Here is a 72,089-nt window from a genome sequence, read left to right as displayed (position 1 = left end):
TTCTTTTCATATTAAGAGTTCTGTAATTTTAAACAATAAGTAACTTGCGAGTTTCTGCACATTTTAAAATTGTAAAATACAACTTGACGCCACTCCCCACAAATAAATGCAGTAGAATTTAGTGAACAAACTTTTACCCTTACGAGTAATCCATCTTGTTCGGTGAGACGAATAAACATTTGGTTTCCCCGTCATAACAGCCCTCTGAGATAAACCCTGAGGACTGCAACAAAACTGAGTTTTGACACCCCTGAGCTAGTCTAACAGCACAACAACCTCCCAAAATCCCCACTTAACTGGCATTGCTGCTTGAAATATGTCATATGTGTGCACGTAAGGACCCAATATTATTTGTTGAACAGTTGTGATTCTTTCATAAACAATGAATTATACAAGTTTCCTCCTGTAAACGCCATGTAACATATTATTTATACGCCTTTAAGGTAAGTTGGAAAATGTCTGAAGTCCTACAAGATGGTAGGAGCAAGATGGCCGCCCTGTCGCTTCAACGGCTTGCATGGGCGTGTAAGGGCTATCTGCTATCCAGTCATATATACAGGTCGGTGTGCTCGTGCTACTCTGTAGTGGTGCCCCCTGCAGTCTACCCTGTGTACCTCAATGGGCCAAATTTGGCATTGACTCGCGATCAGTTGCGTTATTTTTTTGACACACTAATTTGAGCATAATTAATTAACCTAAAATAATGTGTTCAACAACAGCCTTTTAATATGTAAATAAGGCAAACTACATATGAACGGACATTTACATGTCAACATGACAGATTATAGCCGTCAGTTATAATCCGCAGCCACTTGTCAGGTTGATGTTACGTTTTCAAAACAAATTCATTTTCAAAATAGGCTAAGACACATACAACACACAATACAAGTACACAGATCAATCATTCATTTAGCGGTAGAAATTTCTGCACCATTTTAAACGTCAATTCCTAAATGAGATCATATCAAGCTTCATTCATCAACTGCTTTTCTCACCAGCACACTTGTGACTCTCAGCGTTGCCCTTTGTTGGGAATCTTTGACCACAAACTGAGCAAGCAAAAGGCTTCTCTCCAGTGTGGGTTCTTGTGTGTATTTTTAAGTATCCCTTGGAAGAAAAATTTTGACCACAAACTGAGCAAGTAAAAGGCTTCTCTCCAGTGTGGGTTCTTGTGTGGATTTTTAAGTATCCCTTGGAAGAAAAATTTTGACCACAAACTGAGCAAGCAAAAGGCTTCTCTCCAGTGTGGGTCTTTGTGTGTCTTTTTAACGTTACATTAAGAGTAAATTTTTTACCACAAACTGAGCAACCAAAAGGCTTCTCTCCAGTGTGGGTTCGTGTGTGGATTTTTAAAGTTCCCTTCTGAGAGAAAATTTGACCACAAACTGAGCAAGCAAAAGGCTTCTCTCCAGTGTGGGTTCTTGTGTGTCTTTTTAAGTTTCCCCTGTGAGCAAAATTTTGACCACAAACTGAGCAAGCAAAAGGCTTCTCTCCAGTGTGGGTTCTTGTATGTATTTTTAAGTATCCCTTGGAAGAAAAATTTTGACCACAAACTGAGCAAGCAAAGGGCTTCTCTCCAGTGTGGGTTCTTGTGTGTATTTTAAAGTTTCCCTTGTGAGCAAAATTTTGACCACAAACTGAGCAAGCAAAGGGCTTCTCTCCAGTGTGGGTTCTTGTGTGTGTTTTTAAGTATCCCTTGGAAGAAAAATTTTGACCACAAACTGAGCATTTAAAGGGCTTCTCTCCAGTGTGGGTTCTTGTGTGTGATTTTAAGTATCCCTTGGAAGAAAAATTTTGACCACAAACTGAGCAAGCAAAGGGCTTCTCTCCAGTGTGGGTTCTTGTGTGTGTTTTTAAGTATCCCTTGGAAGAAAAATTTTGACCACAAACTGAGCATTTAAAGGGCTTCTCTCCAGTGTGGGTTCTTGTGTGTGATTTTAAGTATCCCTTGGAAGAAAAATTTTGACCACAAACTGAGCATGCAAAGGGCTTCTCTCCAGTGTGGGTTCTTGTGTGTGATTTTAAGTATCCCTTGGAAGAAAAATTTTGACCACAAACTGAGCATGCAAAGGGCTTCTCTCCAGTGTGGGTTCTTGTGTGTGATTTTAAGTGTCCCCTCTGAGCAAAATTTTGACCACAAACTGAGCAAGCAAAAGGCTTCTCTCCAGTGTGGATTCGCGTGTGCGTTGTTAAACTTCCCTTCTCAGAGAAACTTTGACCACAAACCAAGCAAGCAAAGGGCTTCTCTCCAGTGTGGATTCGCATGTGCGTTGTTAAACTTCCCTTCTGAGAGAAACTTTGACCACAAACCGAGCAAGCAAAAGGCTTCTCGCCAGTGTGGGTTCTTGTGTGACTTTTTAAGTGTCCCTTGCAAGCAAATTTTCGACCACAAACCGAGCAAGCAAAAGGCTTCTCGCCAGTGTGGGTTCTTGTGTGTGTTTTTAAGTGTCCCTTGCGAGCAAATTTTCGACCACAAACCGAGCAAGCAAAAGGCTTCTCGCCAGTGTGGGTTCGCGTGTGCCTTCTTAAAGTTCCCTTCTCAGAGAAACGTCGACCACAAACTGTGCAAGCAAAGGGTTTATCACCAGTGTGGCCCATCGCGTGTCTTCTCAATTGAGACTTGGAACCAAAGGTTTTTCCACACTGAGAACATTTCCACCGTTTGCCATCAGTGTGACATGTCGCATCATCGTCACACTGTTCATCGTCAGCAGTGTGAGGAGCGTGTGACGCGTCTTCACCATCTGACATGAGAGCTAACCGGCTGTCATCATTTGTCATTTGTTGTCTTGACCTGCTGCTTGGAGACTCCGCCCCTTTGTTCTCTTCATATTGACGTTCATCTTCAGTCTTCAAATGGACACCAGTCACGGGCAACTCTGTGAAGTCCTCCTCCTCTTTAATGTATGGTGGCAGCTGCTCCTCTTTTTTGATGTTGGGAAGCTGTTGCTGCTGCTCTTCTTTAACTTGCAGAGGCTCCAAGTCCTCCTCCTGTTTCACGCCAGGGAACTCTGGCTCCTGCCGCTCAGGAAAAACATATTTTTCACTGACATCTGCGAGACACAAGATACACACGGTTTGGTAAAGTTAAAGGGACACTTTACTTATTCATCCATTTTTAGCAGCAAAAAGTTGCTACTTTTTCAATAATTAATTTGGTAACGTGATTATTTTTTTATGTACATTTAATAACTTTTAAACTCATGTTAAAATGAATCTAACGCCGGCATGTTTGTTACACGTGACTAAATAACCCGGATGTTTACATCACTAGTGTGTAAACGCTACACGATCGAAGCACTATGAAACGCAGCCGTGCATCTAGCGTCAAACCCGGAAGGATTAAACCTTATCGCTTCGAGCCAACACGACAAAATAACCCTACCGAAGGAAAGTCTGCCTTGGATGTGAAAGTTGTGGCGCCAGATGGTCTTTTCGGGCACAAAATAAACTTTAACGAACGAGTGAATCAGGCGGTGGGCGAGTGTTGCTCGTGCGGGAGCTGCACAGGAATGGACAATCGCTAATGAATGTGTGCTGTCTGGAAATGAAAGAACTCGAGGATGGGTTCCTTGCGGACAATCTCAACTGCATCCGGGAACATCAGACATTCAACATGGCAATACTAAATAGACATTCTCAGGATAGCTTTGGTTGCAATGAAAGATGTGAAGAAGAAAAGTCTGGAGGAGCCAATATCCAACAGGTAAAGTGACACACAGCACGAGCAATGCAAAACGTGTGGAACTGACGAACTATTTCAGGAAAAAGAAAAAAATAGTAAAATTATATGTATCGTCGTTACAGCGCCCAACCTCCCCGAGCTGTTTTTTTTTCTTTTCTTTTTTTGCGTAGCGTCCCGATGATGTAAACGAAAGCTTGCAAGAAGGTTGTGTATTAACCGTGTTTATTTATAGACAGAATGAAGTAAGGAAATGCGAGACGCCGTTACCAAGGCTGGTTATCAATGGTTGGGATCCGAACGAAATTAATAGAAATGCAAATGAAACTGGAATGCACCACAGGAAGAACAGCGGGACAGAACACAAATGTAGTACGTCGCACATGCCGATGATAATGACACTAATCCACATTCTATAAATTTTTTGTTAAAATAAGATTATGAACATGGTCAATTTGTGAAGTATAAACAACTTACGAGCTAATAAAACATAACGTCCGCTCCTGCTTGTCCTTGCCGGGAGGTCGACAGCACTTAGCAAGCCATGGTCTACGCAAATAGCCTTTTTTTGGGGGGATAACATACCAGTGTGCACCTCGCAAAATTTTGCAATACAGTAAGGCATAAGTGACGTTTGTGTCTTCCTCGTCGTTCTGTCTGCGTGAACTACTGTTAGCCAAGCGAGTATACACACTTGTTACGTCACCACTTGGGGGCTTTCCAACACGGAAGTACTTCTATGTTGAAAAAAGTTAAATAAATCAATATTGGGGTGTGTTCATCAGCTCTTATGCATGTTTCGTAGCTAAACTAACTATTTACTGCCAATCAAGCCATACATGTCAAATTAAAGGTGCCTTCCTTTAATTTATTGTGATGTTATGTATTTTATATTGAAGTTTAAACTCAACAAGTGAGTCACATCCTTTCAGGGCAATTCCCAAATGATTCCACAAATTAACACCTTTAACAGATACACACCTTTGCTTAATATTTGTTCTTGTTTTTTTTTTTTTTTTTGTTTTTTTTTATAGACATGTGCACCCCTTATATCATAAGGACTGTGTCTAATTTGGTGCTAATTTAAACTCAACCAAGTCATAAAATTTCATTGTATTTAATTTAATAAATAATGGATGTGTTGATTCTGTATATTTTGATTAATTAATAATTCTTATAGCTCTCTTTTGCAATTTGAACACAGAGTTGGTGTTTGTTTTATTTGCATTTGCCCAGATTTCCACACAATAGGTCAGATATTGTAATAATAATGAACTATAATGTATATGAACTATAATGTATATAACGATGTTCCAAAATAATTTATCATCAATAACTACTACAAGGAATTTGTTTTCATACACCCTTTCTATTTCAATTGAATTAACTAGGGCTGGGTTCAAAATATTGATACATCGATATCGTATAGATACGCCTTTTCATATCCCAATATCGATACATAAAGCCATGTATAGATATATCGACCCCACCCCCAACACACACACACACACACACACACACACACACACACACACACTCAACACACTCAACACACACAAACACTGCTTCCGAGCCCGTGTCACTTACACGGAGGAAGCCAGTATCGATCATCTCCCCATCAGCTGGCTCCTCTCAACGCAGAGGAGCAGCGGCTTGACTCCGAGTCCCTCCCGGATGACCGAGCTTCTCACCCTATCTCTAAGGGAGAGCCCGGACACCCTGCGGAGGAAACTCATTTCGGCCGCTTGTATCCGGGATCTCGTTCTTTTGGTCACGACCAGTGGCGCTCCTGCCATTAGGCAGATTAGGCAGATGCTAGGGCCGCTCATCAGCAAAAGGACGACAGGGAAAGGAGAATTTATTTTATTTTTCTACTTTTATCAGTCACGTAAACGTGCGCCTTCTGTTCAAGTAAAGCATGGCTTGCCAGCCAACCACATACATCCTTTCAAATTTGGCTTTGATTGACATCTACGGCTAGCCAATGGTAATCGGGATTGGGGGGGGTGACGCGCGCTCCGGAGACGCGCATTAGCCAAATCTACTTCCGCGTTAGATAGTAGTGCACGTTCGCCGGCCGGAACTGACCCAATGACTGAGCAGTGAGCAAACGCCAAACCTGGATCCAGGATGACACAGTTGACATGGTTGGGAATCCTGCGTTCACTGGTCCACTAAACAACGTTCACAAGTGAGTGGCAAACTTTTGTTTTGATTAGTCAAGCCACACAGCACGGACAAATTGTAGCAATACACAGTATGCGGTTAACAGACCCACGCAGTCACACATACACAACAAATACTTTGGAGTAGGGGTGTTAAAAAAAAATCGATTCGGCGATATATCGCGATACTACATCGCGCGATTCTCGAATCGATTCAATAATCGGCAGAATCGATTTTTTTTTTTTTTTTTTTTTTAGGATTCACACCTTGAGCATGGAAGAATGTTATATGAACGGCACATTAAGCCTTAATATTTTTATTTTAATGCTGTTCAAATGTGAAACAGATTGCAAACTGTTTGTGTACAGTGGCTCACGGTTATAAGCCTCAAGTTTTAGATAAATATATTCATACAAATCTTACAGTGTACATGTACAAATTTACTGATAGTATTTTCTAAATTTGAATGGAAAAAAATCGCAACAATCGACTTATAAATTCGTATCGGGATTAATCGGTATCGAATCGTGACCATTCGTATCGGGATTAATCGGTATCGAATCGAATCGTGACCTGTGAATCGTGATACGAATCGAATCGTCAGGTACTAGGCAATTCACACCCCTACTTTGGAGCATAAAATTATTTATCACTAAAGCATAGTTGCAGTACAATGTAAGTTGAATTCTCTTTTCTTTTTTTTTTATTGCCAAGTTTGTCACGGTTGATGACTGTCACTAAGTTATAATAATAATAATAATAATAATAATAATAATAAAAATAAAAAACAGCACTTTACACATCCTGATGGATTGATATTTTTCACTGAACCCATATGTCGTTTCTGTATATTATCGACATATCTCAACTCAATCTTTTTTTATAAAGCACTTTAAAACATCCATTGCTGTATACAAAGTGCATGGAATAGAAATCAGTCTCGCAGTGGACACAAGTGAAAGAAAATAACACAAAAAATTAATTCTAGTAAATATAAGTAGCTAAGTATAAAAGCAAAAAATATATATTAAAAAAATATATCTAAGATGTAGGGAAGTGAATAAGTAAATATAACTAGAAATAAAATAACACAAAATACAGAAGGCACCATAAAACACTGAAATGATGCGAAGTTTCATGCTGAGTCAAAGACCAAAGAATAAAGATGTCTGGCAAAAATGAAATGAAATTTTATCTATATCGTACAGCCCTAAATCCAAAAAGCAAATGAAGGCAACTGCTAGCTAATCTCAGATAGAAGGGGCTGGGTCACAGTCATTCCGCCGCTTTTAAGTGATAGAAAATATTTTTGAGCACTTTTGCAGTTGTCACAATGCCACTGTTCAACCTGAACAACATTAGATTTAGGTTGATGAAGTGTGCTCCCCCGAAAAAGCTAATGTCCCCCCCCTGCACTTTCTTTCTGGTGACAGGTCTTAGTTAAAGCCGCAGTGTGTAGCTCACGACCGCCATCTATCGGTCAAACAAGATAATGCAATGATTTTAAGCACACGAACTACGGCGTCCCAGAGAGACCATACTTCGCCAGCCTACCAACAATTTCACCAGAACAGAACGCAAACAACTTCTGGTATTCCCTCGAGTGATGACGTAAGTGAATTGCATTTGTTAGACATACTGTAAAGATCCCTAAATTTGTGATTTAGTCATTTAATTTCAGAATTAATATGTTTGCCGGCATTGTTAGGAAATACTGTACGTCAGCTAATGCTAATGGCTATCTATGTCCATATTTGTTAGTGCAAATAAACCATGCAACAGAGAACACACAGTTATGTTATATGTTTTATAGACATTTGGACCATCTCAAAAAGGGCGAGGGAGACGACGAGGAAGAGAATGCGGTAGAGAACGTGGTGTCTCGTAACGTACAATTATGTCAGCATGGAAAAATAATTCCATTCGAGCATGCATGTGAATGGCTCAAAACATACCTTTGCTTGGAATATGTGGTATTTAGATTACATCGTTTGCTGATGTTTAGTATATCGTACAATATATGGTGTTAAATGAACTACACATCTGCGACTCGTAAATCTCCCCCCGTCTTGTAACTGCTAACCACTCAAAAAAGTGCTGCTTCCAGAAACATTTGAAACCCTTTACTCAGATATTTCGAATATCAACATTATCTTAATACATATAAATAAAATGACAATAATCAAGAAAAATAGAAAGTCAAAGAAACAGTGACATACAATAGAAAAGAAACAATCGTGTATTCGAAAAGTAGTGAGAAGTAAAACTTATTTACTCCCACCCCTTCTCCTTAAGTAAACTAACTGACATAACTTCCGTCCTTCTCCATACACATAGTACATATAAACACACACCCATAACCTTATTTACCACATAATCAGTTCCACCTTTAAATCTACTGCTTCAACATATTTACATAATAAAGCAGCCATAAAGAAAACCATAAAACTAACAAAAACAAAGAAAGAAACAGTCAACAAACAAGCAAACCAACAAATAAAACACCTAATAAGTGAGCCCTCCTCCCTCATCCTCATATTTCTTAAAAATCCTATGTTTATATAGTATTTTAAATTGTCTCATATTTGTACAATGCTTCAACTCCCCACTAAATCCCTTCAGTAACCTAACCCCGCATACTGATAGACAAAAACTCTTTCTTGTTGTACGAAACCTAGGTTCTTTAAAGTCACAATACCGCCGTAAATTATAACCGTCATTGGAGTTCTTATTAAACAAATGTTGAATATTCTGCGGTAGTAAATTATATTTTGCTTGAAACATTATTTGCGCTGTTTGATACTGTACCATATCATGAAACACAAGTAATTGAGACCTTAAAAATTGTATGATCCTGATAGCCAGCTTTGTGAATAATTCTTAATGCTCTTTTCTGTAGGATATTTATTGAATGTAGTGAGGTTTTGTAATTATTGCCCCAAACTTCAGCACAGTACTGCAAATAAGGAGAGACTAACGAACAATACAGTATGTGGAGGGATTTACTGTCTAACACCCTCTTCGCCTTATTTATTATTGCAATGTTTCTCGAAATTTTACTCTGTATATATTTAATATGTGGTTTCCAGCTAACTTTGTCATCAATAATTACCCCCAAAAACTTGATTTCACGAACCCTCTCAATTTCTACCCCATCTACTATAATCTTCACCTGTGTATTTGTCGTACAATTTCCAAATAACATTATTTTTGTTTTCCCTAAATTTAATGATAATTTGTTGCTATGAAACCATATTTTTAATTTGTTCATTTCTTCCTGTAATTGTAGCATATTATCCCCTGAGTAAAAAATATTGGTATCATCAGCAAATAACACCGAATGTTGTATCTTAGAAACTACATGCATATCATTTATATACAAAATAAAAAGTTTAGGGCCTAATACTGACCCCTGGGGGACACCACAAACAATATCCAAACATGATGAGGAATAATCACCCAACTTAACAAACTGCTGTCTCCTACTTAAATAACTTTTTATCCACTCAAGCACGATTCCCCTAATACCATATCGTTCTAATTTCTTTATTAATATATGATGGTTAATTGTATCAAATGCCTTCTTGATGTCTATAAATAACCCTGCAGAATATTTCTTGTGATCTATAGCATTTGTAATTAGTTCTATTGCTTCTATTATTGCCAGTGTTGTTGATCTATTAGACCTAAATCCGTACTGGTTTTCAGCAAGGATGTTATATTTTTCCAAAAATTAGTCTAATCTATGATTGAAGAGTTTTTCCAATATTTTTGAAAATTGGGGTAGTAGAGAAATTGGTCTATAGTTGGTAAAGTAATGCTTGTTCCCAGTTTTATATATTGGTTTGACCTTAGCTATCTTCATTTTATCGATATCGATTTTCACCATGTTGAACAATTTGACCTAATAAATATCACTAAGCAACTTAATTAGTTTTGATTGAAGATACAACAGCTTCCTTGTACTTCGATGTGCAGGAATTTACATGGCTTTCACAAATAGACTTGCTCGTGTAATAATGTACTTCATTGGCTCAGTGACTTTCAGTTCATCGTTTGGTACCTCATCTGACATACAATTGTTACCTTCTTGCAGAGACTCGTACAGGAAATGACCATGGAGGAACATGAAGATATCCAAGTCCAGCTGATAGACTGACACCAAGAAATACTTTTTGACACATTGCTGGCACATCAGCACCACCATGATTTCCTGTACCTGGATCCCAGACTGCAGCACCTTGGTGGACTTGTGGCAAATAAGTGACACTTCTCCAGATCCTCAAGGACAATACAAAGGTTTTTTTTACCTGGCATATAATTACTCCATGTCTGACACTTGCTGTAGTTTGTATAACTTGTATATTGTTGTTGTGTGTTAATTTGTACATTTTGAATAACTAAAAAATACTATTTCCTTTGACGTCAACATGCAGTGTTCATTCGACACCTAACCTAACACTGTTTTACATGCCCAGAAATGTAAAACATCAAAAGCCTGGAGAATTATTATAAATGCTTGCAATGACAAGCAATTCTTCATTGGCCAATGAATGTAAGGTACACTACATGAAAATGAATAAATAAAATAAAGTAAAATAAAAGTCTACATGAAATGAACATATTAACTAAAAAAAAAAATGCTGTTAGAATATAATGAGCTACATGAATTGCAGTTATTCCAGAAATTTACCAATACGCTGTGCATTTCAATATATGGAAAATAGACATACAGGTTTGGGCCAAAAGTAGTGTTACAGAGCAGGTATGTGTTGTACACAGCTAAAATATCTGATTATCTCAATACCATGATGGGTTTATTTTGTTTTTTTTGTGTGTGTGCTGACATTGTCCCCCATTAACATTGCAACATTCCTCAAACTCTCCCGAACACATAGTATGTAACACTACTTTTCGCCTACTCTATGATGTTATTGGGGCAAAATTAAGGAAGGCTTGTCCATTGATTGTGTGAACAGACTGCAGTAATAATGAAGTCACTTCAATGTTTGCTGGTTTTATTAAGTTTGACATGCTCCTTGACTGCACAAGTACATGTTATGGAGTGAGGGCATGTTCCCACCAACGATGATATCATATTCTTCAAAGGCTTGCTGAGGAAAGTGAGGGAGGAGTCACTCCATGGCTTCAGACACCTGGTCAGCAGGTCCTGTGTAAAACAAGTGGTGCTTGTACATGTGACCATTCCGTATTGCTTCACACAAAAAGTTCATGTAGTGTGCAATGGCGTCCATATGTAAATGACATACCAAGACGTCGGCTGACTTCAGTTTGTTGCAGCTCAGATATGGTAGGTGGAGATACTGGTGGTACAACACCGAAGCCTTCTGGGGTCCTCCATTCAAGTGTCCTCATTCGGGGCATTCCAATATGGCTGCTGACTCTCCCTTTTCTTGCAGGTCGGTGATGTATTTAAACGGTGCATGAATGCTTGTATACATCAGAATATGGTTCTGGAAGCCCTCAAGTTTGGCTGTTGATCTAGCGTGACACAAACAAAAACAAAATAAAAATAAAAAATAAAATAATTGATGATACTACTATATGTCACCAACTTTCCAACAAAGCCCCCAAAATAGAGGTAAGATCTTTAGTTTTGGGGCCCAAAACATTGTATTAGCTAGATAAAAGTAACTTGACTGCATACTGCATAGAATATGCAAAGGCTGCTTGCTTGTCGAATTTCCGCGGAAAACGTAGCAGCCTGTAAATTCTTGTGCACCCAATTACACAATGGACCAGTACACACTTGAGTGAGAGAGTTCAGACTCTAACAGTGCTTACGGTACAGCCAGCATTTAAGTCCAGAAAGTTATTCCCTGCCGAAAATTAATTTCGAGAACACTATTTTCACCAACCACAACGAAAATAATAATTTTCAACTCCTCCACTGATGCAGTATGCTTTAGATTCTCCATTGAAGTTATGGGCAAATATACCTCCGAAATCACAGTTACATTACATTACACAATAACTTGCGCATTTACTCTAAATATAACGTGCCAGCGGGAATCTTTTTTTTTTCTCCAAAGCAATAAAGTAGCTACATAACGAAATCGTTTGAGTGGTGCGGAGTTGCTAATCAACAGCTATAGTGATCGTAAAACAATGGTACGAACATCGTATTAATTAGTACGGTGCATACTTTTTCTCTCGCTCTCAAAACGTAAACACAAATGTACTCTTACTTACCGGTCAAGTAGAAAGCAGTCGAAGGCACCGGCACGTCCCAAACCAAGTCTGTTCCTCATTTCTCTCCATCTGGCAAATGCGCCTACAATATAAACTCTTGTTTTGTCGCGCTGAAATAAAATAAATTCCCAAAGCAATTGTGATGCTTGATAATGCTCTCTTCGGGGACCGGAAACTCTTCTTCTTCGTTCACATGCGGTCGCCATACACACCGGAAGTGCGTCTGCAAAGGCGTTCCAAAAACGCGTTAAGAAATGGAGCGCTGAAATTTGTCTTTGACGGCACCTGTAGCAGAAAGATGGCGGCGAAACATGGCGGACACTAGCAGGCGCGGCGCGGTCATGTAAAATAATTAGTGATTTATGACTTACCGTTATATTTAAAAAAAGTAAGTTTATGCGATACAACATATCTTTTTACTTACTACTAACTTTTTATTTCACCACGAGATGCCACTGTATAATACTGAGTGTACCTTTAAAGCTACATGCCAATTGTTCTGTTTAAGCACACAATATCATTGTTTGTTGAAGTACAGAATTTATTGCTTATTTTCTATTTTTACCGTGTTACCGAAATGGCATCGAGAACCGTGGAATTTCAGTGGTATCGGTCTCGACTACTAAATTTCTGGTATCGTGACATTCCTACATTCCACACAGTTAAGTAGTTAACCGTATAATTTCATGCAGGGATATAGCAGCAATACTGTCACGTTACATGAAGTTATGGTGAATATTTATGAATGAAGAAAGCTATCACGTTTTATACTCGAGTAAATTGTGTTTTGCCATTCAGTGACGTCACATTATAGTCCAAGCTGTTTCATGCTGTGACGTGAAAATTGAACATGTTGCTCTGCTCAATCCAATTCTCATCTGAGAAATGCACCAAACCTACTGAAGAAAAAAACTAACTGTGTATCGTAACAAAGTGACCCGGTGAAGAGTCATTACAGAAATAAAAAGGTACATATGGTTGAAAAGTGTCGACGAAACAAGTGACAAACCTGCTCTGTTCAACACAACTCGAGGCTGCTTGTAAACGGCGTCCAGCAGTTGACGTTGTCGCTCGTTGTCCTCCTGTGCTCCACAAAGCTCCTCTTCGTCCTTGACTTTCGCCATTGTGAACATCTTCACACGATATTCACGACACTTTACGCTCACGATTGACGTCTGCTGAGCCAATTTGTCGATAGCAAACGCGTCTCGTTTTTTGGCGCCTCGCAAACTAAGCTAAGCTAAACTAAGCTAAGCTAAGCTAAGCTAAGCTAAGCTAAAATAAGCTAAGCTAAGGCAAAATAAAGACGGCCGAGAGATACGATTGAAACAGACACGAAACGTAGCAATTATGTTTGACTTCAATAACGTAGTGACGGGGCAAAGTGTCGATGTGTCAGTTCGTTCCGTACGAATTCGTGTTGAATTATTTTTATAGTGAAGCCGAGCGTAAACGCGTCGTGCCTGGAATGGAGTCGCTCTTCTGCTACCACGTGAAATCTACGGCAATCACAGTTGGACAAATCTCATGTCACGGAAATGTTAATATTTAATTTTACTTTATTTTTTTTTTTTAAAAAGCTCATAAAATGATACGTTTAATTCTAGATTCATTTGGACAATAAAAATAAATAGACCTTTAAACTGCACTCGGACGAATAAGAAGAAACATGTTTACTTCCTGTACATACGAGTAGCCCAGGTTAGATTTTATTTTTTTTAATCTCTATTCACTCAATCAGTATACAAACTATTGGGGGGGAATAATAAAATCATTGAATACACTATAAACAATTAGAACATAGAACACGCCAGGGAAGTTAATCATACAAAAGCTAAACCAAATAAAATCAATAGTATAACTGAAAGAAAAGAAAATAGTTTGATACAAAATCATATAAATAAATGATAAGTTTGCAATAGTTATACGTTTTTACAGCTTTTGGACACAGACAACCAGACAGTGACAAAAAAATAATTTCTCATGGATACAAAAATAAAAACTAAAAAATAAAGGATGGTTTCTTATGTGTAAATTTAGACTTATAAATGTAAAACTTCGCTAGAATAATCATAAGATTTATCAAATGAAACTGTGTATAGACATTATTATCAAATTCAAACATACCAAAATAATACATGCTTCCAAAGTAAGGAGAAATCTGGATAAATGTGGATTATAATGAATTGTGATTAATGTACCCCAGAATTATGATTAGCACAGTTTTTTTTTTTTTTTTTTTTTTTTAAACATCCTTGCTGTTTTACCTCAGACTGTAAATCTGCAAATCCACCCAAGAGTCTCTGGTCTTTTTTTTCTTTCTTTTTTTTTTTTTTAAGCTTTGAGCCAGGAAAAGTTCTAGTCGAGTGCCGGCAAATTCTATGCACTATTGACTACACTTTTTCTTTTCTTGCTCGGCCGAATATCGCTGCCAAAAGTCAGGTGAGTTGTATCCTTAATTGACCTTTCGCAAACTCCGCCCCCCCAAACGAGCATTGACCAATCACACATTTAGCAACCGTTGCTATGTAAGCATAGTCCGTCAAGCTTTACTCAGCTCTCGATGACGTCCATAGTCTGATTGATTTTATTTGATGGCTTACGAGACTGCTAACCACCATAAAACTTTACGGAAGAAGAGTGACAACCATTAACAAGCTCCGGACCTCCAAAATGATGAAGCGGTGTGCCTACGGAGTATGTAAATCGGACTGTGCTAAGGTAAGACTATGCTAACTCTATCGGGCTAACTAGCTAGCTGTAGTGTAGTTTGCTTTCGGGGCAATAACTATCACAAAACGATATCAAAGTTATTGTCGTTACTATTAATGAATAAAATATATTACTAGAATATCATTGCCATCTAAGTAAAGCTTGTTCAGTCAGTGGTTAATGTTAGTTTAATGTCTTCTGTTAGCTTTTGCATTCGTCTAAATGTTGCGAGCTAACGTTAACACAAAGCTTCGTCAAGTTTGGCAAACTTAGCGTCCTAATAAGTGCCCCGAGCTTATCTTGTTTTCATTTTTCATGCAGCATTTTGTGAACGGACACCCGTCTCCGGAGTATCCCAACCAGCCATATAACCTTAAAGGAGTTGGTTACAATCAAAAAATATTGATTTCCCCCTGACAGAAGCATCGATTTTGTTTGGTGTATTTCAGGAAGACAAGAATCTCGAATTTGTTTTCAATGTTTTGTTGCTTTTAGGGAAATTCTTTATTCACAAATGAAGATATTAAAAAAAACAACAACAAAACAACGTCTACTTCACTGGAAAAATGACTTTATATTGTTTTTTACATCTTTGAAATTGGTCATGGACAGTAAAGCCCCTCATTGAGTTTCTTTATTGGAATGATTTGATTTATTATAGTCCTCTTTTTTTTTTTTTTTTTTTTTTTTTTTAGAGCTCAGAATTGTTCATTCGGTAGTCTTACCGATTCAACGTCTTGTCATCATTGCTCTTTTTTTTTTTTTTTTTTTTTTTTTGTGTGTGTATGTGTGCGTGCGTTTGCGTGCGTGCGTGCGTTTGCGTGTGTGCGTTTGCGTGCGTTTGCGTGCGTTTGCGTGCGTGCGCGTGCGTGCGTGCGTGCAAATACGTATAAATTTATACTCATTCATTCACCTAAAGCCTTATAAATATCCCATTACCCTTCGCCTTAACCAGGTACTTCAGAATCTTGCCAGAGTCGTGAGGTTTAAATGGTCAGGAGACCAGAGAAAAGGTCAGAAAAAAAGAAATAAAGAGAAAAGAAAGGAAAATCAAAGTGAAATCCAGCACCGACCAAACACTTCCTGCCTTCCCCATGATTACAAAATCAAAGTCTTACGCCAACCCCGGAAGCCTCTAAATTCCAGCAAATTTGGCGAGATCTCAAGAAACCAGAGGAAAAACTAAAGAGAGGAAGGAGGGAAGGATCGATAAGGCAGAGAGAGATCCATAGAAGCCAGTACATCCAATCCATCAAAGTGAAGTCCAGCACCAACAAGACCCCTCCTACGTGGTTACAAAACCAGAGTCTTATGCCAACCCCAGAAACCTCATACTTCTAATAAATTAAGATCTCAAGTGACCAGAGGAAAAACTAAAGAGAGGAAGGAGGGAAGGATAGATAGAGCAAAGTGAGAACCACAGACACCAGCACCAACTGATTCAAAGGGCTGTGGGAGGGAGAGGCTACTTCTGTTGAGTTTCAGTAGATGCTGGTGCGACGGATCTGGCATGCATAAGGACCACCACCAAAGAAAGAAAGCCGTCAACCGCAGTCCAGCAAAGCGAGCACTCCCCCCCCCCCGAAATCCCCAGGCCGCGGCAGCACCAAGGCCACCCCCAAGCCACCCGAGCGGACACCGGTCGGCGAGCCGACCCAGACGCCCGGAACACCCCCGCCCCAGCCCCGGCCCACACCCCCGAGCCCAAGGCCGCAGAACGAGGCCCAGCGGGCCCCCACAGCGCCCCACCGGTCCCCAGCCCCCACCCCCCCACGACCCCCCCGCACCCCACCCAAACCCGCCACCCACCACGACCCAGGCCCCACCACCCCCGGCCCCCAAACCCCCGAACACACCCCGACCCCCAACACCCAACCCCCCACCCACCCAAACCCCCCCCCAACAAGCCGCCCCCCCCCCGATGGCCGCCAACCCCGCCAATTATAGTCCTCTTGCAAGTACAATTTCTGTTGAATTTTCTTTTTCTTTTCTCTTCCTTTCTTTTATTTTAAATGTTCAATAATGTTTATGCTCCGTCTGTGTCAAGTAATTTGTCAGTTGATGATACAAATGTGCCTTGTTTGTGTATAAGTGCTCACTTAAAAAAAAAAAAAAAAAAAAAAAAAAAAAAAGTGTCAAGTCACCGACAGATGTCGCCATTTTTCCCCCTGGAAATTGAACCACGCGACGGTGCATTTTATTTCAGACGCGATTTGATATATTAAAACCCCATCATCTCAAGAAACATATCTTGGATTTGCTGTTTTTTTAAATAATTATTTCAACACTTCAAAATGAAGCCGTGGCCGACCGGCTCCCTGTTGGCACTTTTTTTTTTTTTTTTTTTGCTGTTGCTGCTACTTTTATGTTATTTTATTTCTATACTTTTTTTTTTCTTTTAGTATTTTATTTGCGTGTATACTTATCTACAGGGTGACCCAAAAAGATGCGTAGCCATATTTTATTGGATAAAAAATGCATTTTTTACCGAATGTCTTTTGTGTTGCAGGACGTGAAAGGTGAACCTATGGATGATCATTTGCAGCTCTAGTTGCCCTGAAAATGTCTTGGACAAATCAGCAGAAGATATTCTCCCTGGAGACCGATTTTGCGACAAAATCATACCAGAGTGTACAGATTGAGTTTGGAAAGCGTTTCCATTGTCGCAACTTTCCATCCAAATCAACGATTGTTAGTTGGATGAAGAAGTTCAGAGTTCAGTTCTGAGAAGCAAACGTTCTCAAGAAAGTTTTCATCATTTTCAAGCACATTACAGAAGCATTCACACATTGTTACTGGCTTTTCCAGTGAATTTTTGCTTGATTTGGATCTTGTATGGGTGTAGGTGCAGATCAGACGTAAGAACACGCCGCAGTGATTCCGAGTTCTTGGCTGCGTCCTACTGAGTCCCTCACTGCAGCAATGTTTTCTCCTGTCCTTGCACTCTTCTTCCTGCATTCCTGAATAAGTTCCCCCTGTGGCTTTAGAACATAGGCCCACTACAGTCCCATGCTCTCTGAACTTCTTCATCCAACTAACAATCGTTGATTTGGATGGAAAGTTGCGACAATGGAAACTCAATCTGTACACTCTGGTATGATTTTGTCGCAAAATCGGTCTCCAGGGAGAATATCTTTTGCTGATTTGTCCAAGACATTTTCAGGGCAACTATAGCTGCAAATGATCATCCATAGGTTCACCTTTCACGTCCTGCAACAGAAAAGACATTCGGTAAAAAATGCATTTTTTATCCAAGAAAATATGGCTACGCATCTTTTTGGGTCACCCTGTACTTATATTTACTCTAATTAATTTTATTTTGTGTTATTTTGTTTCACTTGTGTCTACTAAAAGACTAATTTCTATTCCATGCACAGCACTTTGTATGCAGCAATGGATGTTTTAAAGTGATTTAGAAATAAGGTTGAGTGATGTCGATGATATACAGAAACAACATATGGGTTCAGTGAAAAACTAAGCAGAATATCAATCCAAAAGGATGTGTAAAGTGCTGTTTTTTTTTATTAGAACTTAGTGACAGTCATCAACATGAACAAACTTGGCAATAAAAAAAGAGAATTCAACTCACATTGTACTGCAACTTCTTTAGTGATAAATAATTTTATGCTCCTTAAGTATTTGTTGTGTATGTGTGACTGCTTGGGTCTGTTAACAGCATACTGTGTATTGCTCCAATTCATCCGTGCTGTGTGGCTTGACTAATTAAAATAAAAGTTTGACACTCACTTGTAAACGTAACCAGTGGACTCAGGATTCCCATCGATGTCAACTGTGTCATCCTGGATCGAGGTTTGGCATTTGGTGGCTTCCATTAAATGCTTTATTTAAAACAGAAGGCGCAAGTTTACGTGACTGATAGGACGAATAGTTGGTGAGTCATCTTGCTTGGGCGGGCACGGCTGACTGACAGGGCGGGCACGGACCCCCAAGGCCCGCCCATGGCGACGGGTCCGAATATACCAACACAGTGTGGAGCAGCTTAAACCTTGGTTGACATGCAGAGACCTCAAAGTGGGCAAAAAGAAAGCCGTTTTCGTAGGAAGGTAAGATTTATTGCTTGTAATCCGGTGCTGGCTTGTGTAGTCCACATGTCATATTTCTTACTCTGTTAGCGGTCATTGAACGCAACATTCTCGAGCCACTACACTCTCATAGATACCGACTGGCTGTATTGCTGAACGTTTATTAGTGTGTAGATGCAAACGGTGAGTTAAATCACCCATAATGTCCGTCCAAAGTTTGTTGTGCAGTATAGCATACATGTATGCCCGTGCGTGATGTCACATCAGCCAGTGTTTGTTAGTGGTTTGGGCTAGCATGCTTCACATGAATGTGGATTGTTTAATTTGTGTTTGGTTTAATTTCTGAATGCGGCATGAATTGCTGGAATATATTGAAGTTGGAATGATGTGAATCGGATGAATAAAGTGGTAGTAAATGGAAAATGTAGAATATGGGAAATAATCGGGTACGAAATCGGGAATTGTGGGTAAGGTGTGAATTTTGAACCTGAAAAGCTGGAATAGCTCATGGCACCAATTGCTGGAATATATTGAAGCTGGAATGATGTGAATCGGGTGAAAAATGTGGAAGTAAATGTGAAATGTAGAATCTCCCATTAAGAATAATGGGGAAAAATCGGGTATGAAATCGGGAATTGTGGGTAAGGCGTGAATCGTAGGAATAATAAAAATACAAGCATGCGTCGCGTGAATTTTTGGAATAGTTTGAAACTGGAATGGAGTGAATCGGGTGTAAAATGTGGAAGTAGATGCGGGACAAAAAAGTGGGAGGAATAAGTTTAAGTAAAAATAATAATAAAAGGTTGAATGACATATGTGTGAAGGCCTCCAGCCTTCACACAACAAGAGGCAATAATTTCCTGTTGAGGAGTTTCAAAACTTGAAACTTTCGTATGAAGGGACGTTCGTAAGTAGAGGTACCACTGTATCGTCAAAAATATCGTCACCGCAAATTTCTTTGAAATATCGTGATATAAATTTAAAGCCATATCGCCCACCCCTACTGGACATGCAGCTGAAACAGGGAGCCTTCAAGACAATGTTTGATTTTAAGGTTACATAGCATATCCTACTAATGAAGAGCTGCTGCTTTTCCACCAACAAGTCCAGTTTCTTTGAGTTCAGGGTAAAGGGACTTCTTGGTTTAAAAGTTCAGCAGGGAATTTAGAATTGTGTTTCCGCAGCGTCTGTCACGCGCGGAGGCTGATTTGCCATGGACGGCGCAGCGGGCCAGCAAAACAAAAAGGGAGAGCAACTTCAGTCCACAAAGTCAACATTTATTCTAAACAAACAACATAAAGAGAGAGCGGGCTCGACACCACCGCGCATAAAAAACAACAACTATTGCTCGCCAAAAGGGGAAAAAAAAAAATAGTTCTACACAAAAACAAAGAAGCGCCACATGGCGCGGTGCCACACTGCCTGGTGAGAAAAAGGCTGGCCACAGCCGTAAACAGCTTAAGAAGCAACTGACCATACCAAATAGCATCGATACATAGAACACAATTATGGATGGTACGCACAAAAGGCAAGCACCGTATACAACAAAAATCGACATATAATCAATTGTAAAAATGAAAATTTTTAATTTTTTTTTAAGCCAGGTCGGGGTCAGACCCGGGCGGGAGACCCCGGGGAACAGTGTCCGCCTCACAATCCGAGTCAATGTCCGTTGAACCAAAGGGAAATGGCTCAAGTTCAGCATCAGCATCTCCTAATGGGGCCTGAGGGGCGGAAAAGTCCGTGTCCGAGATCCCAGAGGTCCCCCTCTCAGCAGGAGAGGAAACCAATTGTCTCTTGGCAGTGAGAGAATCCCAAGTATGGAACGGCTGCATATTCACAATATGATAAACACCAGCATCAGCACCAGAGTCCACCCAAGCGAGTCTGTAGTTCACATCACTGAGTCGTTCGGACACACACAGTGGTCCCTCAAATAGGGGAGCAAGTTGAGCTGTAAAATTAGAGTGAGCATCTGACCTGGGCTGTTTTTTCACTCGAACAAGGTCACCGACACGGAAGGAGTCATGTCGACGTCTCAAGTCATAATAGCGGTTATCTTTGATAAATGTTCAACTTGGCAAACTGCGCAATAAAAGGGAGAATTTGAGAGGAGGGCAAATACTTTTTCACAACACTGTACACGGCAAGAGATATCCGACATGATTTGAGGTTATTGTCCCAGCCGCTGACACTTGGAACTGGAGCAAAATTGATTAATCTGAATGCCGTGTTTCGACGAGTGGAGGCACATACAACATATTAAGAACATTTTGGGGTTGACTTCCCCTTTAAATTTTGTTCCTGTTAAATTTTGGGTTCTGGGGGGCTCCATGCAAAATATCACCTCGTTGGGTCTCAATGTGCATGAGAAAGTTTCGAGATCAGCGAAGGACTACAACGGGAGGAGTTGATTCATGATGTCCCTCAACAAAATGCAAATTCATTTAGATTTTGTATTTCATGTTTCTTTGCATTTTTTTTTCTAATATTCCTCTTTATCATTTTCAAAATCAGCGCCGATCACCTTTTTCTTCCCTATTTTATTCCAAATCATTGACACTTTTACATCATAGCACAGCCTCACTCCCTTTATTTTTATTTTTAAGCTTTAAAGATCGCTGCTATTGCCACCAGCACACTCGTGTCTCTCAGCAAGCTTTTTACAAGAGAATCTTTGAGCACAAATACTGCAACTGAACGGTTCCTTCCCAGCGTGTCTTCTTGTGTGTCTTGTTAACTCTGACTGTCGAGAAAAGCTTTTGCCACAGTCTGGGCAGGCAAAAGGTTTTTCTCCAGTATGTGTTTTTTTAAATTTCCCTTGTCGGAGAAGCTTTTGCCACAGTCTGGGCAAGAAAAAGGGTTTTCTCCACTGTGTGTTCTTGTGTGGCTTGTTAAATGTGACTGCTGAGAGAAACTTTGGCCACAGTCTGGGCAGGCAAAAGGTTTTTCTCCAGTGTGCGTTCTTGTGTGGCTTGTTAAATGTGACTTGTGAGAGAAACTTTTACCACAGTCTGGGCAGGCAAAAGGTTTTTCTCCAGTATGTGTTCTTGTGTGTTTTTTTAAATTTCCCTTGTCGGAGAAGCTTTTGCCACAGTCTGGGCAAGAAAAAGGTTTTTCTCCAGTGTGTGTTCTTGTGTGGCTTGTTAATTGTGACTTCTGAGAGAAACTTTTGCCACAGTCTGAGCAGGAAAAAGGTTTTTCTCCACTGTGTGTTCTTGTGTGGCTTGTTAAATTTGACTGCTGAGAAAAACTTTTGCCACAGTCTGAGCAGGAAAAGGGTTTTTCTTCAGTATGTGTTCTTTTGTGTATTTTTAAACTTCCCTTATCAGAGAAGCTTTTGCCACAGTCTGGGCAGGCAAAAGGTTTCTCTCCAGTGTGTGTTCTTGCGTGGATTGTTAAAACTGACTGCCGAGAGAAACTTTTGCCACAGTCTGGGCAGGCAAAAGGTTTTTCTCCAGTATGTTTTCTCAAGTGAACTTTCAAATTCCCTTTTGAACTGAATGTTTTCCCACACTGAGAACATTTGCAGCGGTTGTTGTCAGCCTGATTACGTTTAGCGTATTCATCATCGTCGTCGTCAGTGTCAGCAGACTGTGACCTTGTGTCATCACTTTGTGCTTGTGGTGGTCCCCACTGGTCTGCATCACCTTCTGTCTTCATGTGTTGAGTTGAGCTGCTGCTTGGTGGCTCCGCCCCTCTGTCCTCCTCATGCTCACCGTTATCGTCACTCTTTAAAGCAACAAAGGTCAGTGGTGACTTGGTGACATCATCCTCAACCTCCTCTTCTTTGACACAAAGGGGCTCTTCCTCCTCTTTAATGTAAGCATGCTCTTCCTCCTCCTTTTTAACATGACGAGACTTCAGTTCCTGCTTCTCAGGACCAAGATATTTTTCACCAACATCTGCAAGACACAAGAAGACAAATACACATTTGGTTCAGTTAAGTCAAATCTAAAGCGCGACTTGACGTGTATTGTTTCTACAGTGGCACCTTGACTTGGGCACAGCTGCTGAGGAATGTGTAGCAATTGTGCAGTCTGTTTGTTAGCAGCTCGCAAGCTAAGATAGCTTGAGCAAGACGAGTATATGCCGATACAAACGATTTACTGAATGACAATTTACACCACGAAAGTAGCGATCGACGTACTGTTTCAGCCAAAAAACAAAATTCCTTAAGTTTCCACTTTGCCCTCCATTTTTTTGTAGCTGGCGGCTCCAAATAAGGGGGTAATATTGTTGTGGGGTAATATTGAGCAATAACATTGATATGTACAATATTAAGTTAATTTAAAACCAAGGAAAGGTTGAAATAGAGGAAAAAAGGTGTGTCATCGAGCAGACATGCCACTTTGAGCCAATACTCATTTGGGGTCAATAGATCACATGACCTGGAAGCTATTGAGCTCAACTGCTAATATTTAAAGAAAAAAATTGAAAAATAAGTGGAGGTCTAAACTGAAAAAATAAGAGGTGTGTATCATCTATCAGACATGCCACAATGATGCAACATTGATTTGGGGTCAATAGGTCACATGACGTAATCTATTGAGCTCAAAAGCTAATATTTACAAAAATAATTAATTAAAGATAAGTGCAGGTCTAAAATGAAAAAATAAAAGGTGTGCATCTTCTGTCAGACATGCCACTATGATGCAGCATTGATTTGGGGTCAATATGTCACATGACCTGGAAGCTCTTGAGCTAAATTACTAACATTTACAGAAAAAAAATATTTAAAAAAATAAATAAGTGGAGGTCTAAAATAAAAAGTAAAAGGTGAGCATCATTATCAGACATGCCACTATGATGCAGCATGCATTTGTGGTCAACAGGTCACGTGACCTGGAAGCTATTGAGCTAAATTGATATTTACAGAAAAAATAATAATTAAAAATAAGTGGAGGTCTCAACTGAAAAAAAATAAAAGGTGTGCATCATCTATCAGACATGCCGCGATGATCCAGCACTGATTTGGGGTCAATAGGTCACATGACCTGGAAGCTATTGAGCTCAAGCGCTAAAATTTACAGAAAAAAAAAATCATTCAAAATGAGTGAAGATTTTAACTGAAAAATTAAGAAGTGTGCATCATCTATATTTAGTGTGCATAGTACTTCTTTTCCAATAGTAACAGAAAAGTTATTTATTATAATAAATAATTATATAACATTTTAATGGCACAGATTATGTTATCTACAACGGGCGATGATTCCCTGTTCTTTACTACTGACATAACTGCACACAAGATGGAAATTTTTTTTGCCTTGGTCTCTTTCTTTTTACAGATGCAATGTGGCACATGTGACAGGTTTGGATGTAGACGAAAACCAATTAAAAAGAGCAAGGGCAGCAAAACTGTGGCAGTGTGCCCTTTGCAAATAATTATTGGATCATTGTGCACCAATATGCCCTGTGATTGGCTGGCAACCAGTTCGGGGTGGACCCCGCCTACTGCCCGAAGCCAGCTAGGATAGGCTCCAGCACTCCCGCGACCCTTGTGAGGAGCAAGCAGTTAAAAAAAATGGATGGATGTGCACCAATAAACCTGTGCTATGTAGTTTTTCTTTTCTTTTTTTAATACAGGAGCGGTCAAAAGGAGCTCAGCTATCTGGGAGGGCCTCAGAGTCGAGCCACTGCTCCTCCGTATTGGGAGGAGACAGCTGAGGGGGCTCGGGCATCTGGCTCGGACGCCTCCCTGGAGAGGTGTTCCGCGCATGTCCCAACAGCGGGAGGCCATGGAGACGAACCAGGACACACTGAAGACACGATTATGTCTCTCGGCTGGCCTGGGAACACCCAGGAATCCCACCGGAGGAGCTAGAAGTGGCTGGGGAGGGGGAAGTCTGGGCTTCACTGCTAAAGCTTCTGCCCTGGAGACCCAAGTCCGGATACGTGGTAGAAGATGGATGGATGGATGGATGGATGGATGGATGGATGGATGGATGGATGGATGGATGGATGGATGGATGGATGGATGGACGGACATTATTAGTTATGGTGATGTCCTCATTGGTTGCAATATTTAAAATGGAGGAAAAGCGAATGGATAGGACGACAGAGAGGCGCAGGCTCTTCTACAGATTTGAGAGACTTTGAATCAGCGTCACCCAAGCCATGGGTGTCAATCGCATCATCCCTCATCCTAAGGTATTTATTGCTAAAAGAATCCACTCAAGTGAGATCCCATTCCTAATCCATCATTATAACAGCTTCAGATTAGGTTCGGAATCAAGCCTTGTTGCATGAACTGATCAAGCCCACTCAGATGATAGGAAAATGTCTTGTAAGACAAACAGCAGTCCAGCTGCGATTGATTCCGTTCCCTGTGAATGAAATGACCTGGATGAATGGGAAGATCCGCAAGCAACCCTCAACAGTAAAACGTCTTCCATGTCTTCCAGTTCAACCCAAAGACGTTTCACAACGATATCGCCCTGGTGGAGTTGACATCTCCGGTGGTTCTGTCTGACCGTGTCACCCCCGTGTGTCTGCCCTCTGGGATAGAGCCCCCTACTGGAAACTTGGGTGGGGTTAGATGGAACAGTCCTTAAATGGTTCAGGTCCTATTTGGAGGAAAGGAGTTACTTTGTGACTATTGGAAATTTTCAATCTGATCGAAAGGCCATGACATGTGGGGTCCCTCAAGGGTCAGTCCTTGGACCCCTGTTGTTCAGTCTGTATATGTTACCTTTGGGTCAAATGCTTCAGAACACCGATGTTGACTATCATAGTTATGCAGATGACACACAACTGTATTTATCGATGTCCCCAAATGACAGCAGTTCTATTAACGCATTGTGTCATTCTCTAGAGCAAGTTAACAACTGGATGAACCAAAATTGCCTTCAGCTGAACGAAAACAAAACGGAGCTCATTGTTTTCGGCAATAAAGAAAAGAGGATTGCTGTTAAAAAACAGCTTGAGTCACTGTCTTTAGAAACTAAAGACCAAGTTCGAAATCTTGGGGTACTAATAGACTCAGATCTGACCTTCAGCAATCCTATTAAATTCATCACTAAAACAGCCTTTTACCAGCTGAAAAACATATCCAGACTGAAGGACTGCATGCTTCAAGCAGACCAAGAGAAGCTTATCCGTGCTTTTATCTCCAGCAGACTAGATTACTGTAACGGTCTTCTGACTGGACTCTCTCAAAAGAACATGAGACACTTGCAGCTCATTCAGAACGCTGCAGCTCGAGTTCTGACCAAAACAAAAAGATCAGAACATATTACTCCAGTACTTAAGGATTTACACTGGCTCCCTGTCAGCTGTAGAATCGATTTTAAAGTTCTGCTACTCGTCTATAAATCACTAAATGGTTTGGGTCCTGAATATATCCAAGAAATGCTGATTGAGTACAAACCCAGCAGGGCTCTGAGATCTACAGACTCGGGCCAACTAGTGGAACCCAGAGTTCGAAGCAAACATGGTGAAGCTGCATTTAGCTATTATGCTGCACACAGATGGAATAGGCTACCAACAGAAGTGAAGTCAGCCCCGAGTGTAAATGCTTTCAAATCCAGGTTAAAAACTTTGCTTTTTTCTTATACCTTTGATTAGGGACTTTTAAACAGCTTTAATTAAGTGGTATTTTTTTTTTTTTTTTTAGTAAATTTTGTAACCTATTTTTATTTATTTATTTTTCTTCCTCTGAATGTTAACTACTGTTTCTTGATGCTTATGTGTTGTCTTTCCTCGTGTAAAGCACATTGAGTTGCCTTGTGTATGAAATGTGCTATACAAATAAACTTGCCTTGCCTTGCCTTGATTTCCTTAATTAATTAATTTATTTATTTAACATTTTATTTTATTTACAATCACTTTGTTGCCATTTTATTTATTTATTTAGTATTTATTTATTTATTTATTTTACATTTGATTTTATTTACATTTGAATTAATTAATTTGACATTTGATTTGATTTAAAATCAATTTGTTGGCACGTGCAATTCACGGTGCATCAACTCGTTGACATTTTTGAACGCACCCGAGTGTCCTCCCGCCGCCACGTCGTGGCCAACGTCCAACGAGTACACGGCGGCTATGTTGAGGGCCCCGGCCGGGCCGCACTTCCTGTCCGCGACCCGGTCTTGCCCCTTCCTCCTCCTGCGCCGTGAGGGTGGCGGCGGCGGCGGCGGCGTGACGGCCGCGTCCTCCGTCACGTCCTCCACGGTGACCGCCAACATGGCGTCCTCTACGCCGAAAGACATCAGGCGGATTTAGCTCCGCCTCTTTCCCCACGACATCATCACTCACCTGTCTCACAATCCGAGCCTTCGTCTTTGATCAGAACCACGTCGGGAGGCTGAAAAACAAATCCAAACATTGACTTGAACTGAAGTTAATTAGCTTAATGCTAACACGTAATGTGAAACGCCATAGATGGGCTCACGGGAGTTAGCATCAATGTTGGCAGTAATTCTCAATATATAGCAAAAATATTCAAGTGACGGGATCGGAGGGCTGTGGAATTCATCAAAATTCAATTACAATTTCAATTATTACACTCCGCAATTACAAAATTAGCATAACAGTAAAAAAAAAAAAAATGAGTTGCTTAAAAGTTTTACATTTGAACATTTTTTTAAATTTTTTTTTTTTTTAAAGAACTAATTTAATACATTTTATCTCATTCAAAAAGAACTTGGATATTTAGTTTTTTCAAGTTTTTTTTTTTTTGCCAACATATCAACAATCTTTCTTCCTTTAAATCTTTATTTTACTTCAACTTATCTTAAACACTTCTAATCTGTTTATGTTTATTAAGTCCAAACCAGTAAACCAAACAATAAATATATATTAATATATATAATTATAAATTCTGCTTGGTCCAAAAGGAAATTACATAATTATAGTGTTTCTATTTTTTAACTTGTCTTTACACACCATTTTCTTATAAATAAATAAATAAATAAATAATAATCCTTTGACAGCCTTTCAAATAAATTCATTTGTCTTAATATTTGTTTTTACATTTAAACATTTTCTTTTGAGCATCCTAATCGTGTTCTCAATTATTATCAAAATATTAATAATTTCTTCATAATCGAGCAGCCCTACTCTTATATTCATTGGAAAAATAATCAACCAAATCAATTATTAAAACAATTGTAGCTGCAGCCGTACTTAGTAGAAAGAAAGAAAGAAAGAAAGAAAGAAAGAAAGAAAGAAAGAAAGAAAGAAAGAAAGAAAAGAGAAAAAAAGACAGCCGAGAGTTGCAATTTAAAAACTGAAACTACTTTTATACACTAAGTCTGATTTTATATTTCTGTACATTGAAATGGTCATATTACATATGTCGAAGAAGGTTCCAGGAGGGGGGCGGGTGTACTCACCTGCTCCCCGGAAACAGCAGCCCCTTCGTCGGCTTGTCCGCCCTGATGGTCCCGCTGTCCCGCGGGTTGCTCGCGGGCGTCCTCCGGCGAGGCAGGGCCGAGACTGCCGCGGACCACGACGGACTCGATGAGGTTGAGTCTGCTTCGGAGCTCGCGGTTCTCCCGCTGGCTGCGGCTGACTTCGTCTCGGAGGCCGACCAAAGCTCGCTCGAGCAGCTCGCAGATGTCCAGCACGGCCGCCTTGCTCAGCGCCGCCATGATGACGCTCAGCTGCTCGTGGAGGACTTGAGACGTTAGCAGCTCCGACATTTTGTCCCAACCCGACCGAGACGCGCTTAACAGTGCACTAGCGGAACCGCAACCAGAACCGAAACCGGTATCAGACCGTTTCTGTTTCTTCTTCTGTTCCTGATTCTTCTTCTTCTTCTTCTTCGTGCGTAGTTTCATTGGCGGCTGTCGGAACCGGCCGTCAAGAACATTACCTCCACCTACCGGATGGAATGTGGAATTGATTGAATGTGAATTTTGAACATCCGGGCATGTCGTTGTTCATTTTTGCTGAATGAAATGTAGACTCATGTAAAGGTAAAGGATGTTTGTTTATTCTGGTCATTTCTGTTCAAAACGTTGTAGTTCGGTCATCACATACATTACATTACATTTTAGCTTCTTCTTAAGTCCACTTCAGAAGATTACATTCATTTTCACGACAAATAGTGACTTTGCAAATATGGCACTGGCAGTTTCTCTTCGTCTCTGCCTCCAGCTGTTCAAAAATGATGTCAGAAAGAAACCGCTTTTAACCGCAATGTTTTGTTTATCTTTTTTTTTTCTTCTTGAAAGAAATAACCACGAAAACAATGAAGGAAATAAATAATTATGGCTATGTCATGGAGTATTTATTTTCATCACGGTATTTACTTGGGAGTTGGTGGCTAAAAAAAAAAAAGAGTTTCTGCGTCTACAGACGAACATTGCACACACATTTTGAGATTATTATTATTATTATTTTAATTATGAATAGGCACGTAATTGTGGGGACAGGTGACGTGAATATTCATTGAGGGTTGCATTACAAGGACCTGCCTACAGGGGGCGTCATCATAGACACGACATTCACGTAATCAGTAGCCGGGTCACATCGATCGACATCGATCACGTGATTTATCAAGATGGCGTTCATGCGTCATTTAGTACAGTAGTTGTTGTGATTGTGTTAACACTTTTATTGAAGCGACATCTCGATGAGACAGTTTCAAGTACTTGAAAACAACTTTATCTAGCAGCAGGCGAAACGATGACGTCATGACGCATTTGACGTCACGACAGAGCATGCGCGTTGCCGCACGCAGCAGCCTCGCCAGTCGCCAATATTACGAATGAAACGTGTACATGACGGTGACGCTCGCTTATGGGGACATTGGCTAAAACTTTGGCTTTTACATGCAGGGCTGTGTCCTCATAATTCAAAATGTTGTAGTGATTAGAACATAATTCACCCACGGAACGTTGGGACGAAGGAGGAGTTGGATGGGATGAAAGGATAAAAGGATGAAAGGATAAAAGAACAAAATGTTGGTAGGTCTGTGAGCCTCGCGCAGAGTGAGTTGTTGTTGCTGTTAAACGCTGAGAAGCTGATATCAATAAACCGCCGGTCTTTGGCTCCGGACTTCAACACTCTGCCTCCGACTCCCGTCACTGCTCGCTACATTGGTGACCCCGACATTCGCCTCGTTGACGTTTCCGAGGCTGAGAATTGGATCGAATTGAGCGACATGGCGAACTCCGCTGACGTCAAGTTACCGGAGTTTTGGGAGTCGGCCGCGGCGACGTGGTTTGTACAAGCTGAAGCTGAGTTTGCCATCCGGGGAATTACGGACGATTCCACGCGCTACTACCACGTCGTGGCCGCGCTCGGGAGCTCCACGGCGGCCAGAGCTACGGCGCTAGCGAACACTACCATCTCCGAGCCACGTGCTCTGGCGGAAGAAGCCGACCGCTTTTTCCTGGCCACCCAGCGTCACAACCACGAGGTCTTGGCCTCTGCACGCGCCTTCCCAGTCCCGGCGGCCGCAAGGGCACCTCATAAGGCGAAGAGGTGCCGCGCCCCTTGCTCCTTTGTTGCGTCGGGAAACGGCGGCGCCTCCACTCAGTTGCAGCTGTGAGTGGGGGCGCAGAGTGCCGGCTGCTGTTTATCATGGACACCCTCTCCAGACTCAAGTTCCTCTGTGACTCCGGCGCCCGCAGAAGCGTGTTGCCTGCCTCGGCTGAAGATGCTGCCGGGGGCGCTCACGGCCCGCACCTGTCAGCGGCCAACGATGCACCGATCCGGACCTACGGCACTACGACAGAATGTGTCTTTGGTGTGCCCTCCATCCAATACCTCGGCCACCTCATCAACGAGGACGGCGCCACCCCGCTCCCGGCAAAAGTGGAAGCTGTTGCCGCTTTTCCTCGACCCCGGACGGCCCAGGGTTTTCGGGAGTTCCTCGGGATGGTGACTTTTTGCCACAGGTTCATCCGCCTCTTCCACTTCATCCTGGAGGGCCGTGAGTTCACGGTCTTCGTCGATCACATGCCGCTCGCCTTCTCCATGTCGAAGTTGTCCGAGCCGTGGTCCGCGCGGCAACAGCGACAGTTGCCGTTCATATCTGGATACACCACGGACATCCGACATATCGCTGGCAAGGACGACGTGGTCGCGGATTGTCTGTCCAGGGCAGCCGTCAACACGATACAGCTGGGCCTCGACTTTTCCCGGATGTCGGCCGACCAGGCTTCCGACCGTGACACCCAGTCGCTTCGGGGCTCCGACACCGGGTTGCAAGTTAAACCGGCTCATGTTGACCTGGCCGGACCCTTGGACGTGCCCCGCGCCCCCCGCCGCGGCAGCCCCCCTGGGCTGCGCCTTGTGGACCGTGTGGGGTCCCTTCCAGTTGTTCCTGCATCCCCGCCAGTTGGTGCGCGGGACTGTTCTGGTGTTTCTGCTGTGTCCCTCCCGCCCTCGCTCCCTGGGTCCTGTACCCGCAGGGGTCGGGCAGTTTTGCCGCCCCGTCATCCGGAGTTTGATTGTGGGTGAATTCTGGGGGGGGCTTGTGTGGTGATTAGAACATAATTCACCCACGGAACGTTGGGACAAAGGGGGAGTTTGTTGGGATGAAAGGATGAAAGGATGAAAGGATAAAAGAACAAAATGTTGGTAGGTCTGTGAGCCTCGCACAGAGTGAGTTGTTGTTGCTGTTAAACGATGAGAAGCTGATATCAATAAACCGCCAGTCTTTGGCTCCGGACTTCAACACTCTGCCTCCAACTCCCGTCACTGCTCGCTACATACACATACTTACCACAGTCACAGTTTTTGTTTTCATCCCACTTTTGGTTTTTATTTTCATTCATTCCTTCGCGTTGACAAAAAAGCCTGGCGGCTCGATGAGGGCCAATGTCAGCAGTCTTCTTGTGGCCCTCTTCAGCTTTGGGTCCTCCCTGCATGAGAAGACAAACGCGCACACAGCAACTGACTTCTGAGGGGGGGAAGTTCTCGTTTCCGTTACCCAAAACAAAAACAAAACAAAACAAAAATAACCAATGCATGGGAAGGCAAACTAATTTGATTACAACATTACATAATTCAGCACCAATACCATTAAAACAAACTTTAAATTCCTTGTAAATTCCTTCAAAAACAGAACCATATACGTAAAATGTTATGGGGCTCAATAATATACATATACATATATATAAACATATACATATATATATATATATATATATATATATATATATATATATATATATATATATATATATACACATACATACACATATATATATATATATATATACACTAATATATATATATATACACATATATACATATATATATATAGATATACACATACATACATATATATATATATATATATATATACACACATACATACATATATATATATATACACATACATACATATATATATATATATATATATACACACATACATACATACATATATATATATACATACATACATATATATACATACATACATACATACATACATTATATATATATATATATATATATATATATATATATATATATATATATACACATACATACATACATACATACATACATACATACATATATATATACTGTATTTATGTATAGAGAGAGGGAGAGAGTCGATTAAAATTTTTAATCATAATTAATCGCATTACTTCAATAATTAACTGACGATTAATTGCACATTATTCACAAATTTTATATCTCAATTTATATCTAAATTTACAACTCTTTGACTGCCAGGCGTTATAAAAACAAAACAAAAAAATCCACAGTGCCAGCCGCTTTTGAGCATTTTAACTCATCTTTCAAGGCAAAAAGAATATTGTTTGCCTTTACTTCATATACAATGTGGCTACTCAATGAAAGATCGCATTCCATTCATTGGAATTTTACTAATCATCATGAAACGTCTTCGGCAGTCAGAGTTTTAAAAGTAAATTTTTTCCCCCTAATTTAAATATGGTTTTATTTTTTAGGCATTGATAAACTAATTAAATAATTCAATCAAAAAGTTTTTAAAAAATCATTGATAAAGTAATTTCATAACAATTCAAGATTTTTTTTTTTAATTCATTGATAGAGTAATTTCATAATAATGCAATAAAAAAAAAAGTTTAAAAAAAATAAAATATGTACTTTACTGTAAAATCAAACCAAAGTGTGACTGATTTGTTTTGGTCATTTTTCTGTCACTACAACATGGCATAATTGCATTTGTAAGACAATGGTGACAGCTCAGTGCATTTTTCTTTTCATAATAGGAGCTGCCTAATTTTTAATAATAAGTAACTTGTGAAATTATGCACATTTCTCCACAAATATATGCATTCGCTGATGCTTTTATTTTGTTAAGTGAAATAGGATGTGCATTGTAAAATGACGAATTTTTACTGCATTGGAACCAGAAATGATCGATGTGTTCTTTTCATTGAAGTATCTTTATTGACAGACTCAAGTCCATTAAGAACAAATAATACAACAACATACAAAAAACACACTTATATAAAAACACACATGAAAAATAGTCCTTTGTTCAAACAACATACAGTTCATGTATCCAGTATTTCCAGAACAATGAAGTGTATCTAGAATCACTTAAAAAAGGATCATTTATCGATTTTATAATTCCGTTACCGGATCTATTAATTCGACACATAAATTTATATATAAAATTCCTTAACAGTGCATGAAATGTTGGAACATTTGAGGCAACAAACAATAAACTTGCACTCTCCCACCTAGGGTATTTTAACAGAATTCTTAAAGCATCATTATATGCAACCTTGATCTTATTCATTATTCCTTTTCTATAGTTGCGCCATAGATGTGGGGAATATAATGGAGTACAGTAGGCTTTAAAGAGTTCAATTTTAACATCATCAGAACAGTAACTAAATTTGCGCGCAAGCATATTTGCTTGGGCATATAACTTTCTACACTGTCTCAGTACATCATCATCATCACTTAAATCATCCCTCAACACATGGCCCAAATATTTTACCTTTGTTACAACTTTAAGTTCTTGTTTGGACAAATAGAAAGATGGAAATATCAACTTTTGATCCGCCTTAGATTTAATCATCATTACCACAGTTTTAATAGGGTTATATTGGATGTCATATTGCACCCCATACTTTAAGTAGTTGCTGTAAACCAGCACTATAAGGTGTCATTACTACCAAGTCATCAGCATACATTAAATGATTAATGAGCCTATCCCCAACCATACATCCAGTCTTGCATTCATGTAATTTCTTTGACAGTTCATCCATATACAAATTAAACAGAATTGGTGACAATATCCCCCCCTGTCTTACCCCATTTGTAACTGGAAAACATGTTGAGACAGTTGTCCCCCATCTGACTTGCATAGTTTGTTTTGTATACCAGTAATACATAATACGTAGTAAGTATGAAGGAACCCCTCGCTCTTGCAGTTTAATAAAAAGTTTGCCATGGTTGATGCGATCAAAAGCCTTAGATGCATCTAAAAAGCACAAAAATACAGTGGAGTTATGTCTATTATATCTTTTAATGTGTAAACACACAAGTCTGGGCTATGTCCATTTTTAAAACCAAATTGATTGTCACAACTCATTATGTATCCCTGAAGTCTGTCTAATAAAATTCGCTCTAAGACTTTAGATAATACACTTGCAAGAGCTATTGGTCTATAATTATCTGAACTTGATACTTTACATGTTTTATCTTTAATTACTGGCACCAGGATTACGGACAGCATAGAGTCAGGCAATATTCCATGTGATAGGAAGCCAGAAAAACACATAGAGAGCAACACCGATATTCTTTTACTAGCATACTTCAGGTGCTCGGCTGTTATTTGATCAGAACCACATGATTTATTCAATGCCAGTTTTCCAATAGCATTGCACACTTCACCTGGCTTAATCACCATGCCATTATTGTCACCAGCCATACATATATTAAAATCAGCACTCTGAACACAGTTAAAAAGCTTACTAGAATACTTTCGCCATAACTCCACAATATTTTTATCTCCAGTAATCCCATCAATATTAGCCGACTGCGGTATTTTACTGTTGTTAATTCTTTTAACTTCTTTCCAGAAAGCGATACTGTCTTTCTGCCCAAGGTTTCCTGCCACAGAGTTTGCTCTCAACATCTGTTCATTCTTCTTAATAAAGCGCAACGCATACTTAAACTCAGCATTTGCTTCTTTCTTCTTCTCAAATTCTGGTCCGTATCTTATTTTACCAGCCAATACCCATTTTTGAGTGGCATCTTTAGCCTCTGAATATAGATCAGACACATGCACACTCCAACCAGGCATGATTCTATGCTTCTTCGTCTCAATAATAAGGGGATTACTATCATTAAGGAGGCCTGTCACTATTGTTTCATACATGTTGAGCACAGCAATGTTTCTTACAATTTATATCATCACATAGGATAGCTTCACATGGGATGTCAACATCACAGAGTTATATCAGTTCGACAATTATACTGCCAGAGATCAAAATCTGATTGTTTTCCCCAGTCTAGCTTTCTTCGTGTACCATTATTGCAAACAGGCAATGCAGGTAAACATTCTAGATCAAGTGTCATAGAAACTGGAATATGATCTGCAATAGATCAACTATATAAGATCTCAGCTGCCACCAAGCAGTTGTGTGCATCAGCTGTGCATATACAGCTATCAGCTGGTAAGATTTTCTCACTTGAGAGCATAATCTTATCATTTCCACAAAACTCCTTCAAATGTCGCCCAAACAAGGAGTGAACATCTGATATATCAGCATTCATATCACCCATTACAAAGATACTCGTATATTCACTAGCTTTTATAAAAGAACTAATAAAAGCGAGCCTATTAAGATATTCACTTTCATTCTGGTAAGATTCATAAGGTGTATAAACATTTAAGACAATAAAAGTATTCCTATCATGTGTAACTTTAACTGCAATGGCCCAGTCAACCTCAAGCCGAATTACAGAAATTAATGGGTCTAGTTTCTTATGCCAAAAAATGGCTATCCCACCAGGTATTCTGCCACGCACAATACCCAAACCCAAATCAGTTGTGGACTCCCCTGCCCCATAGAAGTCACTGTGCACAGTGTTGAGTTTGTCCAGATCTTGTACAGATAGCATAGTCTCTTGTATACATAGAATATCAAAACTCTCAAAGAGTGCGTCAATAACAATACGCCGTGCTTTGTCAGCAGCCCCTTGTCCAGTAGGCAGTCCACGCGAATTGTATGACACAACTTTCATCATTCATTCAACATCCACTTGCACACTTACCCCTCCTTGCATAGGGGGCGCAGTGGCCATAATCGGCCCGAGGGCGGTAGCTCTACGTGGTTCATAATACCTCCGAACCAGAGCCCCTTCGGGCCATAATTCAGGATTATACATTTCATTGATGTCCTGACATTCTGCAGTAACTTTGAAACAGCCATATCGGCTACGTGCACAATCGATTTTTAGGCAGGTCACATCCCTGTTAAGTTTTGACTTAAGATACTCTGACAGCGTCTCTGCATCCAAATCTGGACAGAATTTCGTGGCAAAAACACTCACTATTTTAGTCTTTACGACTTTTATAGTACTTTCAGCGCCAGTGCCGATTATCGAAATAGATCCAGCTTTTTTTCGGCCAGCGGCAGCAACAGGCATTCCCAGCGCTGTATTCGCCAGTTTCTGCCGAGGCCGTCCTTTCTTGACAACTTTACTCCACCCAGGAGAGCCGGTGGTGGGTACAAACCCAGCTGAGTCATTTTTCGTTGACGTTCCGCTAACACCGAGGCCGGTAGATTTCGCCCCGGTACGATTCACAGGCGTCAGATCAGAAGAGCTTGCGGACAATCGCCGCTCCGTGGCGCATAATTCCACCTCAGAGTCCAGTGCACCAGCTGCCACTTGTTTTACACCTTCGGACTCGACGCACTCGTCATTCCGCCACGCCGGTGCCACTGCAACTGCGCCGCCACTGCCATCGCCGTCCGGAACACCAGCACCCGTTAACCGCACCGCTCGTCCGGGCCTCCAGCGCAGACACTCGGCAGCTCACTTCCGCAACACCCGTCCGAACCTGCTCACAGACATCAGCTTGCAGCGAGGTGACGTGTTTCAGCGCACCCAGCTCAGCACTCAGGTGCTCCATTCTCCGTAGCAAACAGGAAACATCCAGGCTGGCAAATGATATCGGCGGTAGATCGTCGAGATAGTGACAAACAAATCTAGGGATATCCTCCCCACATTCGTTCAACACACTAAGACAAAGTTTTATATTGTTGGCGTCTTTATTTTGCCCTTTATGTCCAACGCATCGTTGCGTAGTCCTAGGGCAAAGTTCAAACAACACTTTCTTAGAGGCTTCAATCGCCTTGGTGTCGAACGTGTTGATCTCCAACAGGACGATCTCTTCCTGATTTAAAGTCCTCATTTTTGTAACAAGAAAAGTGAGAAGTTCATCCTCCACAACTGTCTTGCCATCAGTTGTCCTGTATATCACAGGTTTTAATCTCGAGCGTTTCAATGCAGGAGTTGTAGCGCTCCCTCCTGCAGCGTCCGCCATGATTTTTTGCCTCCTGTGAATGAGTTTTGTGAATGAGATTGATTAAAGGTTGTTGTTGCTTAAGTGTTATAATTGACTTTTTCCATTCAGAGGTCCGCAAAAAATGCACAGGGTCTTTGGTTTGGCATTGACAACTAGCCTACAGTGAGAAAACAGCTGAAGATTACAAGACTACAAGCAACCATGAACTGGCCCTGGCACTCTCATATTAAGAGTTCTTTACTTTTAAACAATAAGTAACTTGAGAGTTTCTGCACATTTTAAAATTGTAAAATACAACTTGACGCCACTCCCCACAAATAGATGCAGTAGAATTTAGTGAACAAACTTTTACCCTTACTTCTCATTTCAAAACGAGTAATCCATCTTGTTCGGTGAGACGAATAAACATTTGGTTTCCCCGTCATAACAGCCCTCTGAGATAAACCCTGAGGACTGCAACAAAACTGAGTTTTGACACCCCTGAGCTAGTCTAACAGCACAACAACCTCCCAAAATCCCCACTTAACTGGCATTGCTGCTTGAAAGCGCCATCTTTTCTGTCATATGTGTGCACGTAAGGACCCAATATTATTTGTTGAACAGTTGTGATTCTTTCAGAAACAATGAATTATACAAGTTTCCTCCTGTAAACGTCATGTAACATATCATTTATACGCCTTTAAGGCAAGTTGGAAAATGTCCGAAGTCCTCTTGTTTTTAACAAATTTAAATCACCATAAATCACGCTGTCCATGGAACTGAGTGATTAAAAAAAAGGGGTCCTCAAAGTGGACATACCGTCCACCCACTGACGAGATGGTAGGAGCAAGATGGCCGCCCTGTGGCTTCAACGGCTTGCACGGGCGTGTAAGGGCTATCTGCTATCCAGTCATATATACAGGTCGGTGTGCTGTATATATATAAGGCAAACTACATATGAACGGACATTTACATGTCAACATGTCAGATTATAGACGTCAGTTATAATCTGCAGCCACTTGTCAGGTTGATGTTACGTTTTCAAAACAAATTCATTTTCAAAATAGGCTAAGACACATACAACACACAATACAAGTACACAGATCAATCATTCTTTTAGCAGTAGAAATTTCTGCACCATTTTAAACGTCAATTCCTAAATGAGATCATATCAAGCTTCATTCATCAACCGCTTTTCTCACCAGCACACTTGTGCCTCTCAGCGTTGCCCTTTGTTGGGAATCTTTGACCACAAACTGAGCAAGCAAAAGGCTTCTCTCCAGTGTGGGTTCTTGTGTGGATTTTTAAGTATCCCTTGTAAGAAAAATTTTGACCACAAACTGAGCAAGCAAAGGGCTTCTCTCCAGTGTGGGTTCTTGTGTGTGTTTTTAATTTTTCCTTTTCAGGAAATTTCTTACCACAAACTGAGCAGGCAAAGGGCTTCTCTCCAGTGTGGGTTCTTGTGTGTTTTTTTAATTTTTCCTTAGAAGGAAATTTCTTACCACAAACTGAGCAAGCAAAGGGCTTCTCTCCAGTGTGGGTTCTTGTGTGTTTTTTTAATTTTTCCTTTTCAGGAAATTTCTTACCACAAACTGAGCAGGCAAAGGGCTTCTCTCCAGTGTGGGTTCTTGTGTGGATTTTTAAGTGTACCCTCCGAGCAAAATTTTGACCACAAACCAAGCAAGTAAAGGGCTTCTCTCCAGTGTGGGTTCTTGTGTGTATTTTTAAGCTTCCCTTGAAAGCAAAATTTTGACCACAAACCAAGCAAGCAAAGGGCTTCTCTCCAGTGTGGGTTCGCATGTGCGTTGTTAAACTTCCCTTCTGAGAGAAACTTTGACCACAAACTGAGCAAGCAAAAGGCTTCTCTCCAGTGTGGATTTGCGTGTGCCTTGTTAAACTTCCCTTCTCAGAAAAATTTTGACCACAAACTGAGCAAGCAAAAGGCTTCTCTCCAGTGTGGGTTCTTGTGTGTGTTTTTAATTTTTCCTTAGAAGGAAATTTCTTACCACAAACTGAGCAAGCAAAGGGCTTCTCTCCAGTGTGGGTTCTTGTGTGTATTTTTAAGTATCCCTTGAAAGAAAATTTTTGACCACAAACTGAGCAAGCAAAAGGCTTCTCTCCAGTGTGGTTTCTTGTGTGTATTTTTAAGTATCCCTTGGAAGAAAAATTTTGACCACAAACTGAGCAAGCAAAAGGCTTCTCTCCAGTGTGGTTTCTTGTGTGTATTTTTAAGTATCCCTTGGAAGAAAAATTTTGACCACAAACTGAGCAAGCAAAAGGCTTCTCTCCAGTGTGGGTTCTTGTGTGCCTTGTTAAACTTCCCTTCTCAGAGAAATTTTGACCACAAACTGAGCAGGCAAAGGGCTTCTCTCCAGTGTGGTTTCTTGTGTGTGTTTTTAAGTGTATCTTGCGAGCAAAATTTTGACCACAAACCGAGCAAGCAAAGGGCTTCTCTCCAGTGTGGTTTCTTGTGTGTATTTTTAAGTATCCCTTGGAAGAAAAATTTTGACCACAAACTGAGCAGGCAAAGGGCTTCTCTCCAGTGTGGGTTCTTGTGTGTGTTTTTAATTGTCTCTTGCGAGCAAACTTTTTACCACAAACTGAGCAAGCAAAGGGCTTCTCTCCAGTGTGGGTTCTTGTGTGTGTTTTTAAGTATCCCTTGGAAGAAAAATTTTGACCACAAACTGAGCAAGCAAAAGGCTTCTCTCCAGTGTGGATTTGCGTGTGCCTTGTTAAACTTCCCTTCTGAGAGAAACTTTGACCACAAATTGAGCAAGCAAAGGGCTTCTCTCCAGTGTGGGTTCTTGTGTGTGTTTTTAAGTGTTCCTTGCGAGCAAATTTTCGACCACAAACTGTGCAAGCAAAGGGTTTATCACCAGTGTGGCCCATCGCGTGTGTTCTCAATTGAGACTTGGAACCAAAGGTTTTTCCACACTGAGAACATTTCCACCGTTTGCCATCAGTGTGACATGTCACATCATCGTCACACTGTTCATCGTCAGCAGTGTGAGGAGCGTGTGACGCGTCTTCACCATCTGACATGAGAGCTAACCGGCTGTCATCTTCTGTCATTTGTTGTCTTGACCTGCTGCTTGGAGACTCCGCCCCTTTGTTCTCTTCATATTGACGTTCATCTTCAGTCTTCAAATGGACACCAGTCACGGGCAACTCTGTGAAGTGCTCCTCCTCTTCAATGTATGGTGGCAGCTGCTCCTCTTTTTTGATGTTGGGAGGCTGTTGCTGCTGCTCTTCTTTAACTTGAAGAGGCTCCAAGTCCTCCTCCTGTTTCACGCCAGGGAACTCTGGCTCCTGCCGCTCAGGAAAAATATATTTTTCACTGACATCTGCGAGACAAAAGATACACATGGTTTGGTAAAGTTAATGCATTGTGTTGTTATGTATAGGGATGTCCCGATACAACTTTTTTTACTTCCGATCCGATACAGATATTTTATCCTCGAGTACTTCCGATACCGATATCAGTCCGATACCATATCATTGGAGGTGTCCCGATGCAACTTTTTCTCCTTCCAATCTACAACCGATATTTTAGCTTAAGGTGACTGTAAATTACCAATATCAGTCCGATACCAATTCAGCAAGAATGATTTGTTTGTATTCGTATGAAATGTTACAAGAAACTTGATCAAGTGATACTATTTAATTATATAAGGAATAACCAGCACTAGTAGGTATGAGAAAATATGACCCATTTTTTCCAAAATTTGGGTTAACCTAAATTCAACTAAAAATATATGTACTGCATTTTAACAAAAATAAATACAAAATGAATAAAAGGACCTTGAGGAATAATCTGAATGAAGTAAACAAAAATAAATTATACTCTTTCAAGTGCAAAATAATTCAAGTTTACAGGCAGTAGATACAGAATCTTATACTGTGTTGCGTTATTTTTTTGACACACTAATTTGTGCATAATTAATTAACCTAAAATAATGTGCTCAACAACAGCCTTTTAAAATGTATATAAGGCAAACTACATATGAACGGACATTTACATGTCAACATGACGGATTATAGCCGTCAGTTATAATCTGCAGCCACTTGTCAGGTTGATGTTACGTTTTCAAAACAAATTCATTTTCAAAATAGGCTAAGACACACACAACACACAATACAAGTACACAGATCAATCATTCATTTAGCGGTAGAAATTTCTGCACCATTTGAAATGTCAATTCCTAAATGAGATCATATCAAGCCTCATTCATCAACCGCTTTTCTCACCAGCACACTTGTGCCTCTCAGCGTTGCCCTTTGTTGGGAATCTTTGACCACAAACTGAGCAAGAAAATGGTTTCTCATCAGTGTGAGTCTTTGTGTGTCTTTTTAATGTTTTATTAACAGTAACTTTTTGACCACAAACTGAGCAAGCAAAAGGCTTCTCTCCAGTGTGGGTTCTTGTGTGGATTTTTAAGTTTCCCTTCTGAGCAAAATTTTGACCACAAACTGAGCAGGCAAAAAGCTTCTCTCCAGTGTGGGTTCTTGTGTGTATTTTTAATTTGTCCTTATAACGAAATTTCTTACCACAAACTGAGCAGGCAAAAGGCTTCTCTCCAGTGTGGGTTCTTGTGTGTCTTTTTAAGTGTCCCTTGCGAGCAAATTTTCGACCACAAACCGAGCAAGCAAAGGGCTTCTCGCCAGTGTGGGTTTGCGTGTGCCTTTTTAAAGTTCCCTTCTCAGAGAAACTTCGACCACAAACTGAGCAGACAAAGGGTTTATCACCAGTGTGGCCCATCGCATGATTTCTCAATTGAGACTTGAAACCAAAGGTTTTTCCACACTGAGAACATTTCCACCGTTTGCCATCAGTGTGAAATGTCACATCATCGTCACACTGTTCATCGTCAGCAGTGTGAGGAGCGTGTGACGCGTCTTCACCATCTGACATGAGAGCTAACCGGCTGTCATCATCTTCTGTCATTTGTTGTCTTGAGCTGCTGCTTGGAGACTCCGCCCCTTTGTTCTCTTCATATTGACGTTCATCTTCAGTCTTCAAATGGACACCAGTCACGGGCAACTCTGTGAAGTGCTCCTCCTCTTTAATGTATGGTGGTAGCTGCTCCTCTTTTTTGATGTTGGGAGGCTGTTGCCGCTTCTCTTCTTTAACTTGCAGAGGCTCCAAGTCCTCCTCCTGTTTCACGCCAGGGAACTCTGGCTCCTGCCGCTCAGGACAAATATATTTTTCACCGACATCTGCGAGACACAAGATACACATGGTTTGGTAAAGTTAATGCATTGTGATGTTATGTATTTTATATTGAAGTTTATCACATGGGCCACATGAGTGAAAGAATAACAAATCTGGCAAATGTTACATCTCATCTGCATTCTGTTCCAGAAATCACTTAACATAACTCTATAACCCTGATTGTTCCGGACATAAAAAATATTACATTGAATATTTGATTTTTTTTATTGAACATATAAACATACAAACAGCAGAGAAACAAAGAATTAAAAAAGAAAAGAACCCCATAAAATCATCAATCAATCACAGTTTACGTGTTCAAAAGGGATTACGAAGAAGTTAAAAACTTCTCTCGTCCTACCCTTTATACATGATATATTTAGACTTATTTCATTATTAATACAATACGAGGTTAATATTTCTAAAAATAAAATGTATAAACCTGGTTATGAATACAAGTGCACTTGGACATGCGTGCATTTGCTAGCAACATATGTACATGAAATTCCTAGACATATGCAATAATACATTTATGAATCATAGACTCATACTCAAAAATACAATTTTCATGCTCTTATCTGACACTAGTAATTTTTTTTTTAACTTTGCTTTTAAATTTTTTTTTAAAACTCAACAAGTGAGTCACATCTTTTCAGGTCAATTCCCAAATGATTCCACAAATTAACACCTTTAACAGATACACACCTTTGCTTAATATTTCTTCTTGTTTTGGGTTTATATATATCACCTTATATCTTTTTTTTCCCCTCTAATTTATTCAACATATAAACAGGCAAACAGCAGAGATAAAAAAATAAAAATAAAAAAAACAGAATCAAAAGAAATGAAAATCCCAATAAAATAATCTTTCAATCAATCATAACTTACGTGTTCAAAAGGGAGTAGGAAGAAGTTAGAAACTTATCTAGTCCTACCCCTTTTACTAAATATATTTAAACTTATTTCATTATTAATACAATACTAATCTACTTGTGACGGAGCGTCAGTAACTGTCCGCCACTCTCCGACGGGGCACGCTGCCGTCTAGCTGAGAGGAGCAGCTACTTAGCTAGCTAGCCTTAGATAGGCTAGCTCGCTAAGGGGTATGGCGGCGCATGAGCATGCTGCGGCTTCAAGCTCTCCCCATTTGTGCGTGTTTTTCGTGTTTTTTATGTGTATTTTTGTAAGCTGTTCGAGTGTACCGGACTTTAAAATCAACTATAACCGGGTGGACTTGTTAAACATTTGCTTCCAGCAGAAAATGACTGTTTGTGGCGACTTTCATCGCATGCATGATATTCCGGATGAGATAGAGAGACCAGCGGGGTCTCCGTGGATTGTTATCGGGTCTGGTAGGCGACGGAGGCGCCGCGCGAGAGGAAGCAGAAGCGTGGCTGCAGAGCTGGCCTGCTAACTCGGCTCAGGAAACAGCCACTCAAACCATCGCTGCCAAGCATTTACCTCTCAAACGCCAGATCCATGGTGAACAAGACGGACGATTTGGATTTACAGCTGGCTGGAAGTAGTCACGTTCAAGAATGCAGCACGTCGGAGGCGCGTGAGCATGGCTCGTGAGTAGACGTGTTTCCTACGGCTCCCGCAGAAAATTTTTGGATTAATACATTTTGGACCTTGTAATCGATGGAACTTTTTTTTGGAAAGACAGTTTTTGTGAACTAATTGCCTCACGAGTGGACAAATGCCCCCTAAATCGTCTAAACAGCAGAGTGGGAGACACAACTCGGACTCCCTAGGGTAGCGTTAGCAAGGAAGCTAATACAAATGCTAACAATATGGAAGCACTAGCTAACGCAGTTTCTGCCGTGCAATCATCTATCGATTCGTTTCGGGAGGAGAACCGGGCCTCGATTGCCTCTTTGCATTCGATTTTGAATGTCTATGGCCAGCGAATTACGGATGTGGAGGACGGTATGAAGGAGTTCGACATGAGGCTTGGCAACGTGGAAACTTCTCATGCTTTACTGGCGAAAGAAAATGATGCGCTGAAGGAGAAGATGGCGTACCTGGAAAATTACACCAGGCGGCAAAACATACGCATTGTGGGAATACCGGAAAATGTGGAGGGCCCGCGACCATCGGAATTTATTTCCAAGCTTATCAGTGATGTGCTTGGGGAAGATAACTTCGAGAAACCACTTTCGGTGGATCGCGCCCACAGAAGCCTGGCACCCAAACCGAAGGATGGCGATAGCAGACCACGGCCGTTCATCGTTCGACTTCATCATTTTCAAAGTAAAGAGTTGATCCTTCGCCTCGCCAGACAAGCGGGCCCTCTCTTCTACAACGGATCAAGAATTCACATTTTTCCTGACTACAGCCCGGATGTCAACAAACGGCGTGCAGCCTTCTCCGAATCTAAAAGGAAGCTCCATGCCGCAAAGATCCAGTTTGCCCTCTACTTCCCAGCAACTCTGCAATTTACACACAACGGAAGACGAATGAGGTTCACCGATCATGTGGCGGCGCTGACTTACGTCAATGAAAACGTGACTTTGAGCTCCACTTCACAAGCTGCTGATGGTGATTGAGGTGAAGCTACTGACTGTGTTGAAACACGAATAACTGATTGAAAGGACGGTATTATCGTTTGAAGTTTCACGTACTAATTTCATAATTTTTATTTTATTTGTTGAAATATATATTTTCTTTTTACATTTTACATTGTGGGTGTGGCAGGGATTTTTTTTTTCTTTTCCTTTTTTAATTTATGTCGATTTGTGAGTACACCATATGTGCAGCTACAGTTATATGATCCCTAAATATTTAATTTTATTGTTGATATTATATTTTGTTTTTTTTTGTTTTTTTTTGTTTCTTCAGGAGTACCACCTTTCTTGTTATGCTGACTTTCCATAACTTGTAGATAATATTTAGTTTTGACTGAGTTAACGTTTCTCTCTCTCTCTCTCTCTCTCTCTCTCTCTCTTTTATTTATCTATTATTGTTTTTGGTGGGGTCCATCAATGGTTGACAAATATTATTTCTGCGGGTAGCATGCAAATGCAAGTTTGCAGCAGTTTAAAGTTGTATGGGGGGGTAGGCCGGTTTGAGCCTTGTTTGTATGTTTTGGATGGTAATGTGTGTGTAGTTTTGTTTGTTTTATGTATATTTTGTGCACTTTACTGGTTTGTTTATCATCTTTTGGAGGCAGATACTGATACTCTTGAATTGAATGGTTCCAATGGCACAGGGTAGCGCACACGTATTCCCAGGTAATGATGATGTGAAAATTGTAAACTGGAATGTTAAGGGCCTGAATGGGGCAATCAAAAGGAAAAGAGTTCTCTCACATTTGCAATATCTCAAGGTTGGCATCGCCTTTCTACAGGAAACTCATCTTTTAAATCGAGACCAGTCAAAAATTCACAAAGAATGGGTAGGGCAAATGTTTCACTCCCAATTTAATTGTAAAGGTAGAGGTGTAGCTATACTTATTCATAAAAAAAATTCCCTTTGTTGTATCACAAACTATTTTAGATCCAAACGGTAGATATGTGATGATCGTGGGTGAGTTGTTTCAACTTCGCCTCGTGTTAGTAAATGTTTACGGCCCAAACTTTGATGATGACAATTTCTTTAAAAAGATGCTGAACTCCATCCCAAATTTAGATAGCCATCACTTAATTATGGGCGGGGATTATAATTTGGTAATGGACTCCACTTTGGACCGTTCTGCTCAATCGGTAATTAGACCATCTAAATCTGTACAAGTACTTAAATCATTTATAGATATGTATAAATTTATAGACCCGTGGAGATTTAAGCATCCCACTGAAAGGGAGTACTCATTTTATTCTAATGTACATAAGTCTTTTTCCAGGATAGATTTTTTTTATTGGATCCTCATTTGCTTAATCTTATTACAGATTGTAAATATGATCCAATCATTATTTCTGATCATGCCCCAATGAGTATTACAATTACTCTTCCGATCCAGCGGACAAAACGGACTTAGCAACTTGATACACTCCTCTTGGCAGATTCAGACTTTGTACAGTTTGTTACAGAACAGATAGATTTTATTTTACAGGTGAACAAAACTGATGATATCTCAGCCTCAACTCTTTGGGAGACGCTTAAAGCTTATCTCAGGGGGCAGATTATTTCTTGGTCTGCTTATAAAAGGAAAACGAAATATAATCAATTTGAAAAAGTGTCTACTGAAATTAAAGCATTGGACGGACTTATAGCTAGTTCTCCGACCCCAGATTTGATTAAGAAACGAGTTGGCATGCAAACTGAAATTGATCTCTTAACCACTGCTCAAGCGGAGAGACTTATACTTAAATCCCGTTGCAGTCTTTATGAAGAAGGGGATAAAACGTCCAAGTTATTGGCCAGTTACCTTCGCCAAAAAGCTGCTTCTCGTAATATTTCACAAATTATACTATCTGATGGCTCCTTAACAGAAGACCATCAGGATATCAATAATTGCTTTAAAATGTTTTACTCAAAATTATATACTTCAGACTCTGTATCGGATTACGAGCAGTTTGATCTTTTTTTTTCTAATCTGAATATTCCAAAAATTGACTCAGATTCTAAAAAGAGACTTGAGGAAAATTTGACGCTGGCGGAAGTTAATACCGCTATAATGTCCCTTCAAAGTGGGAAATGTCCTGGCCCAGATGGGTTTTCGACAGATTTCTACAAGAAATTTAAGGATAAACTGGCCCCACTTCTTCTATTGGTTTATGAAGAAGCATGGGAAAATAATATTCTTCCACCTACTTTTCGTCAGGCAGCTATTACACTGCTATTAAAGAAAGGTAAAGATCCTCGTGAATGCTCCTCATACAGACCTATTAATTTGACTAATTGTGATGGTAAAGTGCTATCAAAGATTATAGCACTCAGGCTTGAGACGATTCTTCCTCACATTATCTCAGAGGATCAATCTGGATTTATTCAGGGCAGACAATCTTATTTTAATTTGAGACGATTATTCAATATTATCTATACTGACTCTGATACTTCAGTTTCAGAAGCAGTTATATCTCTCGATGCAGAAAAGGCATTCGATCGGGTCGAATGGAAGTATCTTTTTTTATACACTTGGTAGATTTGGTTTTGGTCCTAATTTCATTCAATATATTAATCTTATTTACACAGATCCTACTGCCTCAGTTTATACCAATGGTATATCTTCTGAATATTTTCCTCTGTACAGAGGGACAAAACAAGGGGATCCAGTGAGTCCATTGCTTTTTGTTCTAGCTATAGAGCCACTTGCTATAGCTCTTCGGAGCAGTAATATTATACAAGGTATATCACGTGGGGGTCTGACTCATACAGTATCTCTCTACGCAGATGACCTCCTGCTCTATATCACTGATCCTGTGTCATCTATCCCTGAAATTCTCAAGATCTTGCAAAAATTTGGAAATATATCTGGGTATAGACTAAATTTGAATAAGAGCGAGTACTTCCCTATTAGTGGTAACGCTGGAGAATATCCTAATCTCCCATTTAAGTCGTCTTCCTCATCCTTTACATACTTGGGTGTAAAAGTCACCAAATCTCATTATAATCTATTTAAAACAAATTTCATCCCTTTGCTTGAGCAGTGCAAACAGGATATTAAAAGATGGTCTATATTGCCGCTCTCCCTGATTGGCAGAGCAAATTCTGTAAAGATGAATATTGTCCCGAAGTTTTTGTACTTGTTTCAGGCACTGCCTGTATTCATACCACAATCTTTTTTCAACAGCCTGAATCAAATTAGTTCCTCTTTTATATGGGACAATAAACCAGTTCGCATACGAAAGGAATTTATGGAAAGACCTAAAGATGTAGGGGGGCTTTCTCTTCCAAATTTGCGTACATATTATTGGGCTGCAAACTTTAATGCCATATCCCTATGGTTAAAAGTTTGGGACAATAAAATTCCTGCGTGGCTCCAGATTGAAAAGTCCACTTGTGGCCGATATTCACTCCCTGCTTTACTATGTGCCTCATTGCCTTCACTGGTTAGCAGTATTAAAGATAATGTAATTGTAACACAATAGTTACGTATTTTGACCCAGTTCAAAAAATATTTGGGTATTCAGAATGTCTCTATTTATTCCCCACTTATACACAACCATCTTTTTCAGCCATCTTTTTTGGACAAGGGTTTCAAAACCTGGTATAGCAAGGGTATTCATTGTATTAAGGATCTATATATTGGTGGTACGTTTGCCAGCTTTCAGCAGCTATCGCAAAAATTTGGCCTGACCAATAATCAATTTTTTCGTTATTTGCAGATTAGAGACTTCGCCCGCAATAAGATTGATAATTTTCCTGATCTCCCTCCCTCGTCCTGTTTGGATTCTCTATTAGGTGTTAATAGTCGGACTAAAGGTAGAATATCATTTATTTATTCTCAAATTATGGAATGTTGTGATCCATTTCGCATATTCGAGAACAATGGCAAGCTGATTTAGGTGCTCAGATGTCCGATGAGGAATGGGGTAAGGCACTTAAGAGAGTCCACTCCTCTTCTATATGCTCTAGACATGCCTTGATACAATTTAAAGTGCTGCATAGATTACATTTCTCGAGGGCTCGGCTGGCTAGAATATTCCCAAATATAAATCCTTTATGTGAAAGATGTAAACGATTTACTGCTACTTCGTATCATATGTTCTGGTCATGCCCAAAGCTTGTTCCATTTTGGTCTTTCTTTTTTGAAGTACTCTCTAAAGCTTATGCTTGTCATATTTCACCATCTCCATTGGTTGCTGTTTTTGGTTTTATTTCTGACACAACGGGATCTGATCCCCCCGTTTACTTACAGAGGGTCACTGCCTTTTGTTCTCTATTAGCCAGACGTTTGATTTTATTCAAATGGAAGGATGCCAATCCTCCCTCGAATCACCACTGGATAAGGGACGTTATGCAGAATCTTAAATTGGAAAAGATTAGATGTACCCTCAACGGATCCATCAACAAATTCCACGAAACCTGGGACTCTTTAATAACATATGTGAATAATTTACCTGGTCTGGAACTATAAATCTTGAATTGCATCATCTGTCTTTGTATTACGTCTATAACAGCTATAAAGTGTATTTATTTTGTGTGTGTGTGTGTGTGTGGGGGGGGGGGATTCTATTATGTAAGTCCAATATGGAACCTGATCTGTTTTTGTTGGGGTTGTTCATATTTGTTACTTGGTGGATAAGATTGTTTTATGTGATAATGGAAAATTACAAATAAAGTGTTCAAAAAAAAAAAAAAAGAATGCAGCACATTAATCATTACGGAGACGTGGCTGCACTCACAAATACCCGACGCTGCGATGCAGCTAGCCGGCCGCACGCTACACAGATCGGACAGGACCAGCGACTCCGGGAAAAGGAGAGGTGGTGGCCTTTGCATCTACGTGAATGAAGGTTGGTGTAATAACAGCACTGTACTGGACAAACATTGTTCCCCGGACCTGGAATTCATGTCGGTGAGATGCAGACCCTTCTTCTTACTAAGAGAGCTAGCTGTTATTATCATCACTGCCGTCTACATACCACCGGATGCTTATGTAAAAACCTCTCTTTTTCTCTACTGCTTGACGCTATAAACAATCATCTGTATGCCTACCCAAATGGCGCGCACATCATCGCAGGAGATTTTAATCAGGCAAATCTCAAAACTGTTTTACCTAAATTTTACCAGCACGTGAAATGTCCAACAAGAGGTGATAAAACATTGGATCATGTGTACTCTAACATTAAGAGTGCATACAGAGCCATACCCCTCCCCCACCTGGGACAGTCTGATCACATCTCACTGTTCCTGGTCCCAGCATACACCCCTCTCAGCCGTCAAAGCAAGCCCAAAAGACAGACCATTATCACCTGGCTTGACGACGCCCTCCCCCGACTCCAGGACTGCTTTGAACAGACACAGTGGGAGACTTTCCACCACGAAGACCTGGCCACATTCACAGATACAGTACTGTCTTACATCAGGTACTGCATGGGCACGGTTACGGTGGAGAAGATCATCCAGGTGTACCCAAACCAGAAGCCGTGGATGATGAGCCAAGTCCGCTCACTTCTCCGGGCCCGGGATGCATCCTTCAGATAAGGCGACCGCCAAAGCAGCCTACAAGGAGAAGATAGAAGGGCAACTCAACAATCCCCGACAGATGTGGCAGAGCATACAGTCCCTCACCAACTACAAGGGTTGTGCTGCGACTCCTGGGGACTCAGATGCGGCATTAGCAGAGGAGCTAAATAGTTTCTTTGCTCGCTTTGAGTCCCAAACTCAGAACTCAGTCACACCACCCCATCCTCTATTACAACTTCCACCAACTTCTGGCACCACCTCACTGATTGTAGCGGTGGAAGACGTGAGACGCGTGCTCCGTGCTGTCAACCCCAGGAAGGCCACAGGACCGGACGGTGTACCGGGGAAAGTACTTAAGGCATGTGCTGACCAACTAGCACCAGTATTCACGGATATTTTTAACCTGTCACTGGAACAAGCCCACATTCCAGCCTGCCTAAAATCAGCCGCCATCATCCCAGTCCCCAAGAAGTCACCCACAATAAATCTAACCGACTTCCGTCCAGTAGCACTCACCCCAGTCATCACAAAGTGTTTTGAAAAACTGGTACTAAGACACATCAAAGCTTGTCTCCCCTCCACTCTCGATCCATATCAGTTGGCATATCGGCCAAATAGATCCACTGAGGATGCAATAACAATCACCCTCCATGCTGCACTGAGCCCTCTTGAGAAAAGGGGAAGCTATGTCAGAATGGTCAGAATGCTTTTTATTGACTACAGCTCAGCCTTTAATACAATAATACCGGACATTCTTATCCCCAAGTTGTCTAACCTGGGGCTCCCGCCCTCCACTTGCTCTTGGATTAAGGACTTTCTGGTCGACCGACCCCAGCACGTCAAGCTGGGTCCCTGTCCCCATCTCTCATCCACCTGCACGCTGAGAACTGGCTCGCCTCAAGGCTGTGTCCTGAGCCCACTACTTTTCTCACTTTACGCACATGAATGTAGACCCACCCATTCTGAGAACATGGTTGTGAAATTTGCGGATGACACAACAGTGGTGGGGATGATTACAGAGGGAAATGAGGCGGCCTATAGGGAAGAGGTCCTTAGGCTGAGTGAGTGGTGTGCCCTCAACAACTTAACAATGAACATTTCCAAAACAAAAGAACTCATTCTGGACTTCCGACGGAGCAAAACTGCCCCTGCCCCTCTGTACATCAACGGCGAAAGCGTGGAGCGTGTGGAGACCTTCAAATTCCTTGGGGTTCACATCTCTAAAGACCTCTCCTGGACAGCTAACACCACAGCACTAGTCAAAAGGGCACAGCAGAGATTGCACTTCCTGAGATTACTAAGGAAGGCGCAACTTAACACCAAACTGCTGGTGACCTTCTATAGATCAGCAATTGAGAGTCTGCTGACCTATGCTGTGTCAGTATGGCACTCAAGCTGCACAGAAGCGGACAGGAAGAGACTGCAAAGGGTCATCAACACAGCACAGAAGACCATCGGCTGCCCCCTACCTCCACTGACTACCATCTACAACTCCCGGTGTCTCGGTCAGGGCAAGGAAAATCATCAAGGACCATACACACCCCGGTTTCCACTTCTTCAGCCTGCTGCCCTCTGGTAGGCACTACAGAGCAATATCAGCAAAAACAAACAGACTCAGGGACAGTTTCTTTCCAAAAGCTGTCATCATACTCAACTCCACTATGCACTGAGAACCGACCTGGACTCATTTAAGGACTAGCATTGCACTTTTGCACATTTGTACATTGCAATATGTACAGTGGTTTTATACAGTATTGGTTTTATTTTATTTTTTAACCTCTTTATTTTATTGTATATATTTTTATCTGTCTATTATGTGTGCACTTATGGCAGAGCTTTCATTTCATTGTACTTGTATAATGACAATAAAGGCTAATCTAATCTACGTGAGCGCGCGCAGCTTGCTCCTCGTTCTCGCGGAGACGAGTTCCGCCTAAACTGTTTTCACACAGCCGACACGTATTCCCCGTATTAGATATCTGCATAAACTGCTTACCCCTCACCCGGACTCTTTTGTCTTCGCGGTTGTTGGTGCCGGGGGGGCGCGCTCTGTGCCGGCGCGTGATGCCGTGCCGTGGACGCTCGCCCGCATTCTGCGGGGTCGTGGGACAATGAACACTGGACCAAACCGAAGCACTTCCTGCATTGAACTTAAATAGCATATTTTGCCGCGCTTCAGCTGTCACCTGACTTTGGAGTGAACCATAACAGTAGTAGATCTATTAGGTGAATTGCTTTCTGTTTGAGGGAAGAAATTACGGGTAGTGAATGGAGGATTTTTGTTATGAGGAATATATGCTGTAGATATTGTTCATTTACATATGCTTTAGCTGCTTTTTGTTCCTTTTTGTTTAATTTCTAAATGGTTTGTCCAGGGGGAGGGGCTAGAGAGAGGAGCGTGATGGTGAGGGCTGAGCTGTCAACAGTAAGTTGTAGAAATGACCAAAAAGAAGTTGTAAATATTTTTGAAATTGTTTTTCCCTGCACTGGACTTGCACTGTCAATATTTTTTCACCTTTTTGGATGCTGCGTTGGGGTAAATAAAAAAAACACTCACTGAAGGTTTTCGACTGCGCCATCATTTTCCCCCCTCTTAAAACGAACCCGTGACATTACTATTTTTAAAATAAAATATATAAACCAAGTTATATATATATATATATATATATATATATATATATATATATATATATATATATATATATATATATATATATATATATACACACACACACACAAGTGCACATAGACATATTCACATTTGCCAAAAATATATATACATAAATTTCCTAAACATATACCATAATACCTATCTAAATCATTTACACATACTCACATATACAATTTTCATATTCTGGTCTGACATAGGTAATTTTTTTTAACTTTACTTTGAAACATTTTGTTAAACTCCAGAGGTGAGTCACAACATTATAAACAACTTCTGAGTACTGTGGCAGAGTAAATTGTTATAAACTTTATACATTATTTGTGCTATTTTAAATATCATAAGGACTGTGTCTAATTTCAAACAAAGTCTGAGTACAGAGTAGATTTTTGTGTACTTTGTACATTATTTGTGCTCATTTAAACTCAACCAAGTCATAACATTGTATTGCATTTAATTTACCCCTCCATGAGCCGGCACCTTAACGTGGTGGAGGGGTTTGCGTGTCCCAATGATCCTAGGAGCTATGTTGTCTGGGGCTTTATGCCCCTGGCAGGGTCACCCATGGCAAACAGGTCCTAGGTGAGGGGCCAGACTAAGCACGGCTCAGAAGACTCCTTATGAAGAAAACAAACTTTGGATACACGTTTCCCTCGCCCGGACGTGGGTCACCGGGGCCCCCCTCTGGAGCCAGGCCTGGAGGCGGGGCTCGCTGGCGAGCGCCTGGTGGCCGGGCCTGTACCCATGGGGCCCGGCCGGGCACAGCCCGAAGAGGCAACGTGGGTCCCCCTTCCCACGGGCTCACCACCGGTGGGAGGGGCCAAAGGGGTCGGGTGCAGTGCAGGCTGGGTGGCAGCCAAGGGAGGAGACCTTGGCGGACCGACCCCCGGCTACAGAAGCTGGCTCTTGGGACATGGAATGTCACCTCTCTGGCAGGGAAGGAGCCCGAGCTGGTGTGTGAGGCCGAGAAGTTCCGACTAGACATAGTCGGACTCGCCTCCACACACAGCTTGGGCTCTGGTACCAGTCCTCTTGAGAGGGGTTGGACTCTGTTCCACTCTGGAGTTGCCCACGGTGTGAGGCGCAGAGCAGGTGTGGGTATACTTATTGCCCCCCGGCTCGGCGCCTGTACGTTGGGGTTTACCCCGGTGGACGAGAGGGTAGCCTCCCTCCGCCTTCGGGTGGGGGGACGGGTCCTGACTGTTGTTTGTGCATATGCACCAAACAGCAGCTCAGAGTACCCACCCTTTTTGGAGTCCTTGGAGGGTGTGCTGGAGAGTGCTCCCTCTGGGGACTCCCTCGTTCTGCTGGGGGACTTCAACGCTCACGTGGGCAATGACAGTGAGACCTGGAGGGGCGTGATTGGGAGGAACGGCCCCCCTGATCGGAACCCGAGAGGTGTTCTGTTATTGGACTTCTGTGCTCGTCACGGTTTGTCCATAACGAACACCATGTTCAGGCATAAGGGTGTCCATATGTGCACTTGGCACCAGGACACCCTAGGCCGCAGTTCGATGATCGACTTTGTAGTCGTGTCATCGGATTTACGGCCGCATGTTTTGGACACTCGGGTGAAGAGAGGGGCGGAGCTGTCAACTGATCACCACCTGGTGGTGTGTTGGCTCCGATGGTGGGGGAAGATGCCGGTCCGACCTGGCAGACCAAAACGTATTGTGAGGGTTTGCTGGAAACGTCTGGCGGAATCCCCTGTCAGAAAGAGTTTCAATGCCCACCTCCGGCAGAGCTTCTCCCTTGTCTCGGGGGAGGCGGGGGACATTGAGTCCGAATGGGCCATGTTCCGCGCCTCCATTGTTGAGGCGGCCGATCGGAGCTGTGGTCGTAAGGTGGTCGGTGCCTGTCGTGGCGGCAATCCTCGAACCCGCTGGTGGACACCAGCGGTAAGGGATGCCGTCAAGCTGAAGAAGGAGTCCTATCGGGCCTTTTTGGCCTGTCGGACTCCGGAGGCAGCTGACAGGTACCGGATGGCCAAGCGGAACGCGGCTTCGGCGGTTGCTGAGGCAAAAACTCGGACATGGGAGGAGTTCGGTGAGGCCATGGAAAACGACTTCCGGACGGCTTCGAGGAAATTCTGGTCCACCATCCGGCGTCTCAGGAGAGGAAAGCAGTGCACCATTAACACTGTGTATAGTGGCGATGGGGTGCTGCTGACCTCGACTCGGGACGTCGTGAAGCGGTGGGGGGAATACTTCGAAGACCTCCTCAATTCCACCAACACGTCTTCCTTTGAGGAAGCAGAGTCTGGGGACTCTGGGGTGGGCTCTCCTATCTCTGGGGTCGAAGTCACTGAGGTGGTTGGAAAGCTCCTCGGTGGCAGGGCCCCGGGGGTGGATGAGATCCGCCCGGAGTTCCTAAAGACTCTGGATGTTGTGGGGCTGTCGTGGTTGACACGCCTCTGCAACATCGCGTGGACATCGGGGACAGTGCCTCTGGATTGGCAAACCGGGGTGGTGGTGCCCCTTTTTAAGAAGGGGGACCGGAGGGTGTGTTCCAACTACAGAGGGATCACACTCCTCAGCCTCCCTGGTAAGGTCTATTCAGGGGTGCTGGAGAGGAGGATCCGTCGGGAGGTCGAATCTCGGATTCAGGAGGAGCAGTGTGGTTGTCGTCCTGGCCGTGGAACAGTGGACCAGCTCTACACCCTCCGCAGGATCCTCGAGGGTGCGTGGGAGTTCGCTCAACCAGTCCACATGTGTTTTGTGGATTTGGAGAAGGCGTTCGACCGTGTCCCTCGGGGAGTTCTGTGGGGGGTGCTTCGGGAGTACGGGGTGCCGGGCCCCTTGATACGGGCTGTTCGGTCCCTGTACGACCGTTGCCAGAGTTTGGTCCGCATTGCCGGCAGTAAGTCGGATTCGTTTCCTGTGAGGGTTGGACTCCGCCAAGGTTGCCCTTTGTCACCGATTCTGTTCATAACTTTTATGGACAGAATTTCTAGGCGCAGCCGAGGCGTGGAGGGGTTCCGGTTTAGTGGCCTCAGCGTTGCATCTCTGCTCTTTGCAGATGATGTGGTGCTGTTGGCTTCATCAGGCCGGGGCCTCCAGCTCTCACTGGAGCGGTTCGCAGCCGAGTGTGAAGCGGTTGGGATGAGGATCAGCACCTCCAAATCCGAGACCATGGTCCTCAGTCGGAAAAGGGTGGAGTGTCGTCTTCAGGTCGGGGACGAGATCCTGCCCCAAGTGGAGGAGTTCAAGTATCTTGGGGTCTTGTTCACGAGTGAGGGTAGGATGGAGCGGGAGATCGACAGGCGGATCGGTGCAGCGTCTGCAGTGATGCGGACTCTGTATCGGTCCGTCGTGGTGAAGAAAGAGCTGAGCCAAAAGGCAAAGCTCTCGATTTACCGGTCGATCTACGTTCCGACCCTCACCTATGGTCACGAGCTGTGGGTCGTGACCGAAAGAACGAGATCCCGGATACAAGCGGCCGAAATGAGTTTCCTCCGCAGGGTGTCCGGGCTCTCCCTTAGAGATAGGGTGAGAAGCTCGGTCATCCAGGAGGGACTCAGAGTCGAGCCGCTGCTCCTCCGCGTTGAGAGGAGCCAGCTGAGGTGGCTCGGGCATCTGGTTCGGATGCCTCCTGGACGCCTCCCTGGGGAGGTGTTTCGGGCATGTCCCACTGGCGGGAGGCCCCGGGGACGACCCAGGACACGCTGGAGAGACTATGTCTCTCGGCTGGCCTGGGAACGCCTTGGGATCCCGCCGGAGGAGCTGGTTGAAGTGGCTGGGGAGAGGGAAGTCTGGGTTTCCCTCCTGAAGCTGCTGCCCCCGCGACCCGACCCCGGATAAGCGGAAGAAGATGGATGGATGGATGGATGGATGCATTTAATTTAATAAATAATGGATGTGTTGATTCTGTATATTTTGATTGATTAATAATTCATAAAGCTCTCTTTTGCAATTTGAAAACAGAGCTGATATTTGTTTGATGTGCATTTCCCCAGATTTCCACACAATAGGTCAGATATGGTAATAATAATGAACTGTATAATGTATATAATGATTTCATGTTAAAGTCATCAGTTAGTTTTATAGAGTATCCCTCTGATTTTTGACATTTTCTGAGTGGCTTCCAACTTAATTTATCATCAATAACTATTCCAAAGAATTTGTTTCCATACACCCTTTCTATTTAACTCATTCACTGCCAGTTATTATAGTAAATTTTTACATTTCCAATACTCACGTGATATTCCATTCAATAATTATATATAAACCGAATCTACCAAATAACAGAATAGACTCCCTACTTTTTGTCCCGTCCCGTTCTTTTATAATTGACAGCAGAAAAATGTAGGTTTGCCAAAATACAGCCATTTCTCCCATGGACTCTGAAACTGTGTTTATTTCCTATAAAATGGGGCAATGATGTCATCTACCGGTGGTTGGGCATCAGTAAAGTTGTTTCCAAGTTTGATATTTACAGTGGAGCATGCTCAGATTCGCCCCCATTTAGCACCGCTCTAAAAAATACAATTGACAAGTATACTTGTCAAAGGCAGTGAATGAGTTAAATTGAATTCACCATAATTTATATTAGAATATTAGAGATGAAAACACAAATTTCAGAAAACGGGTTGCTCATTGGTTGAATTGATTTTTGATGAGTAAAAGTTAACATTTGCCTAGGAAAAGAAAGTCTACTGGGAATGGATTGAAATATGCTTGACGTATTGTAACTTGTTCAACCATTTTACAAATCTTATGCGATGAAATAGAGCGTTTTCACGACACGTCATCAGGCGCGGCATTAACCCGGAAGCAGCCATCTTGGAGATAGTCCGTTGTCCACACTCCGAGTCCGCACCACATGACCACAACGGAGAACTTTGTTGAGGACAATGGTGAACCTTTGTCCATCAGATGTTGATTTTGATTAAAGTGAATACAATTTTCCCTTTGGAAACAAAATACCATTAATCATTAATAGATGACTATTTTTTTGTTTAGTAACTAAAACATGCAAAAATAAAAACAAACACACAGATGAAATGCTAAATGCAATCAAGCTTGATTAGGGTGTTTCTGTATTAATAATAGCAACCATCCGGTCGATCCATATTGAGCTGTTTTCAGTAAAGGCAATGACAGAAGTTTGTTACAATTCAACAATCAGAATGAAAGGATAATAGGAATACAATAGCGGTCTCTAGTGGCGAGAACATCCATTCATTTTGTTGCATATACTTGCTTGGTCTGCAAATATGTAGCCTCAAGATATTTCTAAAAGATTTGCGATTTATAGTAATCATTGTTACTGTATGGTTATGGAAGACAACAGAATGTCACTCAGCAGCTCACACATTTATTCAAGGAAGCCATGCATCTCATTCTCAACTGTATTCTAAGTACAACAGTGTATATAAGAGTGTATTATAAATTATGCTACGGCATAACAAACGTTTCTTCGACCTTTGGAAAAAATAAATATATATATAAATTCATTCAACATAATTTCAACTCACAAGTAAACCGTCTGAAGAGCAAAACTTCACAGCAGTTCACTGAAATACTTGTAATTATTGAGAGGTTTCTTTCCTTTTTCCTTTTAAAGTTGATGACTTGGTCATGTGTCTCCCTCACCCGTGCACACACCATTTGGTTGAAAGCTTCCAAACCTTTGTACGATTTAAGGTATTCTGCTGTGTACAGGCTCGGCGAGAAAATCAGGTAGTTAGTTCACAATGTCGGGGGTTGTAATTGAAGGAAGAATCGCCGGGTCGTCATGGATAGAAGAAGAGGTGGCCAACTCATACGGATCTGTACGTATTTTTTCCAAATCGCGGGCTTTTTCCTGTTGCCAAGTCCGTCCCTATATGCATTAGCATCTTTGGTGGGCTTTGCCGAGCTTTTGAAGTAGTTTTGACATCGATAAAGACTCGCCAAACAATTCTCATTGTAATTCTCTATTGGCTTGCGTTAGCTTTAGTACGTCAATATCTCCCAAGATGGCCGCGCATCCGGGTTACTGCCGAGTTCGTGACATCAGTGAAAACGCTCTATTGCTGCATTCGAGGATGGTCGGAAGTCGGAAATATCCAAGTTGAAACTTCCCAGTTCCGAGCACAAAGCATTCGAGGAAGCAAAATGGCGGATAGTTGTTTTTTTCATTTTAGACCTCCACTTATTTTTAATAATTTTTTTCCCTGTATATCTTATTTTGGTCCTCAAAACTCAATTTGATTTACAGGAAACTTGTTTTTGTGTGCAATTTTGCTTTATTTATTGTTTTCATCTTATTTCATAAGCATTCCATACAGTTAAGTAGTTTACGGTGTAATTTCATGCAGGGATATAGCAGCAATACTGTCGTTACATGAAGCTATGGTGAATATTTATGAATGAAGAAAGCTGTCTAGTTTTATACTCGAGTAAATTGTGTTTTGCCATTCCGAGTGACTTCACATTGTAGTCCAAACTGTTTCATGCTGTGACGTGAAAATTGAACATGTTGCTCTGCTCAATCCAATTCTCATCTGAGAAATGTACCAAACCGACTGAAGAAAAAAAAAACTAACTGTGTATCGTAACAAAGTGCCCCGGTGAAGATTCCTTTCAAAATAAATTCGGACATATGGTTGAAAAATGTCGATGAAACAAGTGACAAACCTGCTCTGTTCAACACAACTCGAGGCTGCTTGTAAACGGCGTCCAGCAGTTGACGTTGTCGCTCGTTGTCCTCCTGTGCTCCACAAAGCTCCTCTTCGTACTTGACTTTCGCCATTGTGAACATCTTCACACGATATTCTCGACACTTTACGCTCACGATTGACGTCTGCTGAGCCAATTTGTCGATAGCAAACGCGTCTCGTTTTTTGGCGCCGAGCAAGCTAAACTAAGCTAAGCAAAGCTAAGCCAAGCTAAGCTAAGCTAAGCTAAGGCAAAATAAAGAGGGCCGAGAGATACGATTGAACCAGACACGAAACGTAGCAATTATGTTTGACTTCAATAAAGTAGTGACGGGGCAAAGTGTCGATGTGTCAGTTCGTTCCGTACGAATTCGTGTTGAATTATTTTTATAGTGAAGCCGAGCGTAAACGCGTCGTGCCTGGAATGGAGTCGCTCTTCTGCTACCACGTGAAATCTACGGCAATTACAGTTGGACAAATCACCATGTCACGAAAATATTAATATTGTACTTTGAAAAAAATCCTAAAAAGTTTAATACTCGATTCATTTGGATAATAAAAATAATCAAATCGTCAAACTACATTTGGACGAATAAGAAGAAACATGTTTACTTCCTGTACATACGAGTAGCATGGAAGGCATGGAAAGAAAATTAAATACACATACTTACCACAGTCACATTTTTTGTTTTCATCCCACTTTTGGTTTTTATTTTCATTCATTCATTCATTCATTCATTCATTCATTCCTTCGCGTTGACAAAAAAGCCTGGCGGCTCGATGAGGGCCAATGTCAGCAGTCTTCTTGTGGCCCTCTTCAGCTTTGGGTCCTCCCTGCATGAGAAGACAAACGCGCACACAGCAACTGACTTCTGAGGGGGGGAAGTTCTCGTTTCCGTTACCCAAAACAAAAACAAAACAAAACAAAAATAACCAATGCATGGGGAGGCAAACGAATTTGATTACAACATTACATAATTCAGCACCAATACCATTAAAACAAACTTTAAAAATGGTGTAAATTCCGTCAAAAACAGAACCGTATACGTAAAATGTTATGGGGCTCAACTCGGGAAAAAAAAAAAAATATATATATATAAAGAGAGAGAGAGAGAGAGAGTCGATTAAAATTTTTAATCATATTTAATCGCATTACTTCAATAATTAACTGACGATTAATTGCACATTATTCACAGATTTTATATCTCAATTTATATCTAAATTTACAACTCTTTGACTGCCAGGCGTTATAAAAACAAAACAAAGAAATCCACAGTGCCAGCCGCTTTTGAGCATTTTAAATCATCTTTCAAGGCAAAAAGAATATTGTTTGCCTTTACTTCATATACAATGTGGCTACTCAATGAAAGATCGCATTCCATTCATTGGAATTTTACTAATCATCATGAAACGTCTTTGGCAGTCAAAGAGTTTTAAAAGTAATTTTTTTCCCCCTAATTTAAATATGGTTTTATTTTTTAGGCATTGATAAACAAATTAAATAATTCAATAAAAAAGTTTTGAAAAAATCATTGATAAAGTAATTTCATAACAATTCAAGATTTTTTTTTTTTATTCATTGATAGAGTAATTTCATAATAATGCAATAAAAAAAAAAGTTTAAAAAAATAAAATATGTACTTTACTGTAAAATCAAACCAAAGTGTGACTGATTTGTTTTGGTCATTTTTCTGTCACTACAACATGGCATAATTGCATTTGCAAGACAATGGTGACAGCTCAGTGCATTTTTCTTTTCATAATAGGAGCTGCCTAATTTTTAATAATAAGTAACTTGTGAAAATTATGCACATTTTTTAAAACTGTAAAATACAACACAGTGCCCACAAATATATGCACTCGCTGATGCTTTTATTTGTCACGCCGCCACCAGGCGTGGCGGTTCATGCTTTTATTTTTGTGTTTCTGTTTCCTGTTTTACGTTGAAATCCCAACTCTCCTCTCACCCCAGGTCACTTGCCCTTCCTGCCGCTCCATAATTACCGGTCCCCGCCCTTGATTATCACCACCTGCCACCAATCACCTACTGCAATAAAAGCCACCTGCATTCTCCCCTCAGGGCCGAAGTGTCACCGTCAGTGCATGGAAGCGTCCCACAGTCCTTATGTCCTTGTTCATGTTGCCTAGCGTTGTTGCCTTGTTTTTGTGCCTTTTCCTCCCTTTTGGAGCGCCTTTAGTTACCCCTTTTGCCTTGTGCCCTTTTTCCTCCCTAGCGGAGCGCTTTCTGTTGTCCCCAGTACCTTTTGCCTGTTTTTTCCTCCCTAGTGGAGCGCTTTTTGTTCTCCACTTTTTCCCCTCCCTGTTCTCCTCTCAGTTTGAGAGGAGACCTCTGTTGGCCGGAAATAAACCTGCTGCCTTGGTGGCCTACCTTACGCCTGCGTCTGAGTCCTACTTGACCCCGCCTTGTCAGTACACTTCGGCCAGCATGGACCCAGCAGGCACGGTCGAGGCCGCACTGCAGAGCCAGGAGGCCCGGCTCAACAACCAGGACCGGATCCAACAGACCATGCTGTCCCGGATGGAGGAATTGACCAGCCAGGTCCACGAGCTGGTAAGCCTTTCACGGCGTCGAGCGCCAGCTCCCACTGGACCGATTCCTCACCCTGAGTTCTCTGTATCGACCACGCCATTCACCGGGGTAGGATTGAGACTGGCCTCCCCAGAACGATACTCCGGTGAACCCGGACGCTGTCAGACTTTCCTCACGGAATGCAACATTCATTATGAACAGTTACCACAGGCATTTCCCACAGCCCGATCCCGAGTGGCCTTCATGGTGTCTCACCTGACGGGTCGGGCCAAAACCTGTGCGACCGCGGAATGGGCCAGGGGTTCCTCGGTCTGCCAAAGCGTACAGGACTTTCAAATCGCTTTGCGCCAAGTTTTTGATCCAGAAAACAATGACCGAGAGAAGGCACGAGCACTGAGCCGACTTCAGCAAGGCAAAGAATCTGTCAGCGACTATGCAGTTCGCTTTCGAACGTTGGCAACAAACAGTGGCTGGAACGCCATCGCACTTCACGACCATTTTTTGAAAGGACTCTCACCTGCCATTCAAGAGCTTCTGGTTCCCGTAGATCTCCCCGCGGACTTGGACGCTTTGATTTCCCTCGCCATCCGGACCGATCATCGTCGTCAGGAGCTGGCCAAGATCGGCGGACCGCGAAGGAGGGAGGAACCCACCCCCTGGACGCGGCCACCGGAGGCCAGAAGGCTGCGACCCATCTTTCCTTCCCGACCGGAACCAGGAGAGGTGGACCTCGCCAGCGACGAACCCATGCAACTGGGAAGGGCTCGGCTTTCGCCGGAGGAGAGACAGCGCCGACGCCGAGAGGGCCGTTGCTATTATTGTGGTGGTCTTGGACACTTGGTGGAAGCCTGCACCACGAAGGGCAACCATCCGGTGAGTTCTCCGTCACCCCGACCAGCCAAGAACCACAGACTCACGCAAATTCAGATAACTCACCACAATGTCACCACAGTTCTGTCAGCCCTTATCGACTCCGGATCCGACGAAAGTCTCATGGACTGGGAGCTCGTAAGGCAAATACGATGCTCCACCGAACCCCTTTCTGCGACCATCCTGGCTAAAGCGCTGAATGGCAAGGAGCTCTTCAAAATCACCCATATTACTGAACCTCTGGAAGTCCGAATCGGACCTCACTTCGAGACTCTCCGTTTCCACGTTTTCCACGCTGCTTCCCCCACTTTGGTGCTGGGACACCCTTGGCTGTGTCTACATAGCCCCAGAATCGACTGGAACACTGGAGTTGTTCTGGAGTGGGGAAAGGACTGCAGCTCTCACGGGTCGGAACAACCCGCACTCCGAAACTCCACAGCCCAGGTTCACCAGGTGACTCTCGTCCCACCGGCTCAAGAAGAGTACCCGAACTTGCACACTGTTCCCTCCTGCTACCACCATCTGCGGGAGGTCTTCAGCAAGACCAAAGCCATGACTCTCCCTCCACACCGCCCATATGACTGCCCGATCGATCTGATTCCCGGTTCAACCATTCCCAAGGGGAGACTGTACTCAGTCTCAGGACCCGAACGCCAGGCCATGAACAACTACATTGATGACTCCTTGAAAGCCGGCCTCATCCGACCGTCTTCCTCGCCTGCAGGAGCAGGCTTTTTCTTTGTGAGTAAAAAGGATGGATCCCTACGCCCCTGCATTGATTACAGTCCTTTGAACGACATCACTGTCAAGAACCGGTACCCATTGCCCTTGATGTCCTCTGTGTTCGATCAGCTGCAACAAGCCAAGATCTTCACGAAGCTGGATCTGCGGAACGCCTATCACCTCATTCGGATCCGTGAGGGAGACGAATGGAAGACAGGCTTCAACACTCCTCGGGGACATTATGAATACCTGGTCATGCCATTTGGCCTCACGAATGCTCCCGCCGTCTTCCAGGCAATGATAAATGAGGTACTCAAGGACTTCATAGATCACTTCGTGTACGTTTACTTGGATGACATTCTGATCTACTCACCTGACCTAATGAGCCATCGAGACCACGTAAACCGAGTACTCCAACGTCTTTTGGATCACCATCTGTACGTGAAAGCTGAGAAGAGCCTATTTCATGTAAACACCATCTCCTTCCTGGGATTCATCGTGTCACCAGGGAAGGTGAAAATGGACGCGGACAAGGTCAGCGCCGTACGAGAGTGGCCCACGCCAGACTCCCGGAAGAAAGTTCAACAGTTCCTCGGATTCGCCAACTTCTACCGCAGATTCATAAGAAGCTTCAGCACCATTGCCGCCCCCCTACACGCCTTGACCTCCCCACAAGTCCGTTTTTCATGGAACCCGGAAGCCGAAAAGGCATTCAAAGACTTAAAAGCACGCTTCACCAATGCCCCAATTCTCAGAGTCCCAGACCCCAAACGCCAGTTCGTGGTGGAAGTAGACGCCTCCAGTGTTGGAATTGGGGCGGTGCTGTCCCAGCGTTGTCAAGAGGACGGCAAGACACATCCCTGCGCATTTCTTTCACGAAAATTATCCAAGGCTGAGTGCAATTACTCAGTCGGAGATCGGGAGCTTCTCGCTGTAAAAGTGGCCCTAGAAGAATGGAGACACTGGCTGGAAGGCGCTGAAATGCCTTTTGTGATCTGGACCGATCACCGAAATTTGGAGTACCTACGCCAGGCCAAAAGACTCAATCCCCGACAGGCCAGGTGGTCCTTGTTTTTTAACCGCTTTGTATTCTCGTTAACTTACAGACCAGGCAGCAAAAACGTCAAGGCGGACGCATTGTCAAGAATCCACGAATCCGAGCTATTGGAGGCCGAGCCTGAGACCATCCTGCCCCGGGATTGCATTGTTGGAGCCATGAGATGGCAAATTGAGGACGATGTCAAGGAGGCATTGCGCAACGTCACTCCCCCCACGTCTTGTCCACCACGTCGACTCTTCGTGCCTGAGGAACTACGATCTCAGGTGATACACTGGGCTCACACTTCACAGCTGTTTTGTCATCCTGGAGTCCGCAGGACCGTGTATGCTGTTGCCAGGAGATTCTGGTGGCCGGCAATGGAAACCACCGTAAAAGAGTACGTCGCTGCCTGTCCAACTTGTGCCCGCAACAAGTCCTCAACTCAGTCCCGGATGGGCCTTCTTCAACCACTGCCGATCCCATCCAGACCATGGGCAGAAATCTCATTGGACTTCGTAACCGGACTACCCTCATCCCATGGTAAAACCACAATTCTCACAGTTGTCGACAGATTCTCCAAGATGGTTCACTTCATTCCACTATCCAAGCTCCCATCCGCCAAAGTTACAGCTGACATCATGATCCACCACATATTCCGATTTTATGGTTTTCCCTTGCACATCGTCTCCGACCGTGGACCACAGTTCGTCTCCCGATTCTGGACACAGTTCTGCAAAGCCCTAGGAGCCAAAGCCAATCTTACTTCTGGATACCACCCTGAGGCCAATGGACAGGCAGAACGACTGAACCAACAGCTTGAAACCGGTCTCCGATGCCTTGTCTCCCAGAACCCGACCGCCTGGAGCAAGTATCTGGTATGGGTCGAACTTGCGCACAACTCATTGCCCACATCTGCCACAGGTCTTACCCCGTTTAAATGCGTCCACGGCTACGATCCACCATTTTTCGCTGAACTGGAGGAGGAGGCAACGGTCCCCTCGGTCCAGGCCATGATCCGTCGGTGCCACAAAGTCTGGTCGGCGGCCCGGACGGCGCTTCAACGCCAGGGAGACCGGGTGAAGAGGGCCGCCGACCGGAAAAGGAGACCGGCACCCGAATACCGCCCAGGCCAGCGGGTGTGGCTATCGGCCAAACACCTCCGGCTCAAGGTACCGTGTCCAAAGCTGGCCCCGCGGTTTGTGGGGCCTTTCCCAGTAACCAAGTCCATAGGACCTGCCGCCGTTCGACTCCGTCTGCCACGATCCCTCAGAGTTCATCCTACATTCCACGTCAGCCAAGTCAAGCCTGTTCAAGAAAGCCCGCTGGTGCCCTCCGTACCCGACCCACCCCCCCCGGAGATGATTGAAGGCGGCCCCGTTTACAAGGTCAGAAAACTTTTGGATGTTCGTAATCGGGGCCGCGGAAGACAATACCTAGTAGACTGGGAGGGTTACGGCCCGGAGGAGAGACAATGGGTCCCCTCCCGGTTCATTGTTGACCCCTCATTGATTGATGATTTTTACGCAGAGCACCCTGACATTCCTGGGCCGTCAAGAGCCGGCCGTTGAGGGGGGGGTACTGTCACGCCGCCACCAGGCGTGGCGGTTCATGCTTTTATTTTTGTGTTTCTGTTTCCTGTTTTACGTTGAAATCCCAACTCTCCTCTCACCCCAGGTCACTTGCCCTTCCTGCCGCTCCATAATTACCGGTCCCCGCCCTTGATTATCACCACCTGCCACCAATCACCTACTGCAATAAAAGCCACCTGCATTCTCCCCTCAGGGCCGAAGTGTCACCGTCAGTGCATGGAAGCGTCCCACAGTCCTTATGTCCTTGTTCATGTTGCCTAGCGTTGTTGCCTTGTTTTTGTGCCTTTTCCTCCCTTTTGGAGCGCCTTTAGTTACCCCTTTTGCCTTGTGCCCTTTTTCCTCCCTAGCGGAGCGCTTTCTGTTGTCCCCAGTACCTTTTGCCTGTTTTTTCCTCCCTAGTGGAGCGCTTTTTGTTCTCCACTTTTTCCCCTCCCTGTTCTCCTCTCAGTTTGAGAGGAGACCTCTGTTGGCCGGAAATAAACCTGCTGCCTTGGTGGCCTACCTTACGCCTGCGTCTGAGTCCTACTTGACCCCGCCTTGTCAGTACACTTCGGCCAGCATGGACCCAGCAGGCACGGTCGAGGCCGCACTGCAGAGCCAGGAGGCCCGGCTCAACAACCAGGACCGGATCCAACAGACCATGCTGTCCCGGATGGAGGAATTGACCAGCCAGGTCCACGAGCTGGTAAGCCTTTCACGGCGTCGAGCGCCAGCTCCCACTGGACCGATTCCTCACCCTGAGTTCTCTGTATCGACCACGCCATTCACCGGGGTAGGATTGAGACTGGCCTCCCCAGAACGATACTCCGGTGAACCCGGACGCTGTCAGACTTTCCTCACGGAATGCAACATTCATTATGAACAGTTACCACAGGCATTTCCCACAGCCCGATCCCGAGTGGCCTTCATGGTGTCTCACCTGACGGGTCGGGCCAAAACCTGTGCGACCGCGGAATGGGCCAGGGGTTCCTCGGTCTGCCAAAGCGTACAGGACTTTCAAATCGCTTTGCGCCAAGTTTTTGATCCAGAAAACAATGACCGAGAGAAGGCACGAGCACTGAGCAAGGCAAAGAATCTGTCAGCGACTATGCAGTTCGCTTTCGAACGTTGGCAACAAACAGTGGCTGGAACGCCATCGCACTTCACGACCATTTTTTGAAAGGACTCTCACCTGCCATTCAAGAGCTTCTGGTTCCCGTAGATCTCCCCGCGGACTTGGACGCTTTGATTTCCCTCGCCATCCGGACCGATCATCGTCGTCAGGAGCTGGCCAAGATCGGCGGACCGCGAAGGAGGGAGGAACCCACCCCCTGGACGCGGCCACCGGAGGCCAGAAGGCTGCGACCCATCTTTCCTTCCCGACCGGAACCAGGAGAGGTGGACCTCGCCAGCGACGAACCCATGCAACTGGGAAGGGCTCGGCTTTCGCCGGAGGAGAGACAGCGCCGACGCCGAGAGGGCCGTTGCTATTATTGTGGTGGTCTTGGACACTTGGTGGAAGCCTGCACCACGAAGGGCAACCATCCGGTGAGTTCTCCGTCACCCCGACCAGCCAAGAACCACAGACTCACGCAAATTCAGATAACTCACCACAATGTCACCACAGTTCTGTCAGCCCTTATCGACTCCGGATCCGACGAAAGTCTCATGGACTGGGAGCTCGTAAGGCAAATACGATGCTCCACCGAACCCCTTTCTGCGACCATCCTGGCTAAAGCGCTGAATGGCAAGGAGCTCTTCAAAATCACCCATATTACTGAACCTCTGGAAGTCCGAATCGGACCTCACTTCGAGACTCTCCGTTTCCACGTTTTCCACGCTGCTTCCCCCACTTTGGTGCTGGGACACCCTAGTGGAGCGCTTTTTGTTCTCCACTTTTTCCCCTCCCTGTTCTCCTCTCAGTTTGAGAGGAGACCTCTGTTGGCCGGAAATAAACCTGCTGCCTTGGTGGCCTACCTTACGCCTGCGTCTGAGTCCTACTTGACCCCGCCTTGTCATTATTTTGTTAAGTGAAATAGGATGTGGATTGTAAAATGACGAATCTTTACTGCATTGGAACCAGAAACGATCGATGTGTTCTTTTCATATTAAGAGTTCTGTAATTTTAAACAATAAGTAACTTGCGAGTTTCTGCACATTTTAAAATTGTAAAATACAACTTGACGCCACTCCCCACAAATAGATGCAGTAGAATTTAGTGAACAAACTTTTACCCTTGACTTCTCATTTCAAAACGAGTAATCCATCTTGTTCGGTGAGACGAATAAACATTTGGTTTCCCCGTCATAACAGCCCTCTGAGATAAACCCTGAGGACTGCAACAAAACTGAGTTTTGACACCCCTGAGCTAGTCTAACAGCACAACAACCTCACAAAATCCCCACTTAACTGGCATTGCTGCTTGAAAGCGCCATCTTTTCTGTCATATGTGTGCACGTAAGGACCCAATATTATTTGTTGAACAGTTGTGATTCTTTCATAAACAATGAATTATACAAGTTTCCTCCTGTAAACGTCATGTAACATATCATTTATACGCCTTTAAGGCAAGTTGGAAAATGTCCGAAGTCCTCTTGTTTTTAACAAATTTAAATCACCATAAATCATGCTGTCCATGGAACTGAGTGATTAAAAAAAAGGGGTCCTCAAAGTGGACATACCGTCCACCCACTGACGAGATGGTAGGAGCAAGATGGCCGCCCTGTGGCTTCAACGGCTTGCACGGGCGTGTAAGGGCTATCTGCTATCCAGTCATATATACAGGTCGGTGTGCTGTATATATATAAGGCAAACTACATATGAACGGACATTTACATATCAACATGACGGATTATAGCCGTCAGTTATAATCTGCAGCCACTTGTCAGGTTGATGTTTTCAAAACAAATTCATTTTCAAAATAGGCTAAGACACATACAACACACAATACAAGTACACAGATCAATCATTCATTTAGCGGTAGAAATTTCTGCACCATTTTAAACGTCAATTCGTAAATGAGATCATATCAAGCTTCATTCATCAACCGCTTTTCTCACCAGCACACTTGTGCCTCTCAGCGTTGCCCTTTGTTGGGAATCTTTGACCACAAACTGAGCAAGCAAAGGGCTTCTCTCCAGTGTGGGTTCTTGTGTGTGTTTTTAAGTGTTCCTTGCGAGCAAATTTTCGACCACAAACTGTGCAAGCAAAGGGTTTATCACCAGTGTGGCGCATCGCATGATTTCTCAATTGAGACTTGAAACCAAAGGTTTTTCCACACTGAGAACATTTCCACCGTTTGCCATCAGTGTGACATGTCACATCATCGTCACACTGTTCATCGTCAGCAGTGTGAGGAGCGTGTGACGCGTCTTCACCATCTGACATGAGAGCTAACCGGCTGTCATCATTTGACATTTGTTGTCTGCTTGGGACTCCGCCCCTTTGTTCTCTTCATATTGACGTTCATCTTCAGTCTTCAAATGGACACCAGTCATGGGCAACTCTGTGAAGTCCTCCTCCTCTTCAATGTATGGTGGCAGCTGCTCCTCCTTTTTGATGTTAGGAGGCTGTTGCTGCTGCTCTTCTTTAACTTGAAGAGGCTCCAAGTCCTCCTCCTGTTTCACGCCAGGGAACTCTGGCTCCTGCCGCTCAGGAAAAATATATTTTTCACTGACATCTGCGAGACACAAGATACACATGGTTTGGTAAAGTTAATTTATTGTGATGTTATGTATTTTATATTGAAGTTTATCACATGGGCCACATGAGTGAATGAATAACAAATCTATACACAAGTATTTTTTTTTTTTACTTTTAAACATTTTTTTTTTTAACTCAACAAGTGAGTCACATCCTTTCAGGGCAATTCCCAAATGATTCCACAAATTAACACCTTTAACAGATACACACCTTTGCTTAATATTTGTTCTTGTTTTTTTGGTTTTATTTTTGGTTTTTATATACATCTGCACCCCTTATATCATAAGGACTGTGTCTAATTTGGTGCTAATTTAAACTCAACCAAGTCATAAAATTTCATTGTGTTTAATTTAATAAATAATGGATGTGTTGATTCTATATATTTGGATTAATTAATAATTCTTATAGCTCTTTTGCAATTTGAATACAGTTGGTGTTTTTTTTTCTATTTGTATTTGCCCAGATTTCCACACAATAGGTCAGATATTGTAATAATAATGAACTGTATAATGTATATAATGAGTTCATGTTCAGGACATCCTTAGTTTTATAGAGTATCCCTATGATTTTTGACATTTTCCTTTTTACATTTTCTATGTGTGGCTTCCAAAATAATTTATCATCAATAACTACTACAAGGAATTTGTTTTCATACACCCTTTCTATTTCAATTGAATTAACTAGGGCTGGGTTCAAAATATTGATACATCGATATCGTATAGATACGCCTTTTCATATCCCAATATCGATACATAAAGCCATGTATAGATATATCGACCCCACCCCCAACACACACACACACACACACACACACACACACACACAACACATTCAACACACACAAACAAATGCTTCCGAGCCCGTGTCACTTACACGGAGGAAGCCAGTATCGATCATCTCCCCACCCACCCCATCCCCTCAACCACCATTGGAACATTTGCACAAAAAACAATGAATGAGTGTCAGTGTTTTTTTGTCACTTTTTTTTTTTTTTACATAGCCTGTACTGTGGTTGTAATTGATTTAAATTATTATTTATTGTTTTTATAAGGCCGTGTTAAATAAAACAGTATTAATGCAACTGCAATTGATTCAATTCTTAATGTAAATATTCATATTTTTACTAATGCATTAAATTACAGCAAGAAGTTTCTACTATTTGCAGCACTGGTACTTTTGACTGTCTAAAATAGGTGCTGCATGAATTCCTCAAATGAATCGAAAATCGTTGTGAATCATTAATCGAATCGAATCGGACCCTTGCGAATCGAATCGATCCTGGAAATTTGAATCGATACCCAGCCCTAGAATTCACCATAAATTCATCCATCCATCCATCTTCCTCCGCTTATCCGAGGTCGGGTCGCGGGGGCGGCAGCTTTAGGAGGGAAACCCAGACCTCCCTCTCCCCAGCCACTTCAACCAGCTCCTCCGGCGGGATCCCAAGGCGTTCCCAGGCCAGCCGGGAGACATAGTCTCTCCAGCGTGTCCTGGGTCATCTAAGGCGCCTCCCGCCGGTGGGACATGCCCGGAAGACCTCCCCAGGGGGGCGTCCAGGAGGCCTCCGAACCAGATGCCCGAGCCACCTCAGCTGGCTTCTCTCAACGCGGAGGAGCAGCGGCTTGACTCCGAGTCCCTCCCGGATGACCGAGCTTCTCACCCTATCTCTAAGGGAGAGCCCGGACACCCTGCGGACGTTCACAAGTGAGTGGCAAACTTTTGTTTTGATTAGTCAAGCCACACAGCACGGACAAATTGTATCAATACACAGTATGCGGTTAACAGACCCACGCAATCACA

The 72,089-nt window shown here is 42.6% G+C and overlaps 3 protein-coding genes across 6 annotated transcripts in view; all 3 read right to left on the bottom strand.

Moving 5' to 3' along the window:
- The window catches only part of LOC144006951 (uncharacterized), a 13,646-nt gene extending 98 nt beyond the window's left edge, over positions 1-13,548 (bottom strand). Inside the window, exons 1-3 of one of the 2 annotated variants that reach the window (XR_013280002.1) lie at positions 13,071-13,548; positions 11,119-12,284; positions 6,869-11,018 (exon numbers count right to left, since the gene is read on the bottom strand). Coding sequence is in view for 1 of the 2 variants with exons in the window: in XM_077506091.1 (XP_077362217.1) it covers positions 979-3,053; positions 13,071-13,194 (2,199 nt within the window). In the remaining variant the exon portion in view is untranslated. Of the gene's footprint in view, positions 3,054-6,868; positions 11,019-11,118; positions 12,285-13,070 lie in introns of those variants that run through there. The other variant, XM_077506091.1, reaches the window with a different exon arrangement.
- Positions 13,549-20,072: 6,524 nt separating this feature from the next.
- On the bottom strand, positions 20,073-28,589 carry LOC144007101 (uncharacterized). 2 transcript variants are annotated; one of them, XM_077506415.1, is made up of 4 exons: positions 28,158-28,589; positions 27,079-27,127; positions 26,810-27,016; positions 20,073-22,721 (listed from the first exon to the last, which is right to left on the bottom strand). In XM_077506415.1, exons 1-4 carry the CDS (start codon positions 28,464-28,466, stop codon positions 21,553-21,555), a joined length of 1,734 nt encoding a protein of 577 aa, XP_077362541.1. In that variant the 5' UTR covers positions 28,467-28,589; the 3' UTR covers positions 20,073-21,552. The 2 variants fall into 2 exon arrangements, with proteins under 2 accessions (XP_077362541.1, XP_077362545.1); XM_077506419.1 differs by lacking the exon at positions 26,810-27,016.
- Positions 28,590-33,143: 4,554 nt separating this feature from the next.
- Positions 33,144-60,270, bottom strand: LOC144006719 (uncharacterized). 2 transcript variants are annotated; one of them, XM_077505719.1, is made up of 3 exons: positions 59,817-60,270; positions 41,798-42,466; positions 33,144-40,593 (listed from the first exon to the last, which is right to left on the bottom strand). In XM_077505719.1, the coding sequence occupies exons 1-3, from the start codon at positions 59,938-59,940 to the stop codon at positions 38,435-38,437; spliced, it is 2,952 nt and encodes a 983-aa protein (XP_077361845.1). In that variant the 5' UTR covers positions 59,941-60,270; the 3' UTR covers positions 33,144-38,434. The 2 variants fall into 2 exon arrangements, with proteins under 2 accessions (XP_077361845.1, XP_077361854.1); XM_077505728.1 differs by lacking the exon at positions 59,817-60,270 and adding an exon at positions 52,001-53,086.
- Positions 60,271-72,089: the final 11,819 nt, after the last annotated feature.

This window comes from Festucalex cinctus, chromosome 1 (assembly GCF_051991245.1).
Source record: "Festucalex cinctus isolate MCC-2025b chromosome 1, RoL_Fcin_1.0, whole genome shotgun sequence".
NCBI classification, from domain to species: Eukaryota; Metazoa; Chordata; class Actinopteri; order Syngnathiformes; family Syngnathidae; genus Festucalex; species Festucalex cinctus.
This window is presented reverse-complemented; position numbering and strand designations above follow the sequence as displayed.

Bases quoted from the DNA above. Each gene is read 5' to 3' on its own strand.
- LOC144007101 (XM_077506415.1), bottom strand. From the start codon at position 28,466: ATGTCGGAGCTGCTAACGTCTCAAGTCCTCCACGAGCAGCTGAGCGTC. The intron at 27,017-27,078 runs GTGAGTGATGAT...CTTTCGGCGTAG, and splicing joins AGGCTCGGATTGTGAGACAG to AGGACGCCATGTTGGCGGTC. The intron at 22,722-26,809 runs GTGCGTTCAAAA...TGTGTCTTGCAG, and splicing joins GGCGGCGGGAGGACACTCGG to ATGTTGGTGAAAAATATCTT.
- LOC144006719 (XM_077505719.1), bottom strand. From the start codon at position 59,940: ATGTTCACAATGGCGAAAGTCAAGTACGAAGAGGAGCTTTGTGGAGCA. The intron at 42,467-59,816 runs GTTTGTCACTTG...TGTGTCTCGCAG, and splicing joins AGTTGTGTTGAACAGAGCAG to ATGTCGGTGAAAAATATATT. The intron at 40,594-41,797 runs GTAAGAAATTTC...TTTGTCTCGCAG, and splicing joins TTTTGCCTGCTCAGTTTGTG to ATGTCAGTGAAAAATATATT.